This window comes from Apium graveolens, chromosome 3 (genome assembly GCF_009905375.1).
Source record: "Apium graveolens cultivar Ventura chromosome 3, ASM990537v1, whole genome shotgun sequence".
In the NCBI taxonomy this organism is placed as follows: Eukaryota; Viridiplantae; Streptophyta; class Magnoliopsida; order Apiales; family Apiaceae; genus Apium; species Apium graveolens.
In genome coordinates this window covers 223,863,393-223,935,481 of record NC_133649.1, presented here as the reverse complement: position 1 = coordinate 223,935,481, position 72,089 = coordinate 223,863,393, and positions in this window count along the sequence as shown.

The following is a 72,089-nucleotide window of genomic DNA, read 5'->3' as shown; positions in this document are numbered from 1 at the left end:
AAGTAATAGTAAATAGATATATTCGATATAATAAACTCTGTTACAATGGAACTGTTCTCTCTCAGTGATGAACAAATATCACGAGAGCTGCTAGGTTACAATGTATGATCTTCTCGATAATGATAACACATCTAGTGTAAACCTATGTCTGTGTTTATATAGTACACAGTTACAAGATAACTTCTAATTGATATGGAATATAATTCTGTCTCCTAAAATATATCAATTAGATATCTTATACAATTCTTTCAGTCCTTTAACTCTTTCCATGCATATCTTCTTTTGTATTAGTCTCGATCTTCTTTTCTGTAAATCAGCTTCCTTCCTTAACTGTAAGTCCTCTCATACTTAAGTTCTGATATCTATCTTATGATATTTATCTTCTGATAATCTAAGTTCTGATATCCTTAAGTTCTGACTTCCAGTAAGTACTGATTCCAGTAAGGACTGATATTTCCCGTTTGTTAAGATCTGAAAACTAAACATGAAACATATTAGACATGATATCTCAAATATATCTAACAATCTCCCCCAACTTGTAAATTATGCAAAATATACAAGTTAATAGATTTGATGATGTTAAAAGCATTTAAGTTCAAATGCAATGAGAGTTTAATAAGACTATTAACTATAACTTATAGTCCTTGTAGCTTTACCAACATCAATGGATCAATCTGAATCCATAATGATTCTTAACAAAATCTTTTACCAGCTTATCTTTAGCTTTTCTTAAAACTTCAACTAACTGTGCTTTGACCTACATCAGTTCTTCATCTTTACTATCACCAATTTGATAAATGGCTGTTCTGAGAGCTTGAATTGATGTTCTTTCAAGTCCATCACTAAGTCTGATAACTCTAGGATGTGAAGAGTTTTCATTATAACAGAAGCATCTTCCTTTCAGAATAACTTCCACCTTAGCAGAGTTCTTCAGCATAGGAATTTCTCTTCCATCACCTTCAGTAATCATTGGTATATACTGAGAAGTCTTTGTACCAGAGATTCTAAATAGATCTCTTATAACCTTCAAAATATATTCTGACCATCTTCTTGTAACATCAGATTTTACTTCCAGAAGATAGTGAATATGTTGAAGTTCTCTGATAGACTTCTTTAGCACATCAGTATCAACTAGTCTGTAAGTTAATCCATCATTGAGAAATAAAATCAATTTCTCCTTTAGATTATCCTTATCATGAGCATCTATCACAATTTGAGCAGACAACACTTTGTCAAGGTGCTTTTGTTTGATTTGTTCATATGGTTTGTCTGTCAACATGAAAGGATCTCTTAGAGTAACTTCTACTCCTGTTTGTATCTTCTCTTCATCAGAACCTAATCTAGTTCTATCTCTGGGTTGCTTGGATCTCAGCCCAAATGTTGCGAGTTGATTCATCATAATATTGGATTTTGGTTCAACTGAAGTAGCTTTCTTTCATAACAGCTTCTTCTTATCAGCACTTGTCATCTTTTCCAAATCAACTTGATCAGAATTTGCTGTTTCTTCTGTAACTTGCTGTTCTTCATTCTGTACAACTTGAGCAATGTTAGAGGTTGTTTTAGATTCTTCAATTATCTTTCTTTTCTTCACAATTTGAACAAGTTTCATTTTCTATCAAATCATCATCATGCATTGTAGTTTGATAGACTGGAACGGAAGAACTTATCTTTTTCTCAATCTTTAATGGTTCACCAACCTTTTCTTTTCCTTTTGACTTAGGATCAATCTCAGTTTGTGATCTAGTCTTGGACTTTGAAGTCTCAGAATTTGACTTGTCCCTGATCACAATGCCTTTTTCCTTAGGGCTTGGAGGTTTCTTTGCATCAGAAGCTTTATACTTAAGATTTATCTTCTCAGCTGCAAATCTAGCTTCTTCCTCCTTGAGAGTTTCCAAATCCATTCCTGGATTTTGTTTAAGAAATAATCTTCTAGCTATCTCCTCATCAAGTGTCTGGATTTTAGGATCTTTGTAATAAACAATAGTATGCTTCCCCTTTAGCTTCAGAGTTTGTAAAAACTTATGAGAGTCTTTAGATCCTGACTGAATCAGAATATCAGAACTTGACATCAGACTTTGTTTATCAGAACTTGACTTGTTCTGTGTAGAAGATTTGCTAATATCAGAAATTACTTTCTGTGAAGATTTTCCTTGACCTTTTCCTTGACCTCTGCTCTTATCAGAGTTTCCCTGGTCATCACCTTTATTATCCTTCTTCTTCAGTATTTAAGTAGGTGAGCATTTGGACTTAACTACCTTCTCCCCCTTTTTGGCATCATCAGGAAGTAAGAGAGAGAAGAAGTTCAACTGAAGATTGGATTTCATCCAATTCAGCTTTCTGAGAAACTTGGTTAGCCGGAACCTCATTAATTTGGGCCTGTTGCTTCTCTTGAATCTTCTCAACGGCTTCAATTTTCTTAAGAGTAGGTCTGATATATCTGTTCTTGTCAAGCTTGATCTATAGATCTAGCTTATCAGCATGTTCCTTTAGTGTATCAACCTTTTCATGAGTAGAAGAATGTAGACCTTGAAGATGTTTGGTAGATAGAACAGTGATCTTGAGTTGTGTCTTTAAATCAACATTTGTGAGCAACTCATCAGCTTTAACAATATGCTCTGTCAGAATTTTAGGTCTTGGAATGAAATCAATGTCATTCCACTTCTTGGTTCACTCCATACCTCTGTGAGTATCCTCCCAAAGAATAGGTGCTTCCTTTTTAACAAATTTCTTCACCAATTCTTCCTTGCCTAGTATGGGAACTGGAGTCTCAACAGAAACACTGTCTTCAGAACTTGAGGAAGACTCACTATGTTCTGACAGCACAACAGTGTGTGAAGCAACTGGAGATTCAGGAACAACTTCATTTAAATTCTGAGCATCAGAATTTATCTCCAGAACTGGTGTGGTTGGTGTAGATGTTATCTCAACATTTAAAATTGGAGAATGAGTTGGATAATGCTGAGCTTCTGTAGATGGAGCTTCCAGATAAAGAACATTTGGTATATTCAAATTGTGAATATCTATTTCAGAGCTTTCAGTTTGTTCTTTAGCATCATCTGTAGCTTTAATAGGAGAGACATGAGGGGTAAGCACTGTATCATTAGTAGTGTCTTTGGCTTGAGCTGGAAGAGCTTCAATGATAATTGGTTCCTGTGAGATCAGAGTTTCCTGATCCCTTTCATCAGCTTCTTCAGTATCTTCTGATGGAGCTTTAGCCAAATACCTCCTAGCCTTCATGTTCTTCAATCTCCTTTCCAGTGAAGGAGTTGCTTCAGCAGCAACTGAGCTTACAGATTTCCTCTTCGAAGTATCAGAACTTTGAGCTGCTGTTTCTTTCCGAGAAGTAACATTCTCATCTCCAATTATCACAGGTTCTGATGCATGAACCCGTGCTTCAACTGTTTCCGCTTCACTATCAGATTCATCTCTGAGAATCATCTTCCTTTTCTTTTATGGAGGTTGAGGAACAGACTTTGTCCTCTTTGGCCTAGAAGATGAAGATCTGATGGTATGTGCTGATGATTCAGGTTGAGATGATTGAGTTGATGGTTTGAAAGATGTCCTGATGGTAGATTTTGGTTGTGGTTGAGAAGTTTGAGGTGTTTGGGTAGTGGTGGTAGGTGCTAATGGTTGAGGTTCAGATGGTTGGACATTAGGATATAATGTAGTGTATGTAACTGGATCATAGGTTATTAAGGCTTGTTTGACAGATAAAGGAATTTCGAGGGGTCTTAATACAACCTTCTTATTATCAGTAGATAATAAGTCATTAAAAGCTCTTTTAGCTAGTCTAAATAGTGAAAGTGATTCACTACCTAATTGGGGCTTATCAGAACAACAAACACTATAGATAAGCTGACAGAATCTAGCAAAATAGACAGTATTCCTATCTTCTGTCATCCTATCCCTAATAAAGCCTAAAACAACACTTGCATAATCAAAATCAGTTTGATTAATGAGAGCATATTCGATTTGTTGACTGAGTATGGGGATTGTATCGAAATTAGAACATTTGTTGGCGAAGGTCTTTGCAATGCTGTCAAAGAAGAAAATCCATTCCCTCCTTATGTTGGATCTCTTCAATTGACCCAGCTTGGCCAATGCCTTTTCATACCCCAGACTTGTTACGACCGACATTTTATGTAATATTATTTGTGAATTTGGTATAATATTAAGTCAAATGAAAATATATTCAATGATTGTACGTTTGTGTGAGTGAAAATTTCTGCATTATAAATTTGCTTTGGGTAGTATATGATTTTTCAAAGCAAGAGTTTATTTAATTTCTTTATTTTTGATTTATAAGGAATATTCTAAGCTTTGGAAAAATCTTCTTTTAAAAGGCATTTTGATCACAAATTTTGAAAATGATTTTATAAAGTCTCTAAAAATACAAGTTATTTTATGGTATAAATTTTATAATTTTTGAACTTGTATTTTATTTTATAAAAATAAATCTTTACAAATTTTATTTGTTATAATTATCAAATTACATGAATAACCTTGCATGCAAACTCTCTTTCTATTCTCTCAAAGGGCAAATAAGACTTTTCCAACCCCACTAACTCATTTGATTATTACCAAATTACTACCTTAGCCTTGCATGCAAAATGGCCTAACTTTAGCCAAGGGACATTTTTGTAAGTTCTCACTTCCACTCATTACTTGTCAACCAAATAGCATAAAACAAACAAATCAAAGTGGAGAGAATTCATTCATCATTTCACACTCCAACACACCCCAAAAATTTCTCTCTTCCCCTCCCCCCCTTTTGCTCTCGGCCGAACCCCATTTCCCCCACTCCCTTCCATTTTTCATTCCATTTCTCATCTTCCCTAGTGTAATTCTTTCACCTACATTTATTTTATATACTTCCCAAGAGTTTTGTGATTTGGAAGATGAAGTTTCATGGTTGCATGTGTAGTTTTGTGTGATCTCCAAAGAGAAACTCTTGATTCTTGTGAATTCAAGAGCTCTCTATGAGATATATTATGTATATGTGCTAACTAAGTATTTTATGGAGATATCATGCTTTAAAATCCTTTGCATGCTACTGAAATCTCATTATAAATTTATGTTTAGCCATGCATGCTAGTTTTAAGAAATTAAAATGATGATCAACCATGTTTTGCATGCTATTCTTTTCGAAATCATGTTGTTATCTATAAAATTCGAAATAGATGTGCTTAAATAGATTGTTTCCATGATGAATTTCTTATTAATACTTAAAAGGAGTTATATTTCATAATTATTAAGGATAAGTATTAGGTGCAAGTCGATTTTGCAAGCATTTACAACTTTATGCCTAGCCGAAATCTTGTTATGTGCTTTCCATGAGTTGCATGTTATATATTTAGTTGCATGTTGTTGTTTTTAGGCATGGATGATCTCACCCAATGTTATTTTGAGAATAAAGGAGTTAGTTCATTAGATTACCATGTATAAGTCTTGGTTTAAGTATTGAGTTTTGTTAGTTGAGTTGTCAAGTCAAAACCTTGGAAAAATGAGAGTTATAGTTTCTGCAGAAAAATCAGTTTAATACCCTGAGGTTTAGAGTGAGTTTTGACCATGTCATTGATGTGCACTTTGAGGCCCAAGCTACCAGAAGTTAGTATGGGGAGTATATAATAGGTTTTAGGAGTTGGTTGGAGGTTTGCATGTCATTTGGTTAGGTGCACGAGTAGAATAACAAAATCTGTCCAGCAGGGGACAGTTTTGTTGCAACTTAGAAATAGGGAGATTTGGCCATGTCATGGGTAGGCCCTCATTAGGCCCAATTGGGCCTTAGTTAGAGGGTATGTCAGAGAAGTTTTTCCAACCATAGTTCATAGGATATGAGCTAGAACCATGTGTCGCAAGTTAATTCAAGTCAGGGAATTTTCTGCCCAGAAAAACAGGGGAACCTTGGACTTTTAGCTTAGGCCCAAGAAGGCCCAAGCCAGGCCTTTGAGCCACATCAAGCTTGTGAGATGCCCTTAGGTCAGGAGAGTCTTGTGTAAAAATTTTGAAGAAAAACTTGTAGTTTAAGAGTGTCTAATGCACTCAAGAAACCTTAGTTACCATTCTGAAATTTGCACCAGTGAGCACTTTCACTTATCACATAGTTTTAGAACACTTAGAAGTGAGTATTAGGTCAACCACCATAGTTGTAAGATAGTATAAGGTCAGTAGAGAAAAAGGCACAAGTGAGGGTCAATAGGTTTTGGATAATTTAGGAAAGGCACATTGAGTTAGGAAGCCCAAATTTGAAGACTTTGTTTAGTTAGCGACCAAGTGACTTAAGTGGTGAGTCGAGATCATCCAAGCCTAGTGTGGCATTATGGTGTATATGATGTTATTTGGTATTAATATACGATATGTGATTATGTGGCTACGTGTGTACATTTGAAAATATAATGGTGGATATGAATTAAGTGCGTATAGGCCTAAGTGCCATCCATATTTAATTTCGGGTTGTAAATAGGTTAAGATGGTAAGAATATATTATAATGAGGATTATTATTATTTATGTAGGATCTCGAGACGAGGGAAAACTTGCCATAAAAGTCGAGTGAAGCTCCAGTTGTTGCTCCTACCAGTCAGACCAGACCAGTCTATCTCAAGGCAAGTGATTCAACTTGACCTTCGTATTTACTGTAAACAGTATCGATGCAATTATCCTGAGTCATTTTGATATATTTAAATCAAGCGTATCTTTTGTTTATCCTTGAGTTACATAGAGATGCCATGAACCCTCGAGTACGTATTGCAAGTAGTTCAAAAGTCTTTCATTATAGTTTAATGCCATGATAAAATAGAGATTTGTTATAATACCTTATTGATCCTTTTGATTATCATGCTATTGATCCCTGAGAAATCTTGATATTGCACCCTGATGCTTTGATTCAACTCTTGAAATAACCTCGATAGAAACTTTATCTTGATACCTAAAAGCCAATCATTTCTTAAATTCATTCATGATTGTTTGATAACCCTATCCTTACCCTAAAAGCTTGATACCCTGTTATATCTTGAGCTGATGATCACTTTCTTTATATTTTAACACCTCTATCCTATTGGAACCAGTGATGCTTATCTTCTTGATGTTCTAATACCTATACCTTGTCTACAACCATTGCTTTAAGCCTAGTTTGGCATTACTCTTTCATATTATCCAATAGCCTTGCTCAATTTCCTTGTCAAAGTTCTTGTTTATGGAAACCTCTCAATTACCCTAAAATAGTAAAGTCTAGTGGATCATGGCCCTGAGATTTAGTGTCATATTTCCAGTGTTTCAAGTTGATCTATAATCCCTTGATAAAAATGATTACAGTCGAAAGAGATTTTGTCATAAATCGGCATCAGTTTTTAAAATGATTAAAATGTGGATTTTTCAGTCCCAAAGGGGGATAAATGTTTTCTTTGAATGGTGGATCTGGACTGAGACGCGAGTCCTTTCCACACTTATATTAGGCTTAAAAGTTGCCTAGGGATTCCCAATAATGTTTTAGAACCCAGCGAGGTTCGGGATTACTTCGCGGCTGATCACCGGCTGTAATCCGTAGCGTCATAAAATGATTTTGATTAAGAATGATTTTTAAAATTTGTTTTGATGCAAGCAAAATGATGCCAACTCACATAAGTTTTATCTCTCGTTATCATTGATTATGTCTTTCCATTGTCATTCCTAAAGGTATATCTCGATTTATGTTTTGTGTTGTACTATTAGCACTTGTTGAGCTTTTGGCTCACTTCTTGCTTTACCCTTATATTACAGCTAGCAGCTATGGTTAGATTCAAGCAGACTGCCCGTAAGACCTGTGATGCTGATGCTTATGTTCGAGCTCAGGTAGAATAAGTAATAATAGTTATGTGAGGACTCGGTATTTGTAATCAGATGTAATAGTTGGTAGTGTTGGGCTGTTCCAAACCCTAAACTGTAAGATCTTGGATTTTGGTTGTGTATTCTTCATTAAAAAGATGTAATAGCTATATTTATTTCGCTATTTAAGTTGGGGGTGTGACAGGTTTTGGTATCAGAGCTACGGTTTAGAGTCCCTGGACATCCCAAATAGGTTATAGGATTTGTGTGTAGGTTATAGATATTATGCGAGAGAGTAGGTTAAGTAAATTATTATTAATACTCTTCTTATTGGTTGTCAGCAAAGGGCGCATTCCTCGTCATCCTCTGGGTCGGACGACACTATTGCTTTCTCCGTGTATGCTGAGTTGAGGCGCGAGTTCGACATGCTTCAGGGCAAGTACGACCGACTGATAGACCGACTGAAGAACGTGTATCCGGACAGCCGAAACTACGAAGGGAAGCCCAAGGAGCAGATGATTGCGAGACTTGAGACCTTGGTTCAGTACGTCAACACTAAGCTTGAGGAGATGCCAGCACACCGAGACCGTACCAGCCAGTATGTCATTCAGATGGTGGCGGATGAGCTCCAGAGCATTGTGAAGACGCTTCGAGAGGAAAAGACTACCAAGCCCCGTTCAGATGGAGTGGAGCCTTAGTTCTTTCCATTTACCTTTCATGTTGTTGTACTATCAGACTCTATGGAATCCCCAGTTGTTTCCGTCTTTCCTTTAAATAAGCCTGTTATTCCTAGAATCAGACTATGTCCCAATCCTATGTACTGTGACCTTTAAAAATTTCAATAATTATGTGCTATTGTTCCATTTGCTCTCAACTGTTATTTTATGTTTTTATCGTCATATCTGCTTAATTTGGAAACTTGACCCCATATGTAAATGAGAATGCCATGCGATACCCTCGAATCATTTTATCATTCATATTTGTTATGACACAACTCTTATTTCAGGATTATGCCTCCCAAAAAGAAGAACCCAACAACCACCTTCACCACAGACCCAAATATTCTTCGACTACTGGAAACCTTGCAACAGCAAACCAATGCTATAGCTCAACAACAACTAACCCTTCAACAACGAATTGAAAACCAAGATAACCGTGAGCCACACCAACCACCTGAACCACCAGTACCACCTAGACAAATTGTCACTTTCAAAGCTTTTCAGAATGTGAATCCACCTGTATTTCATGATACCACTGATCCAGTGATAGCAAACACCTGGATCAAGGAGATGGAAAGGGCTTTTGAGTTGGTACAGTTAGGAGACGATCAGAAGACGCCGTATGCCACTTACTTCTTGAAGGGAGAAGTCATCTATTGGTGGGAATCAGTAAAAGCTATGGAAGTCACTCAGCAGGTTTCTTGGGAGAGATTTAAAAAGTTATTTCTGGACAAGTATTACCCTAAGTACATGCAGAATCAGATGGAGCTAAAATTTCTTGAGTTGAAGCAAGGGAACATGACTGTATTGGAGTATGAGAAGAAGTTCACTGAGTTGTCAAGGTTTGTGACAAAGTATACCAGCACTGAGGAGGAAAAAGCAAAGAAATTTCAGCAAGGATTGGAGCCTTGGATCAGAGATAGGGTGGCTATGTTTGAGCTTGAAACTTATGCGGGAGTAGTACAGAAAGCTGCTCTGATTGAGAATAATGGGATACAGTCAAGGAAAGAGAGGGATAACAAGAAGAGGAAGGTTCCATTTTATGGAGAAAAGTCTGAAGCTGGAAGTTCGCAAGATCGGAATGTAAAGAGGATTGGTTTCCAGAAGGGCGGAAATTTTCAAAGGAAGGGAAATTTGGGCAAAAGGCAAGAATCAAAAGGGAACAATCAGGCAAGCCAAGGGCAAGTTGGAGAAAACAGGTTCCAGAGTCCAGAATGCAAGCACTGTGGAAGAAGGCACCCCGGAGTATGCAATAAGCTGAGTATGACCTGTTATAGGTGCAATCAGAAGGGACATTTGGCAAACGAGTGCAAGATGCCGAAGCCAGGAGTTACGTGTTACAAGTGTGGGAAGACTGAACACATGGCTAGGGAGTGTAAGGCAACAGGACCAGTCAGAGCTCTGATGAACGTGGCAAGTACCAGTGCAAGCGTGCCAGCTGAGGTATTGGCGTTACCTCCACCACCCGCACCAACCCCGCAAGCAACAGCAAGGACATTTGATCTAAAGATGAAAGATGCTGTTCAGAATTCTGAGGTGATAGCAGGTACACTTTTACTCAATAATGTCAAAGCTAAAGTATTGATTGATTCGGGAGCAACAAGATCTTTCATATCAAAATTTTTTGTTGATAAGCTCCAATGTGATAAAACGGTTATGAGTGAGGTAGTAAATGTGGTAATTGCGAACCAAGAGAAGATTCCTGTGAATCAATTTTGTCCAAAATGTGAGATTGATATTTCGGGATATAAGTTCTCAGCCGACTTGATACTCTTCAAGCTGGGAGAGTTTGATATAATTTTAAGAATGGATTGGTTAGGAGAGAATAGCGCTCAGATAAATTGTAAGACCAAGAGAGTGTATTTAAAGACGAAGAGTGGAGAGAAGGTAGTATTTAAGGGGCAGAGGCAAGGGCAACTATTTCTTACAATTATTCAGGCTAAGAAGTTACTTAGAAAAGGTTGTGAGTCGTTCCTAGCATATGTAGTGGATTCAGAGAGAGGCAGCCCCAGCATGGAAGATATCCCTGTAGTTAATGAGTTCCCCGATGTGTTTCCCGACGAACTACCAGGCTTACCACCAGATCGACAAATTGATTTCGAGATCAACCTTGCTCCAGGCACGGAACCAGTTTCAAAGGCTCCGTATAGGATGGCACCAGCAGAAATGAAAGAGTTGGCGAGCCAGCTACAAGAATTATTGGATAAGGGAGTGATACGACCAAGTACGTCGCCATGGGGAGCACCTGTTCTCTTTGTGAAGAAGAAAGATGGGAGTATGCGTCTATGCATAGATTACCGGGAGTTGAATAAAGTAACGATCAAGAACCGCTACCCGCTACCAAGGATAGATGACCTTTTTGATCAGTTAAAGGGAGCAAAATGCTTTTCGAAGATTGATTTGAGATCGGGATACCATCAATTAAAGATCAAGGAAGAAGATATTCCCAAGACCGCATTTAGGACCAGATATGGGCATTATGAATTCCTAGTAATGCCGTTTGGATTGACCAACGCTCCAGCCGCATTTATGGATCTGATGAATCGAGTATTTAAGAAGTATTTGGATAAATTTGTCGTGGTATTTATTGATGACATCCTTATTTATTCTAAGTCGGAAGAAGAACATATGCAGCACCTCTGGATAGCATTGGAGATACTCTGACAAGAGAAGTTGTATGCCAAGTTTACCAAATGTGAGTTTTGGTTAAAGGAAGTTCAATTTTTGGGGCATGTTATTGGAAATGAGGGAGTTAAAGTGGATCCGGCGAAGATTGAGGCAGTTATGAGTTGGGAGAGGCCAAAGACTCCTACGGAAGTGCGAAGTTTTCTAGGATTGGCCGGATACTATAGAAGATTCGTCAAGGATTTCTCGAAGATCGCCACGCCATTGACCAAGTTAACCAGAAAGAATCAAAAGTTTGAATGGAGTGCAGAATGTGAAAATAGCTTTCAAGAGTTAAAACAGAAGTTGGTAACAGCTCCGGTGTTGGTACTTCCAGATGATCAAGGGAATTTTGTAATATTCAGCGACGCTTCACATAAGGGTTTGGGTTGTGTGTTGATGCAACACAGTAAGGTAATAGCATATGCGTCAAGAAAGTTGAAGCCGCACGAGTTAAAGTATCCGACGCATGACTTGGAACTAGCCGCCATAGTGTTCGCACTCAAGATTTGGAGACACTATCTCTATGGAGAGAAGTGTGAAATCTACACGGATCACAAGAGTTTAAAGTACATTTTTACTCAGAAAGAGCTCAATATGAGGCAGAGGAGATGGCTGGAATTGATCAAGGACTATGACTGTTCGATAAATTACCATCCTGGAAAGGCGAACGTAGTGGCCGATGCGCTGAGTCGGAAGGAGAGATTGAATATGATGATAACATCAAAAGAGTTATCTGAAGAAATCGGAAAATTTGAATTGGAACTTTGTGCTTATGGGAAAGTCAAAGAAGTTTGTCGTGCAATGACCTTTCAGCCAACACTAATGGAAAAGATAAAGAAGTGTCAAGAGGAAGTAATGGAAAAAGAGAAAAATCAGTTATCTGGAGAAGAGATTAATACTAAAAGGGATGAGCAAGGAATACTAAGGTTTTCATCCAGAATATGGATTCCTCATGTACCTGAATTAAAGAATAAGATCCTCCATGAAGCCCACCATTCGAAATTTTCAATCCACCCGGGAAGCACCAAGATGTATCAAGACTTAAAGAAGAACTTTTGGTGGCCAAATATGAAGCGAGACGTGGCAGAATGGGTTGCGAAGTGCTATACTTGTCAGAAAGTAAATGCAGAACATCAACGACCAAGCGGATTAATTCAGCCCCTGAAGATTCCAGAATGGAAATGGGAAAATATCGCTATGGACTTTATAGTAGGACTACCGCGAACAAAATCCGGACATGACGCAATATGGGTTATAATTGATCGTCTTACGAAGTCGGCGCATTTCCTTCCAATAAATGAGAAGTCGTCACTGGACAAGTTGGTTCATCTGTATGTGCACGAAATCGTATTAAGGCATGGAGTACCCGTATCAATAGTTTCAGACAGAGATCCCCGATTTAACTCGAGATTCTGGAAGCAATTCCAGGAATATCTTGGCACGAAGTTGAATATGAGCACGGCGTATCACCCGCAGACTGATGGTCAGAGCGAAAGGACGATTCAAACAATCGAAGACATGTTACGCAATTGTGCAATCGATTTTGCAGGAAGTTGGGACGACCACCTGCCATTGATTGAATTCTCATATAACAACAGCTATCATTCCAGTATCGGCATGCCACCATATGAAGCTTTGTACAGGTGAAAATGTAGATCACCAACAAGTTGGGATGAAGTAGGAGAAGGAAGAATTCTCGGCTCAGAATTGGTACAACAGTTGCATGACTCAGTCAAGTTAATTCAGAAAAGGTTGCTTGCTGCTCAAGATATACAGAGGAAGTATGCGGATCCAGTGCGTAAGGATGTTCAATTCCAAATTGGCGAAGCTGTGTTGCTAAAGGTGTCACCTAGGAAAGGGTTGATGAGATATGGCAAGAAAGGAAAGTTAGCACCTAGATACATAGGTCCTTTTGAGATTTTGAGTCAAGTAGGAAAGGTGGCCTACGAGTTGGCCTTACCACCTCAGTATCGGCATGTGCATAACGTGTTCCATGTGTCGTTACTTAAGAAATATAATCCTGACACTAGCCATGTGATAGAATATGAACCCGTAGAAATTCAGGCAGACCTGTCATTTGTGGAGCAACCGGTTAAAATACTCGACTGGCAAGTAAAGAGTCTTAGAAATAAGTCAGTAAAGTTAGTAAAAGTACTTTGGAAGAACCCTAAGGTCGAAGAGTCGACTTGGGAGTTAGAGTCTGATATGCGTTCCCGGTATCCTCATCTGTTCTCTTAGATTCTGGGGACAGAATCCCTTAAGGGGGAGAGGATGTTACGACCGACATTTTATGTAATATTATTTGTGAATTTGGTATAATATTAAGTCAAATGAAAATATATTCAATGATTGTACGTTTGTGTGAGTGAAAATTTCTGCATTATAAATTTGCTTTGGGTAGTATATGATTTTTCAAAGCAAGAGTTTATTTAATTTCTTTATTTTTGATTTATAAGGAATATTTTAAGCTTTGGAAAAATCTTCTTTTAAAAGGCATTTTGATCACAAATTTTGAAAATGATTTTATAAAGTCTCTAAAAATACAAGTTATTTTATGGTATAAATTTTATAATTTTTGAACTTGTATTTTATTTTATAAAAATAAATCTTTACAAATTTTATTTGTTATAATTATCAAATTACATGAATAACCTTGCATGCAAACTCTCTTTCTATTCTCTCAAAGGGCAAATAAGACTTTTCCAACCCCACTAACTCATTTGATTATTACCAAATTACTACCTTAGCCTTGCATGCAAAATGGCCTAACTTTAGCCAAGGGACATTTTTGTAAGTTCTCACTTCCACTCATTACTTGTCAACCAAATAGCATAAAACAAACAAATCAAAGTGGAGAGAAGTCATTCATCATTTCACACTCCAACACACCACAAAAATTTCTCTCTTCCCCTCCCCCCCTTTTGCTCTCGGCCGAACCCCATTTCCCCCACTCCCTTCCATTTTTCATTCCATTTCTCATCTTCCCTAGTGTAATTCTTTCACCTACATTTATTTTATATACTTCCCAAGAGTTTTGTGATTTGGAAGATGAAGTTTCATGGTTGCATGTGTAGTTTTGTGTGATCTCCAAAGAGAAACTCTTGATTCTTGTGAATTCAAGAGCTCTCTATGAGATATATTATGTATATGTGCTAACTAAGTGTTTTATGGAGATATCATGCTTTAAAATCCTTTGCATGCTACTGAAATCTCATTATAAATTTATGTTTAGCCATGCATGCTAGTTTTAAGACATTAAAATGATGATCAACCATGTTTTGCATGCTATTCTTTTCGAAATCATGTTGTTATCTATAAAATTCGAAATAGATGTGCTTAAATAGATTGTTTCCATGATGAATTTCTTATTAATACTTAAAAGGAGTTATATTTCATAATTATTAAGGATAAGTATTAGGTGCAAGTCGATTTTGCAAGCATTTACAACTTTAGTGCCTAGCCGAAATCTTGTTATGTGCTTTCCATGAGTTGCATGTTATATATTTAGTTGCATGTTGTTGTTTTTAGGCATGGATGATCTCACCCAATGTTATTTTGAGAATAAAGGAGTTAGTTCAGTAGATTACCATGTATAAGTCTTGGTTTAAGTATTGAGTTTTGTTAGTTGAGTTGTCAAGTCAAAACCTTGGAAAAATGAGAGTTATAGTTTCTGCAGAAAAATCAGTTTAATACCCTGAGGTTTAGAGTGAGTTTTGACCATGTCATTGATGTGCACTTTGAGGCCCAAGCTACCAGAAGTTAGTATGGGGAGTATATAATAGGTTTTAGGAGTTGGTTGGAGGTTTGCATGTCATTTGGTTAGGTGCACGAGTAGAATAACAAAATCTGTCCAGCAGGGGACAGTTTTGTTGCAACTTAGAAATAGGGAGATTTGGCCATGTCATGGGTAGGCCCTCATTAGGCCCAATTGGGCCTTAGTTAGAGGGTATGTCAGAGAAGTTTTTCCAACCATAGTTCATAGGATATGAGCTAGAACCATGTGTCGCAAGTTAATTCAAGTCAGGGCATTTTCTGCCCAGAAAAACAGGGGAACCTTGGACTTTTAGCTTAGGCCCAAGAAGGCCCAAGCCAGGCCTTTGAGCCACATCAAGCTTGTGAGATGACCTTAGGTCAGGAGAGTCTTGTGTAAAAATTTTGAAGAAAAACTTGTAGTTTAAGAGTGTCTAATGCACTCAAGAAACCTTAGTTACCATTCTGAAATTTGCACCAGTGAGCACTTTCACTTATCACATAGTTTTAGAACACTTAGAAGTGAGTATTAGGTCAACCACCATAGTTGTAAGATAGTATAAGGTCAGTAGAGAAAAAGGCACAAGTGAGGGTCAATAGGTTTTGGATAATTTAGGAATGGCACATTGAGTTAGGAAGCCCAAATTTGAAGACTTTGTTTAGTTAGCGACCAAGTGACTTAAGTGGTGAGTCGAGATCATCCAAGCCTAGTGTGGCATTATGGTGTATATGATGTTATTTGGTATTAATATACGATATGTGATTATGTGGCTACGTGTGTACATTTGAAAATATAATGGTGGATATGAATTAAGTGCGTATAGGCCTAAGTGCCATCCATGTTTAATTTCGGGTTGTAAATAGGTTAAGATGGTAAGAATATATTATAATGAGGATTATTATTATTTATGTAGGATCTCGAGACGAAGGAAAACTTGCCATAAAAGTCGAGTGAAGCTCCAGTTGTTGCTCCTACCAGTCAGACCAGACCAGTCTATCTCAAGGCAAGTGATTCAACTTGACCTTCGTATTTACTGTAAACAGTATCGATGCAATTATCCTGAGTCATTTTGATATATTTAAATCAAGCGTATCTTTTGTTTATCCTTGAGTTACATAGAGATGCCATGAACCCTCGAGTACGTATTGCAAGTAGTTCAAAAGTCTTTCATGATAGTTTAATGCCATGATAAAATAGAGATTTGTTATAATACCTTATTGATCCTTTTGATTATCATGCTATTGATCCCTGAGAAATCTTGATATTGCACCCTGATGCTTTGATTCAACTCTTGAAATAACCTCGATAGAAACTTTATCTTGATACCTAAAATCCAATCATTTCTTAAATTCATTCATGATTGTTTGATAACCCTATCCTTACCCTAAAAGCTTGATACCCTGTTATATCTTGAGCTGATGATCACTTTCTTTATATTTTAACACCTCTATCCTATTGGAACCAGTGATGCTTATCTTCTTGATGTTCTAATACCTATACCTTGTCTACAACCATTCCTTTAAGCCTAGTTTGGAATTACTCTTTCATATTATCCAATAGCCTTGCTCAATTTCCTTGTCAAAGTTCTTGTTTATGGAAACCTCTCAATTACCCTAAAATAGTAAAGTCTAGTGGATCATGGCCCTGAGATTTAGTGTCATATTTCCAGTGTTTCAAGTTGATCTATAATCCCTTGATAAAAATGATTACAGTCGAAAGAGATTTTGTCATAAATCGGCATCAGTTTTTAAAATGATTAAAATGTGGATTTTTCAGTCCCAAAGGGGGATAAATGTTTTCTTTGAATGGTGGATCTGGACTGAGACGCGAGTCCTTTCCACACTTATATTAGGCTTAAAAGTTGCCTAGGGATTCCCAATAATGGTTTAGAACCCAGCGAGGTTCGGGATTACTTCGCGGCTGATCACCGGCTGTAATCCGTAGCGTCATAAAATGATTTTGATTAAGAATGATTTTTAAAATTTGTTTTGATGCAAGCAAAATGATGCCAACTCACATAAGTTTTATCTCTCGTTATCATTGATTATGTCTTTCCATTGTCATTCCTAAAGGTATATCTCGATTTATGTTTTGCGTTGTACTATTAGCACTTGTTGAGCTTTTGGCTCACTTCTTGCTTTACCCTTATATTACAGCTAGCAGCTATGGTTAGATTCAAGCAGACTGCCCGTAAGACCTGTGATGCTGATGCTTATGTTCGAGCTCAGGTAGAATAAGTAATAATAGTTGTGTGAGGACTCGGTATTTGTAATCAGATGTAATAGTTGGTAGTGTTGGGCTGTTCCAAACCCTAAACTGTAAGATCTTGGATTTTGGTTGTGTATTCTTCATTAAAAAGATGTAATAGCTATATTTATTTCGCTATTTAAGTTGGGGGTGTGACAAGACTGGCCATCATGTTTTGAAGAACTGGCTCCTCAACAGTTGTATAAGCACATTTCTCAGGCAACTGCAATGCTTGGTGAACTGTAGCCAAAGTCATGACATGCTCATCCTCCCCTGTTGTAAAGATAATACTTGGGGACCCTTGAGCACCACCATCATCATATATTCCACTTCTCCAAAACTCCAGCACTTGGGTGCTAAAGATTACTTCAGGTTGGGTCAAAGCATACCCAATATCAGAATTAGCAAGGAAATCCTGAATAATGTGAAATTCCGATGGAGCTTCAGCCTTGCTAAGAATAGACGAGTAGTTGTTAGGAACAAACTTAGCTCCATTGAAAATCAAGTCTTTTGGTGCCATCTCTGTAAGAAATTAAGTGAGAAGGATAGTGTTTGCAAGGTGTTTGATAGTCCTATAAGAAAACGCTTCAGAGAATATTAGAGAGAGAGAGAATAAAAGAGATTAAGAATAGAAAAGTAAGTAAAAGATTAAGAAATCTTTTAACTCCCATATATATACTCTCTCCACTCAAAAGTTATATTTTTGAAGCATGGGATACACTTTACACCTGGCAACGTGTGAACAGTCAGTAAAAAGTTAAAGCAGGAGTTAATGGGCACGTAAAATAAAAAATAATTACTGTGCACATGCAGTTTTTCAAGATAAACACGTTTACCACTAACCTTTAATGATTATGACTGTTTTTATCTCACCTAAATATTCTGATTAAATATGACTGTTTCAGTTTTTATCACAAAAAGTCAAGTAAAGAATAATGCCACATAAGCATCAGAGATTGTATCAGGATTTAATATCAGAACTTGAACTTATATCAGAACTTAATAGTCATCAGAATATGGCTTCTGTACTAAAAAAGTGAACATCTTTTTTTGTGATTCTTCATAAAAATACTGACTTGATTCTTCAGAGTTTAATCATCAGAACTTCCATCAGAACTTGTCCTCAGAATTTATGTAAATGACACTTAACTATTTTTCAAAAACAACTGAATCACCACAGTAATTTTCATCATTCAAATGGAGTGAAAGTGTGTGCATTCAGCAGAATATCAGATAAAGATTAAAGTCTGATAAACTTCAGTACATCTTAGAAATAAGGCATAACTAAGAAAAGTGCTTAAAATCTGTCATCAATCATGAAGTCTACTATAGAACAAATTTATGAAAGAGTCCACCTCAATTGTTTGTTCTCATTTTATGCATCTTTTGAAATTCCTTTTTACAGTGGCTTCTAAGTGTAAGTGAGTCACGACTGCTTATCAGAATTTATGCTGTTGTCAGAGTATTTCTCCAGTAATCAGAGATTGTGAAAAGTCACCAAGAAAATTTTTATTTGCTTTTCTAATGCATATTACTTAATACCCGCAATGCACTTGGGTCTTCCCTTCCACATATTTACTCTATATCTCAAAGGAGAACCTGCCTTTTCTTTTCTTTTCTTTTCTTTTCTTTTCTTTTGATAAGTGAGGCTTATCAGCATTTAATTCATCCTTAAGATTTACTGACATCAGAACTTGACAGATAAGAAGCAAGAATCTAGTTTGTGACTTAGTAATAAGATACACAAAGTAAACTTGACTAAGCTCAAAATCAGAATTTGCCCGTGTTAATGAATTTCCACATAAATAACTAATTCAAACATAGGATTTCTCGTATGTTAAAGACTACTAGGTCAGCATCTAGCACAGTTATCCTCATTGGATTGAATAGTCACAGAACATTCAAAATACTTTCAGAGTTTAAAGATCCACATAAGATAACAATCAGCATTTAATGAATTTCAATTTAAGCACATATTACATAAAGATAAGATAATCTGTAAACACTGATCATAAAGTCTGATGCATGAGAACAAAAGCTAAGCAGATTTAGAGAAAGAACCTAAAACCATTCCAAGTTCATTTACCAGTCTTGTAAATGTAGCTTCACATAGTGGTTTTGTGAAGATATCTGCTAGTTGTTGATCTGTTGGAACAAAATGCAATTCCACTGTACCTTTCATCATATGTTCCCTTATGAAATGGTACCTAATGCTACTGTGCTTTGTCATTGAGTGTTGAACTGGATTACCTGTCATAGCAATAGCACTTTGGTTATCACAGTAAATAGGGATTTTAGAGAATTCTAACCCATAATCCAGTAACTGATTCTTCATCCAAAGAATCTGTGCACAACAGCTTCCTGCAGCAATATATTCTGCTTCTGCAGTTGATGTGGAAATTGACTTCTATTTCTTGCTAAACCAAGAAACCAATCTGCCTCCAAGAAATTGGCAGCTTCCACTAGTGCTTTTCCTGTCTATTTTGCATCCTGCAAAATCTGCATCTGAGTAACCTATTAGCTTAAAATCTGATTCTCTAGGATACCACAATCCCAGATCAGCTGTACCCTTAAGGTACTTGAAAATTCTTTTCACAGCTATTAAGTGAGGTTCTCTTGGATCAGCCTGAAATCTTGCACAAAGACATGTAGCATACATGATATCAGGTCTACTTGCAGTTAAATAGAGTAATGAACCAATCATACCTCTATAGTTAGTAATATTAATTGATGAGCCAGTATCTTTATCTAACTTGGTTGCAGTGGCCATGGGAGTGGATGCAGTTGAACAATCTTGCTTTCCAAATTTCTTCAGTAAATTTCTGGTGTACTTGGATTGACAGATAAAAGTACCTTCTTCATTTTTCTTGACTTGAAGTCCCAGAAAATAGCTGAGTTCTCCCATCATACTCATTTGATATCTTGACTGCATTAGCTTTGCAAACCTCTCACAGAGTTTGGCATTTGTAGAACCAAATATGATATCATCAACATATATCTGTACCAAAAGTAAGTCCTTTCCATGGTTGAGGTAGAACAATGTTTTATCAATTGTACCTTTGTGAAATCCACTTTTCAGAAGGAATTGAGCTAAAGTCTCATACCATGCTCTAGGAGCTTGCTTAAGGCCATAAAGTGCTTTGTCAAGCCTGTAGACATGATTTGGAAATTTTGAATCTACAAAGCCTGGAGGTTGTTCAACATAGACCTCTTCTTCCAATTCTCCATTAAGACAAGCACTTTTCACATCCATTTGAAAGACTTTAAACTTTTTGTGAGCAGCATAAGCCAAAAAGATTCTTATGGCTTATAATCTAGCAACTGGTGCAAATGTTTCATCATAATCAATACCCTCCTGTTGAGAGTAGCCTTTAGCAACCAGCCTTGCTTTATTCCTTGTAATTATGCCATCACTATCAGTTTTGTTTTTGAACACCCATTTTGTGCCAACAACTGATCTGTTCTTTGGTCTTGGCACTAGGGTCCAGACTTTATTTCTTTCAAATTCATTTAACTCTTCCTGCATTGCTTGCACCCAATCAGCATCTTGAAGAACTTCTTCCACTTTCTTTGGTTCAGTCTGAGATAGAAAAGAATGATAGAGACATTCATTTGATGTTGCAGTTCTAGTTCTGGCACCTGCTTCAGGATCTCCAATAATTAAGTCAGGTGTATGTGATTTGGTCCACTTTCTTGCAGATTGAAGTTGACTTCTAGAACTGGATCCTCCCCCATGATCCATGCTGTCTTCATCAGCATTTTCTGATGCTCCCCCTGTAGTTATACTCTATGAGACTTCAGAATTTGACTTGGATCCTTCAGGATTTGAGGTATCAGAGTTTCCATTATTATCAGAATTTGGCTCATCAGAACTAGATGAATCGGAACTTGAAGAGCCAGTGATAGGTTTCGATGCTTCTTGAGAGTCTTGAGATGTGGTAGTATTTTCAGCTTGCTCTCCCTGGATAGGTGCATTTTCCTTTGGAGTTGTTACCACAGATTCAATGACAACAGTACTTATAGGATCAGAGTTTAAGTCATCAGAATTTGCGGAAACAGAATTTAAGTCTTCATTTTCAAATCTCAGCTGATCGTGATCATTAAAATCTTCAAGTCCAGTAATCTTCTTATCATCAAAAGATACATTGATAGATTCCATGACAACCTTTGTTCTTAAATTATAGACTCTGAAGGCTTTTTTGGAAAGTGGATATCCAACAAAAATTCCTTCATCAGCTTTTAGATCAAATTTTGACAGCTGCTCAGGATGAGTCTTAAGAACAAAATACTTACATCCAAATACATGAAAGTATTTCAGATTTGGCTTCTTTTTCTTCACCATCTCATATGGTGTTTTTCCATGCTTGTTTATGAGTGTTGCATTCTATATAAAATAAGCAGTCTGCACAGCTTCAGCCTAAAAGTAGGTTGGTAGCTTTGCTTCATCAAGCATAGTTCATGCAGCTTCAATGAGAGTACTGTTCTTTCTTTCTACAACTCCATTTTACGATGGAGTTCCAGGTGCAGAAAATTTCTGATTGATTCCATGCTCTTTGCAGAACTCTTCCATGATTGAATTCTTGAACTCAGTGCCATTATCACTTCTTATAATTTTAACAGAATCTTTGACCAACTTATCCAGCTGTCTGACATGATCAGTTAGAGTAGATGCAGTTTCATTCTTCTTGTGCAAGAAGTACACTCAGGTGTACCTTGTGAACTCATCCACTATAACCATATCATATTTCTTCTTTGTAATAGACATGACATTTACTGGACCCAATAGATTAACATGCAGTAGGTGATAAGGCTCAAGAATTGATGACTTAGTTTTGCTCTTGAAAGAAGATTTTCTTTGTTTTTCCTTTTGACATGAATCACAAAGGCCATCAGGAGCAAATACTTATTTTGGCAGTTCTCTCACAAGATCTTTCTTTACAAGTTCATTTATGTTGTTGAAGTTTAAATGAGAGAGTCTTTTGTGCCAATTCCAGCTTTCTTCAATTGAAGCTCTACTCATCAGACAGATTGCAGAACCATTAGAACTTGTTGAAAGTCTGGTTTCATAAATGTTACCATGCCTGTAACCTTTCAGAATAACTTTTCCTGTAGAATTTCTTACAACTTCACAGTGTTCTTCAAAGAAATCCATATGATAACCTCTGTCACAGATTTGACTCACACTCAGCAGATTGTGTTTAAGTCCTAAGACTAGAGCAACCGTTTCAATAATGACATTCCCAAGATTAATATTGCTATATCCCAGAGTTTTTCCCATGTTTCCATCTTTATAAGAAACTTTTGGGTCAGTTTTCTCCACAAAGTCTGAGAGCAGGGCTTTTTTTCCAGTCATATGTCCTGAACATCCACTATCCAGTACTAGGATGTTTTTCCTGTTGCCCTGCAATCACAAAGACCAATAATGGTTAGTTTTAAGGACCCAGACTTGCTTGGATCCTTTGGCCTTTTTAAGTTTGTTAGCATTTGTAGCGGATTTAATATCAGAGTTTATGCTAACATGCTGTTTATCAGAACTTATATCAGATTTTGCATCAGAATTTACACTAGAAGGAATTAAAGTAACTTTCTTCAGAGAAGGTTTTATTTGATAATAATCATAGTACAAACTATGATATTCCTTACAGGTATAAATGGAATTCCATAAACTACCACAATGAAAACAAGGATTTTGTGGCTTAAACCTAACAGGCTGACTCTTAACTCCTGACTTAAGAGGTAAAGAGTTGATATTCTTATTCTTCCTGCAAAAAGAAGCAAGATGGTTAGAGTTTCCACAATTATAACATTTCTTTCTAGGATCATTAGGAACATGCATATAATTATTGCTTTTATTCACACCTTCCTTTCCATTCCTATTTTTCCTAGCTGCCTTTACCTTGTTGACATTCCTTATTTCTTTCAGCTTATGCTTAAGCTGCTTCTTTGTCATTAAGCCTATTTTGACTTCAGCTGGTTTATCCTGTTCTAATTTGTCAGAAGTTGACTTCTCCTTAACTTCTGTCACAGACTCTTTCATCTTTTCAGAATCAGACCTTACAGTTTTAGCTACAAACTTAACAGGATTTACCTTTGGCTTAGCAGTTTGTTTAACAACAATCGACTCAATTTGTTCAGTTCCTTTTTCACTTGTATCATCTCCATAACCTAAGCCCTCTTTCCAGTTTCCACTACTAAAAAATTCTGAGTTGTTCTGCCAGAGTTAGTCCAAGTCCTGATAATCTCTTTTTCTTTTTCTAATCCAGTTTTTAGAGATTTATTCAATTTTAGCAATTCATCTCTAACATAAAAAGTATCATCTCTTTCTTTCTGAGTTTGATGGAACATAACTAATTCCTTTTCAAAATAATCATTCCTTTTCTTATAAGCAAGATTTTCAGAAGTTAATCTTTCACATGTTAAAGTTTGATCTGTGTAGCTAACCAACATGATTTTAAGATATAATCTCAACTCAGTAATATCATCAGTATGAAAGGCATAAGTTTTTTGAGGTACCTTTAATTCAGCAGTTTCAGGGCTGCCATCAGCATTTGTCATTAAAGTATAATTCACCTCATCTTCAGAATCTAAAGAGTCTGTCTAGCTTTTCTTCTTTGTAACAAGTGCCTTGCCTTTGTCACTCTTTCCTTTCTTGCAGTCAGGAGATATATGGCCTCTTTCACCACAATTATAGCATTTGACATTTGAGTTGTCTCCTCTGTCAGACTTATCACTTTTGCCTTCATACTTTCTGAACCCTTTCTTATCGGTACCTCCACCTTTCTTGGAAAACTTCTTTCCCCTTCTGAATTTCCTGTAGGCTATCTTTGTGATACCCTTCACCATAAGAGCACACAATTTCATTATCTCTTCATCAACATCTATTTTAGGTAAACTTTCAGTTTCTGAATCATCATCATTAGAACTTGATGAATCTGAATCAGACTTTGTGATGAGAGCTTTTCCTTTGCCTTTCTTTGAGACAGCCACTTTGGGGGATTCCTCCTTAGCCTTAAGAGCAACTGTCCTTGACTTTCTCCCATATCTCTTGCTTCTTTGATCCATCTCAAGTTCATAAGTCTTGAGCATACCATAAATTTCATCAAGAGTAGTTTCATCAAGAGCATAGTTGTCTCTTATAGTAGTAGACTTCAAATCCCAACTTTTAAGAAGAGCTAAAAGGAAGTTTAGATTTGAATCTTCAAGATCATATTCCTTGTCCACCAGTGATAGATCATTCAAGAGTTTGACAAACCTTTCATATAAGTCAGATAATGACTCATCACCTTTTGAGTCAAAGTACTCATACTCTTGAGTGAGTATAGTCCTCATGTTCTTCTTGATTGCATTAGTTCCCAGACATCTTGTCTCCAAAGCTTCCCATATCTCCTTTGCAGTCTTGTAATGAATTACCCTATTTGACATGACATTATCAATGGCACTATGCAGCAAATGCCTTACCTTTGCATCCTTGGCAATTGATGAGATATCTTCAGTTGTATACTCTCTTTTCTCCTTTGGTATGGTCTTTGCTGGCTGATCTGCAACTACAACAGAGAGCTTGGTTGGCTTATGTGGTCCTTCATTAATTCTGTCAAGGTATTCTGGATTTGTAGCTTCCAGAAACATAGTCATCTTCACTTTCCATATGGGATACTCAGAAGGTCTATGTATGGGAACCCTAATAGTCTCATATCGACTGTGGGTTTGAGTCTTTTGAGTTTCTTCAGTTTTAGTGGGCTTGGTTGGATTTTCTGCTTCTTCAGACATGATTGTTTTTGATCTTTATTGTATGTGTGTTAACAGATAAGCTCTGATACCAATTATTAGGTCATACAACACTGTAGAAAGGGGTTGAATATAGTGTAGAATACAATCAAATCGATTTCGAACACAAGTAATAGTAAACATATAGATTCGATATAATAAACTCTGTTATAATGAAACTGTTCTCTCTCAGTGATGAACAAATATCACGAGAGCTGCTAGGTTACAATGTATGATCTTCTCGATAATGATGACACATCTAGTGTAAACCTATATCTGTGTTTATATAGTACACAGTTACAAGATAACTTCTAATTGATATGGAATATAATTCTGTCTCTTAAAATATATCAATTAGATATCTTATACAATTCTTTCAGTCCTCTAACTCTTTCCATGCATATCTTCTTTTGTATTAGTCTCGATCTTTTTTCCTGTAAATCAGCTTCCTTCCTTAACTGTAAGTCCTCTCATACTCAAGTTCTGATATCTATCTTCTGATATTTATCTTTTGATAATCTAAGTTCTGATATCCTTAAGTTCTGACTTCCAGTAAGTACTGATTCCAGTAAGTACTGATATTTCTTGTTTGTTAAGATCTGAAAACTAAACATGAAACATATTAGACATGACATCTCAAATATATCTAACATTTTTTTTACAAACTTTTAAAGGCTCTTTATTGATTGAAGCAAGCACCAAGAGAATGTTATGACACTCTATCAGAATTATTACTCAAACATGGTTTCACTAGAGGCACAATCGACAAGACTCTATTCTACAAGCAACATGGTGATGACATCATCCTAGTTCAAATCTATATTGATGATATCATCTTTGGTTCTACTAATGAAAAGTTGTTCCAAAGATTCTCAAGACTCATGCAGAGTGAATATAATATGAGCATGATGGGAGAACTAAGTTACTTTCTTGGCCTTCAAGTTAGTCAAATAAGTGATTGAATCTTCATCAGTCAAACCAAGTATGTCAAAGATCTTTTGAAGAAATTTGGAATGGTGGACTTCTCACTTGCATCAACCCCTATATCTATAATGACTAAATTGGATGAAGTTAAGAAGGGAAAATGTGTAGATATCTCAAGCTATAGGGGAATGATTGGATCTTTACTTTACTTAACTGTAATTAGACCAGACATCATGTTTTTCACATGTCTGTGTGCTAGATTTTAAGCAGATCCTAAAGAATCACACTTAATAGTTGTCAAGAGAATTTTCAGATATTTGAAGGGAACACCAAACTTGGGATTGTGTTATCCTAAGGGAACTGATTTTGAAGCTGTTGGATACACATATGCAGATTTTGCTGGATGTAGGGTAGACAGAAAAAGTACCAGTGGAAGCTGTCAATTCCTTGGTCAAAGACTTGTATCTTGGTATAATAAGAAACATAAATCTGTATTAACTTCCACAGTTGAAGATGAATATATAAATGTAGGAAGTTGTTGTGCTCAAGTGCTTTGGATTAAGAATCAACTAATGGATTATAGCCTAATTTTACAAATGATTCCAATCATGTATGAAAATAATAGTGCAATATTTGTTGTTGCTAATCTAGTTAATCATTCTATAACTAAGCACATTTATGTAAGGTACCATTTTATTAGAGAACATGCTGCTAATGATACTATTGAGCTTGTTTTTGTTCCAACTGTAAAACAGTTAGCTGACATTTTCACTAAACCTTTGGATGAAGCAACTTTCATTAGACTTGTAAGTGAAACTGGTATGTTAAATTCTTCATCCTAAAGGCAAGAATTAAGCTAACATGTTGCAGCAGATTAATTTCTGATAAGTCATAATAAATTTGATTTAATTAGGAATTAACTGAAATATGATCTATAAATATTTCAGAATCTCTGTATATTTATTCTTCTAAAATAAATATAACATGGAATCTTTCTAATTCTAAGAAAAATTGTCCAAATGTTAGTTCACATCATTAATATGTGAAATTAATATAAGAGAGATTTAAGAAAAATTAAAAGTATTTAGAGAACTGAGTTCTCGATAAGTCTATATGACTTGTCAACAAGTCATTTTATGACTTCCTGACAAAGTTCTCAATAAGTTTTTATCAATGAATTCTCGATGGACATCTTAATAAGTCATTTTATGACTTCTCGACAAGTGTTGTAAAGATCTCAATATATTATAAATATGAATTTCTCTACAGTTCAAATTTTAGATTTCTCGACAACTTGGAACTGAAATAATTTAGTTTAATAAGTTATTTTAGTAAAATACTTTTGATATAAAACCATTCTAGTTTTATGTTGATTTTCTCCATATAAATTAGAATAATCAGTCTAATAAGGATAAACTGGGTATTTATACAACATCTCGATAAATCACTATCTAGTTCTCGATAAGAGTCAAGAAAGTCACATCTCGACATGAGTTCTCCAAGGGTCATGTGACTTATCTACAAGGAATTTTCAACCGTTCACTCTTCTCTTGTCGATATGTCACATCTCTACCCTATAAATACCCAGACATCTCGACATAACCCCTCTTTATGCTTTCGAGATCTTAATTAACCTAGTTTCCGCAATTTTTCACCATTCTCAACCATTTCAAGCTTTCCCTTTCTTAAAACACTTACCCACTAAAACCCAAATACTTCAATGGCTGCTAACAACGTAAGGGCTGTTATTCCCAGGGATGGAACCAACTTTTTTGCCTTTGTTGATCTAACTCAGGCACCAGACAGTTTTAAATATTTTGTGAAGTTCATTTCAGATTCATATCTCTCAGGTGCCCTAACTGCCAATCCAGTACTCTACCTGGATATTCTCAACAATTTTTGGAACACTGTAGTTGTCAACACTATCATTCATAAAAATCAAACAGTTTCCATGGTGGTTAACTGCACCATAATGGGTACAGTTGTTGAGTTCAATGCAGATGACATCAACAAAGCTCTGGGCATTCCTATAGACAACTTAGTTAAGGCTCCTACCATTCTAGAGTTGGCTAAATTCATGGACTTCATTAACTATAGTAAAAAGATAGACTTGGCTAGACTCAACAAGAGGAATCTTAGAAGGGAGTGGTCCTTTGTTTTTGATTCAATTTTAAGGGTGTTTACATGTAGAAAGACCAGTTATGATAATATTTCCAGTGTGGTCCAAAAACTGGTGTATTCAATGGCCTACAACAGACATCTCAATGTTGAAAACTTGATCTTGGAGGAGCTAAGCACCAGACACACTTTGCCATTGGTAAGTAGGGGTAAGGAAATTTTCTTTTCAAGGTTTATTATGTCAACTTTAAATCGTAAAGTTAATGACATACATATGTTAGAAGGTATATATAGAAGTCAAATAGGCATTTACAAAGAAGTGTCCAAAATTCCGCTTGACTCACTAATTGTAAAGAATCAGATAAATGTGAGTTTAAATGTCACTGACTTCATGTTTGAGAAATTTAAAACTTACCCTTCCCTATGCTTGATATGAGATCCAGTGCAATATCCTGTACAACTATGGCTCATGGTCCTGTAGAAGAGCCCAAACAAGACAACCCACAAGGGTCGTCCATAGCTGAAATCCTTTTTTTAAAACCACTAAAGGTTAGGAAACCAACTGCTTCATCCTCTCAAAAGGATGGAGTTAGTAAAAAGAAGAGGAAGCAACCAACCCTAGTAATAGTTAGTGAGAGTGGTGAGGATCAAACATAAATAGTGTCACCCTTACCAAAGAAGTAAAAGAAAACTGAGTTGACCACTCAAGTGACCACCTCTATATCTTCTCAAAAAGATACAGTTGTAGAAATGGGATCTAAACAGACTGTAGTGGCACCTTCTCAACAAGGTGTCACTATTAAATCAAGCATTCTCCCAAATGCACCATGTAATGAGTTTACACCCCATCTTGAACACTCTCAAGAGGGTGAAAGAAGTAATTTGGTTGGCACACACATATAGGGCACATCTCTTGAAACTCCATCATCTATTTAGGGGAAGTTGCCAACACTCACACCTGAGCTCACGAATCTTATTTTTTAAATTTCTTAAAATTTTAATGAAGGACTTGAATCATCTTCTCAAGTCCTTCCAAAATCAAGTGACACAGTTCCTAAAACTGTGGTCACCACTGAGACACAATCTCGAGATGGTGAGAGGCTACATGCTGAGGTAGACCTTGATGACACCATCACAGACACAGGGGTTTCATCAGTTTTTACTGAAAACCCTGTGCAAGTTTCCAATGCACCTTCATGTGTACAACAGTCTTCACAGACTGATAGGTTTGAGGGTAGTACTCTTAAAGGGGAGCTACTCAAATCCTCTCCAATTTAATTGGAGGTTTCTCGTGAAGAAACAACTCCTCTCAAAACCTTAACTGAAATTGCTTTGACAATTGAAGCTAGGAGTTCAATTTCCAATGACCCGGCTATTTGAGAGGCAAGTACTTTAACACATTCAAGTTCCAGTTCCCTGCAATAGGAACAAGGGTTTGAGGCCATAAGACATGACAAAAACTTGGTTAAATCCTCTCCAATTCAAATGGAGGTTCACTTACCAAGTGAACAACATACTGTCACAACCACAACTACAACTGTGAGTTCAACTGTGACTCCAGTCACAGGTACCACCTTACCTTCCATACGATCCACCTCAACTGACCCTAACCAACCTTCCACTTTTACACAATCTTCACACCTCCCATCTCAGTGGCTACAAGACACTCAAAATCTAACCCAAACTGTAGATGAGATGCTGGTAGATCAAATTGAGGGGTTTGCTAACATTGCTCAACAATTGCTTACATCAGACATGACAAACCAAGACTACTAAGCCATCCTTCTCACATTTAGGGAAGAAGTTGAAAAATAGCAAGACAAAATTGTAGATGAAGCTGACAAGGATGGAAATGTTGATGCTTGGCACTCCAAAACTTTTTCAGTCAATATAGAGGAGGCAGTTTCCAGATTCAGGGAGGAGTATATCATAATTCTAGGCAGCAATGCCAAGGTACTCACTCCACAAGAGGTTTATGATGCCATCACAAAAATCTACAAAGCTCAAGGTGCAATCAAAGAGCTAGTGAACAAGAGATTTGATGAACTGATGCCTACACTAAATGATATGAATACCAAATACATCAATTTCTCAGATAAACTTCAAGCTCTCAATCTCACTCCAGTTGAAGAGAGTATCAAGAAACTAAGGGACTCCTTCATTGCCTTGTACAATGTGATCCAACAATCAATCACAATCAACAATGACAGCAAGGTCAAGTTGGAACAACTATATCAGGCTAGGTTTGAACCATTTGGCATTGGTAATGGAGGAAGTCAAAAATGTAGTGCTCAATACTCTTGGTACCCCTCTCTCATCCCTCCACATCCTCAACTCTTCAAGTACAAGTTCTCCAAAATCAAATTACTGAACTACAAGCTTCAAATTCTTATCTTACTTCTCAAGTCTCTTAACTCACATCTTTAGTTCAAAGTGAACAGCAGGACATCAAGTCCCTAATAGACTCCCAAAAGTATTTTAAAATGCAAAAAAATGTCTCTAGGAGCTATAATGGGTGCTTTGAAAGTTGCACTCCAGGAAACACCTCAAATGGTAAGGGCTCAATACTCAACCTTGCCTACTCCCAAGATTAAGGGGGAGATGATGGAGACCAAGCTAAAATAAGATGACATTAGTTTTGAAAGACTCAAGATGGCAGCTGAAGGTCTTTTCCTTGACAAAGAATTTACTGAATTTCTGGAAGCCCTGAGAGTCTCCCTCATTTTTAATCACTTTACCTACAAGAAGGCTGTGGACAAGAATATCAATTTCCTGAGAGTGATGCTAATGACCATATAAAATTTTAGAGAAAAGAGAGTGGTTGTGAATATAAATGACTCTGATATTGACTGATACATGCAAGTCTCCCTATCGTTTCTACAAACTAGAAGGGCATCTGAACTGGATATATTCATCAACATGGTCAAGGTGATGAGTCCAGCTCTTTTGCTTTATGAGCTTAAAAATGGTCAAATAGGAGCTTTCCCTGAAGCCTACCTACAACCAAGCAAATGAGTGGCCTACATTTGCCCCAACATCAAAAGATGCAAACACTTCCAACTACCAAAGTACTGTGTCATGGGAAATAAAAGAGTGATGATGATCATAGAAACTGAGTTGAAGAGCAAGAAAAATAAAACTCCTGAGGATGTGGAGATGATTAAGATCTTTTCTAGATATCTGAATAATGTAGAAACTATGCTACCAAAGACACAAATAAATCAAAAAGATGATAACTTGGATGATGATGAGCAAAAAAAAAGGTGAGCATAAATCTTTTAGATCAAATACAAGTCAATCAAGCAAAGGTAGTGGGAGTAATAAGGATGATAAATCTAGCAAAGATGACAAGATGAAGGGAAAGGATGAGAAAAAAGAAATGGATGACAGTAAGAAGAAGAAGAATGATGGAGAAGATGGCGGAGATACAAAGAAAATACCTTTAACTCAAACATCCAAAACCTTGCCAATCCAAACTCAGAAACCTAGCTAAACACTATCTCAAAATATCCAAACTCAAAGCCCAAGTACCTGTATAAAATTACTGCAAATTCTTTTCTCAAAATTCCTATCAAAGAAAACCAAATTTCCCTAAAGAAACTCTCTAAACCACCTTCATTCAAACCTCCAACCAAAATTCATTTTAAGTATGCAGGATAAAACAAAAAATGATTCAAGTTAAAGCTGGTGCACTTTGGGACTGTTTTAATCAAAGTGACTTTCCACTTATCTCAGATAACATAACAAATGATGACTACCATAAACAGTTAGCTGAAGAAATAGTCAAAGTCTGTGTTGTATCTTTGGAGAAGTCAGAATTTACTTCAAGGATGACACCTTTAATTTGTTGAGCAGGGAAATTATTGAGAATTACTCTCATGTAGAACTTGAGAGGGTGATCAGTTTGATGAATACAGGAGATGCCTTTACAAGAATTAGGAAGGCAGAGTTAGCTGAGAGGGTAAGATAAAGGAATAAAAGACATGCCAGGGAAAAAGTTGAGAGGGAAGAAAATGAAAGGAAGTATGCTCAGGAAATTGAAATGTTTGAGCAATGGTCAAATGAACTGAAGGCTAAGGGATTGAGCAGGGTGTCTCCAAATGGTGTGTTTCTGTGCATTGAGACTCACAAGCTATCAAGGTAAATAATAACTCATCTTTACAGTTACTACTTATGTGAATGGCTCAAAATTATAGAAGCTCTAAGAGAAACTAAAATTATTGAAGAACTTGAGTGCCTAGTCAGACTCAAAGATCTAATTAGAGAATAACCAGGCTATGAGAAATTCAAACGAGCTTGTATATTCAACTCTGTATGTAACTGCAAGAATGTATGAAAGTTGTACTTTGTAAATTTGTGAAAGTAATATTCTCACAAATTGGGGGAAATTGTTGTGCTAGACATGCCTGTACATAACATGTAATATCCGGGATATAGCGTGTAATTATTTTTATCAATAAATAATTATTGTGTGATTATTAAATGATTTTTTGGTGAATTATCTGATGATTGGTGTTGATAAGTGGACATTTATATGTGGTAAAGTATATGTATATTAATTTTATTATGTCTAGAATAAAATATAGATAATTAAGGTATTTTTCTGGTAATTTTTAAAGTGTTGTATGATTTTATATTGATTTATGAATTTATTAATTATTTTCTAAATAATTACAAAACTATTTTATAAAGCCGGGAATCGTCCAACTTCAAACGTTTTTACATTTTTACAACCCAAAACTCTTCCGAAAACTCCTTCCTAACCTAATTTGATAATTCCGGACATTTTCCGTGTTTTGACTTTCCAATCTGGACTACGGTTTGGCCCGTATGCGTCCTGATGTAGGATTTTTGATACGATAATCATTTCGATAAACCAACAAAAACCGTATTCTCGAAAGACGGGATATTATTACATTATTTCTGTATAAAGTGTTTTATAAGAAGAGGCAGATTAGTTTCTTGGTTTAGCAAGAAATAAAAGTCAATTTCCACATCAACTGCAGAAGCAGAGTACATTGCTGCAGGAAGCTGTTGTGCACAGATTCTTTGGATGAAGAATCAGTTACTGGATTATGGGTTAACATACTTTAAAATCCCTATTTACTGTGATAATCAAAATGCTATTGCTATGACAGGTAATCCAGTTCAACACTCAATGACAAAGCACATCAACATTAGGTACCACTTCATAAGGGAACATATGGATGAAGATACAGTGGAATTGCACTTTGTTCCAACAGATCAACAACTGGCAGATATCTTCACAAAACCACTATGTGAAGCTACTTTTACAAGATTGGTAATGAACTTGGAATGGTTTCAGGTTCCTTCTCTAAATCTGCTTAGTTTATGTTCTGTTACATCAGACTTTATGATCAGTATTTACAGATATTACTATCTTTGTGTATACTGTGCTTAATTTGAAATTTGCTTAAGTGCTTATTGTTGTCTGATGTGAATTTCTAAACTCTGATAGTGATATGCATGTTTGTGTGACTATTCAATCCAATGAGGATAACTGTGCTAGATGCTGACCTAGTAGTCTTTAATATACTAAAGTCCCATGTTTGAAGTAATTGTTTATGTGGAAATCTTTTAACACAAGCAAATTCTGATATTGAGCTTAGTTGAAGTTTACTTTGTGTATCTTATTACTAAGTCAAAAACTAGAATAGTTCTTCTTATCTGTTAAGATATGATGTTAGTAAATCTGATGGATGTACTAAGTGCTGATAAACCTCACTTATCAAAAGAAAAAGGAAAAGAAAAAGAAATAAAAATCAGGTACTCCTTTGAGATCTAGAGTAAAAATATGGAAGGGAAGACTCAAGTGCATTGCTGGTATTAAGTAATATGCATTAGGAAAGCAAAATAAATATTTTCTTGGTGACTTTTCACACTCTATAATTACTGGAAAAATACTCTGATAATAGCATAAATTCTGATAAGCAGTCGTGACTCACTTACACTGAGAAGCTACTGTAAAATAGAATTTCAAAAGATGCATAAAATGAGCACAAAACAGTTGAGGTGGACTCATGCATGAACTCATTCTAAAGTAGACTTCAGAATAATGACAGATTTTGAGCAAAGTTCTTAGTTATGCCTTATCTCTAAGATGTACCGAAGTGAATCAGACTTTAATCTTTATCTGATATTTAGCTTACTGCACACACATACACTCCATATGAATGATGAACATTATTGGGGTGATAAATGTTATTTTAGATGAATAGTTTAAGTGTCAGTTGCATAAATTATGAGGACAAGTTATGATGGAAATTCTGATGATTAAGTTCTGAAGAAACGAAATCAGTATTTGTGTGAAGAATTACAGGAATAGACATTCACTTTTTGAGTTAAGGAGCCATATTCTGATGATTGTTAAGTTCTGATATAAGTCTAAGTTCTGATATTAAATCCTGATTCTTTACTTGACTTATTTGTGGTTAAATCTGAAACAGTAATATTTAAAATCAGAATATGTTTGGGTGAGATATAAACAGTTAACATAATTTGGGTTAGTGGTACTCGTAAATGAATAGTAATTTTTACTTGTTTCGTGTGCTCATTAACTCCTGTTTTAAGCTTCCAATGACTGTCATTATTGCTCATCAGTCTAGGGAGTCGAGGGGTCATCATTTTTACTTGTAATTGTTGCCCAGTCCTCGCGTCCCTTGGTATTCCATTGGCTATTTAAACCAATGATTCATTCCAGCCAAAACATCCTTCACTTTCTCACAAACTCACTCTCTTTTTATTCATATCAACAAAAATGGCTAAGTTTGGTTGATTTTACAACTATGGCACCAAAACTGTGCATAATTTTCAAAATGGAATTCCGACTGAATATCATATCAACAACATTCCTTATAATCTCTGGATTCAATTTCCAGAGATCATTAAAAATGACTTGTTGACTGTCCGAAGAAATCTTCATCTTCGTTATCTTCGTCAACAAGAACGGATCATCCGTCATGCAGTGCTCTTCATCAGCAGCAGAAGGAGTTAGTCGTTAGGCTTCTTAGCTTAGGACTAAAAGCTGTTGATGTTAGGAATCGTAGCTTAGGACTGTCTTGTAATTTTTGCATGTAATTCCTAAATTTCATCGCATGTAATCATCTGATACATTAATGAAATATTGATTAATTGCAAGATTTTGTCTCTAAAATGTTTTATATTCTGATGACCTGTTAAATACTGATAATAATCAAGTTTTGATGACCTGTTAAGTTCTGATAAAAATCAAGTTCTGATGCTGACATGGCGGTATTTGTTTACTTGGTTTATTTTTAGTCATTACCTCATTGGTCATATTTTTACAGAATATTGGTAAAGCAGTATTAATTATTTATTTAGTGGGAACAGTTTTTTTTTAAATTTTAAAAAAAAATTGAACGTCCTTGATTAATGGGATTACTTGGTTAGTGGAACGGTTTTTTCTTCTTGAAAATTGCATGTGATAAGTAATGATTACTCAATATCCGTGCCCATTAATTATCTTTTACTGCTGCATGTCTGACAGGGTTCTCAACAGCTATTTTTTACCGTGTATAAGTAAAAGAGAGAAAAGATTGTAAAATCTTTTATTCACTTTCATACTCTATCTCTCTCTTTTTACTCTTATTCTCTCTCACAACTACTGACAATTTATAATACAAATATTTTATCAAACACCTTACAGGCAACCTAATTTCTCCCTTATTTCTCATGGCACCCAAGGATTTGATTGTAGATGGAGCCAAGTTTGTACCTAACAACTATGCTGCAATCTTGAATAAGGCTGAAGCTCTATCTGATTTGCACTTTGTGTAAGATTTTCTAGGAAATAGTGAGATTGGGTATGCTTTGACCCAACCTCAAGCCATTTCAAGCCAATAAGTTCTGACGTTCTGGCGGACTGGGCATTTTGATAATGGTGGTGCTACTGGTACTCCAAGTATCATTTTTGAAGTGAATGATGTTGAGAATGTGGTTACTCTTGGAGCAGTTCGTAAAGCTCTCCACTTACCAGAAGGCTGTACTTTTTCAACAGTGGAGGAACTTGTTCTACAACAGATCATGGCCAGTTTGGGTTATGAGGGCAGTTTGGGAAAGCTTGGACAATTGAAAAGAACAAAAATCAGGAAGGAATGGAGTTTTTTCTTCAATTGTATCACTAAGGCATTCGCCAATAAGTGCTCCAACTTTGATGCCATTCCAATTATGAGTCAGCAAATTGGGTATGCTCTTATTCATCAAACTCACTTTGATTTTGCAAGTACTGTGCTAGGTTGCCTAGGGGATAGGATGATAGAAGATAGGAATATAGTGTACTTTGCTAGATTCTGTCAGCTTATATATAATTTCTGTTGTGCTGATGAACCTCAACCTACCACTGATTTAATTCCACCCTTTAAGCTTGCAAAAAGGGCTTTTAATGATTTGTTAAATGCTGACATTAAGAAAACAGTGGTTAGACCCTTACAGATACCTCAGTCTGTAAAACAGTTTCTTGTAAATGTTGATCCTCAAACCTACACTTTTGTTTACCTTGATGTTCAACCCACCAGCACATCCTAGCCACCAAAACAACCATCAGAACATACCACATCTACACCTCAAACTTCTCAACCTCAACCTACTCAACCCTCCATCAGAACATATTTCAAACCATCACAGACATCTCAACCTTCATCATCAGCACATCCTGTGAGGCCTTCATCTTCCAAACCTAAGAGGACAAAGACTGTACCTCAGACACAACAGAAGAGAAGGAGGATTGTTCTGTGGGATGAGTCAGACAGTGAGGAACAGGTTCCAGTATCAGAACCTGTTGTTGAAGAAGCTGAGAAGATTTCCTCTCAGAAGGATGTTAAAACTGGGAGTTCTAAGCTTCTCAAAAGACTTAGAAGGATGTATTCTGATGAAACTCCCAAAGTCTCTCCACCTTCAAAGAGACATAAAAAGCAAAGAGCCAGGAGGCCTGTCAGTGTATCATCACATTCTGCAGAAACTCTGGAAGAAGGAGCTAAGGAAGGGGGTCAGGAATCCCTAATCCCAACAGAACCAATTGTTGTTGATTTTCTTCCTTCAGCACAACCAGAACCTACTCAAGAAAGACTGCCTACTCCTCCTCTGTCTCCTGTAAATGAACCAGTACATACTGAAGACCCAGGCACAAGTGCTGAGATTGATATTCACAACCTAATTGTGCCTGAGGTTTTGTACTTAGAAGCTTCACCAGCTCCAATCACTCCACCACCAACACCACTTCTTGATGTTGATTTTAATCCAGAATTGCCTATAACACCTTCTCTGCATCTAGATACTGAAGATCAGATTTTAGGTGAGCATCAGAATATGGATGTTGATCAGAACTTAATTGGAGATCAACACTTAGAGGATGATGTTGAAGCCTCCATAGCCTCTCATACTATTCTTTTATCAGAGGATGCTGATGATGTTGATTCTATAAGTTTTGATGCTGCTAATGATGAAGTTACTGGTGAAGCTGCCGCTCCAAATGTAGATGCTGATGCAGTTGGTCCATCAGGACATACACCTCAACAAACTGTTCATAAAGCTGAGATAGTCAAGAAGTTTGTTACAGGGGAAGCACCAGTACCTTGGAGTGAAACTCCTAGAGGACATGAGTGGACTAAGGAGTGGAACACAATTAGTTTTGTTCCTTCTGAAAAGATTCTTGCTGAGCATCTTGCAAAAGCTGATGAAATGCTGATAAATGATGATTTCAAGGCACAACTGTGAGTTACTGCATTGAGTACAAGGCACCTTCAAGGTCAACACTCAATAACTCATGACAAGGTGAATAAAATTCAAGAAAACTTGATCCAGCAAGATATGAATCTGAAACTTGAAAAGAAAAGGTTTTTCCAACCTACCTTTGACAGAATTGCCTACATTGAGAAAACCCAAGAGAAGCAACAGTCTCAGATTGATGAAATTTTGAAGAATCAAGCTTCTCATCAAAATCAACTCAATGAGATCCAATCCTCAGTGCAATTTCTTGTCTCTCTTCTATTACCTGCTGATGCCAAAAAGGGGGAGAAAGTAATTAAGTCCAAATGCAAACCTATTAAGACACTGAAGGGAAAGGATGATGGAAAAGATGATCCGGGAAACTCTGGAATAGGTGGAGGTCATGGTCAAGGTAAAGGTCTTTCATCAAGTAGAACTGGAGCTACAAGTCAAAGAACAAGTTCTGATACTGGGAGAAGAATAACTTCTGATACTGGTAAAAGGATAAGTTCTGATGAACATCTGGAACTTGATGAGGAAATTTCAAGACAGTTATTTCTGAAAGAAAATCCAGGAATGGACTTTGAGAGTCTAAAGGAAGAAGAAGCTAGACTTAAGTTAGAAAAAGTCAACTCCAAATCTGAAGCTTCTGTTGTTGAAAAGAAACTTCCTAAGGCTAAAGGCATTGTGATAAAAGAAAGGACAAATCCTGAGGCAACTAAGGCCAAATCACAAATGGAGATAGATCCAAGGTCCAAGGGCAAAGAGAAAGTTGGTGAACCTGTAAAGGTTTATGTGCCTCCTATGGAGGAAGAAATATCTGTTGAAGATGCTAATCTTACTCTGATTTCAAAGAAGATTTCTCAAACAACCTCTGACATGGCTCAAGTTGTTCAGAGTCAAGATATAGTAAGTTCTGATATGACACTAAAGCAAGCAACCTCTGATATAGCTCAAGTTAGCTTGATATCAGAAGATAAGTTAAAGGAAACCTCTGACATTGCTCATGTTAAATCCTCAAGGTTACTCCTACCAGGATTCACTAAAGCCAAACAAACTCAATCTTTGAAGACTGCAACAAGTGATTTTGAAGCAAGAGTGGTAACAGGAAAGGAAACAAGAGATAAATCTGGATTGGGTAGTGCTGATGAAAGAAGAGTGCAGAACACAACCAGTGATCCAACTTCCTTAAGTGAACCAGGTGTTGGAGCAATTCCTGAAAGATTGAATCAGCTTGAATCTGTATAGATGGTTTACCATACCTTCTTGAAAGAACACATCTTGTTATATTTCATGACAGATGGAAGGGTTTACCACATAAGGGAGAATGCTATACCACTGAAGTATTTTGAGGAATTAGAACATGTTCTATTCTTACTTCAAGTGAAGAACAAATTAACAGAAAGTGCTGCAAATTATTTGAAGACTCAAATTCAGAGACAAAAGAAGCTTTATTCTGTAAAGTCTGACAGCACATACTGTCCCAAGTACAGAGATCACAAGGGTGATATTGTTGAGATGAAGCCTAACTCTGCTAAGATTATAACTACCTTTCTGGGTTATAAGGCTGTAGAATTGAATCGTGAGTCTGACAAGGCATATTTGATCAGACTGGATCAGGACATAAGGAAAGCCAGAATAAATGATCTCAGGGCTGCTATCTTTCAAATTGGTGAAGATACAGTTGAATTGAAGAATGTTAAAAGGAGGATGATTGATGAACTTAAATATGCTGAGAGATGTTTGTTAAAGAACTATCTCAGAACAACTTCTGATATCAAAGAGATCAGTAATTGAAGCCAAGTCAAGATCTACAACTGCTCAAATTCTGATGTGTATACAGACTGAAGCTGTTATCAGAAGTTAAAGATGGTAAAGCTTTAAGGACTTTAAGTTGTAGTTATCTAGTCAAATTCTCATGCATTTGTACTTAAGGTTTTTGACATCATCAAATATTTGTTAAACTTGTATATTATGCTAATTTATAAGTTAGGGGAGATTGTTAGATATATTTGATAATGTCATGTCTAATATGATTTGTGTTCAGTTTTCAGATCTTACTGAAACAGGACAAATCTGTACTTAACTGGAAATCAGCACTTATACTGAAGTCAGTACTTAAGATATCAGAACTTAAGTGGTAAGAACTTAAGTTATCATGAGATATTTATCAGGAGATAATATCAGGACTTAAGGAGACTTTCAGATAAGGAAGGCGGCTGATTGAAAGGAAAGAAGATCAAGACAAATGCAAGAAGAGATATGCATGAAGAAGGAATTCTATGAAGAATAGAATACTTGGAAGAAAAGTTATCTGATTGATATATTTTAGGAAGCGGAATTATATTTCATATCAATTAGCGATTATCTTGTAACTGTGTAGTATATAAACACAGACATAGGGTTTACACTATAAGTGTTATCATTATCGAGAATAATATTCATTGTAACCCTAGCAGCTCTCGTGATATTTGTTCATCACTGAGAGAGGACAGTTCCATATTGTAACAGAGTTTATTATATTGAATAAAGTCTATTTTCTGTTACTTGAGTTCTTTAATTTGATTTGATTGTGATAAACACTTTATCCAACCCACTTCTATAGTGTGTGTGACTTAACATTATCGATCCAACACGATTCAATATTCCATAAATATATATAGCCCTTTTATTATTTCATTTTATTCGTATAATCATAGTCAGACAGTAAAATCTAGTAAAATACAGAGAAAACCCTAACTAAATGTCGCATTCTTCATAATCAATCGCACAAACAAAGGTGTTATCGAACTCCGATTCAGGAATGCCATATACCAAATCGAAGCCCTCGAAAAACTCTTTTTGAATTAACCATCCATTTTTGTGCAGAAATCAAGGTATTTTTCTTATTTAATTGTTTTAATTCTAATTATTTAAAGATTAAATTATGAAATTTTGTTCTTGATGTTGTTGATATGATTTGATGGCATAATCATGTAAATCTTTTCTTCCTGGTCATTTTGGTATATTATATGTCAAAAATAGAGCTCAATAACATATAGAAATTGATGTTTGATTCTGCAAAAATTGAAATTAGAGTTTTAAAGATTTGAATGTTCTAAATCAATTTGGGGTTTTATTGTCTGTTGATTCTGGGCAAATTTGGAGGATATCAATATATAGATCATGTCAAGACAAAATGATTCATGTAATTAGTTTGGTTTTTGGATTACGGAATCGACTTCGCTGGATATTCAGAGTTCGCCGGAACTGGAAATTTCCGGTCGAACTTCCGGCCAACTGGAGTGTTAATTGAAGGTTATAGAAAGACGTCGAGGTTCCTGGTTTCCAGGGCTTTTAATCTGCACCTTTTGAACGGATTCTGGACGGATAATGAAGCTTTAGGTCGGCCGGCAATGGCTGCCGCCGGTGACCGAGGAAGTAGATGGCAAAATTGCAATTTTGCCACCGAACTTTCTCCCTTTTTGCAAAAATAGAACCCTGTTTTAAAAACTTATAAAAAATGGATTTCTGATAATAAAAATTATAAAAATAATATTCTGTTTATATTTATTTTTAGAAATTGATTTTTATTTTTTTAAAAATTCCCAAAATTTATAATTTATTTCTGAAAATTATTTTTAAGTTAAAAATAAATCTTAATTATTTAATTAATTAATATTAGTTGATAATTAATTATTAAATTAATCAATTAATTTAAATATTAATTGATTAATTAATATTAATTGATTTTAATTAATTAATTTGATTTAATTATTTATTTGGATTTAAAAATTCCGAAATATAGTTTCGAGCTTTAAAATATTATTTTAAATTGTTTTCAAGACTCGATAATTATTATAAAATAATTTTAAAGTCAGATTCGGGTATTTGAACCCTGATTAATTGTTTATAAATGATTCAACGACCCATTTTAATTTCGAAAAATGTTCAAAAATTCGTATTAAATATCTGGAAAATCATTTTAAACCCGAATCTTTTTTGAAAAATTATTTTGATTGAATATCTTGCATGCTATGCGCTACGTGCTATCTAATTGATGTGTTATATGACTATGTGGTTATGGTTTGACTATTTTGGTCATAACTTTCAATCCGTAAATCGGATTTGGGTAAAACGAAGGGTAGATAGAAGCTAATGACGTCTATATAACGATTATAATAATATGAGATTGAATATTAAAAGATATTTATAATGCCTAGCAGAGTAAGCGGGGCATAGAAAAAGAAAGCCAGTGATCTGTAAATAGAACTGAAGCGTAGAAAGAGAAGATAAGTGATTGATGAATAGAAGTAAGGCATAAAAAAAGAAAGAAAGTGATTGATGAGTAAATTGTTGGATGAGTACAAGTAAAGTTGGAAATCATCTTTGATGAGGCAAGTACTTCTGAACCTTCTTCAAGATATATTGTAAATATTTTCGAACTTTCTCATAACATGTTGCTAGTATTCAAAATTAGTCCTGTTTTATATTGCAAGCGCTTTAAACTATTCAACCTTGAACTCTAATTCTTATTGATCTTGAGCCATAAGCCTTATTCTTCATAAACCATTGATTGTTTAATTCTCAGATAAGAATAAGACATATACGATACTACTCCACAAATACATATCTACCACATACTGATTTTTGATATTGAATTGCTTGACATACCAACCCTTATGCCTTGTTTAACAGAACACCAATCCTTGTAACCCTTGAACCCTTGGTCTTCAACTTTCTGATTCTTTCCTTGATTAAAAGCCAATCTTTTTGAAATCCTTGTTATACCTTCATGGTATTGTGTATCACCCTATGCTTCCAGATAAATGTTGTTTATGATTCAGCTTATTGAATTACATTATTTATCATATTGTTATTTTGGAATTGGATTGTTTTTAAATATGGACCGGATTCGTGGTCATAATAGGCCAATGTATGCCTTGGATCCAGTATATAGAGCAAAGCTGGGAGCCTTGCTCGGGGTTAGTGCTTGACTGATCAGCAGCCTAACCTTGGTTTTTAAAATAAAAGTGAATATCTAATTCTAATCATTGCTCATCCAGAAACTTGATTCTTTAGAATCATTTCAATTGATCATTTTTTAACCTAAGTTATCGGTATTATGACTTGCTGAACTAGTTAGCTCACTCTTGCAAACCGTTTTATGTTTTCAACAGTTGAAAAGGAAATTGTTGGTAACGAAGATTCCCTGTCTAGTGTGCGAGCTTGGATTCCAGGTTAAGTTGGATCAAGCTAGTAGGAGATTTATATTGTAGATGAATTATGCAAGATTGTAAGAATGATATCAGTTGTAAGTTGAACTAGTTGGGATTTGGTACGATGTAATTAAAGTTAAGGTTGTGGCTTATTTTCATACTTTAAGTTGTTGCGATCCGTGGTTGTGTAAAGAAGGTTCAATGCATATAATATTTTTTATACAGGTTTATATATTGGGTGTGTGTTGTGAACCCCAAACTTCTGACCCAGGTTTGGAGGGCGTCACAGGTTTGGTATCAGAGCTACAGGTTATAAGTCACTAAAACAAGCCTAGATTGTCGGAAATAGATAAAGGGTTAGGATTAGGATTAAGAAATAGAAAGATAGGACGTCGAGAGGTTGAGTGCGACTGTACAATAGGTTTTGGTATGATTCATGATGAGATTCGAGATTCTTATCTAGCGACGCGATTTTCAGGTAGTGACGATGGCTGATTCCTATATCCCGGGATCGTCCGATCATCCGGAGCCTTCAGTCGAAGGACCATCATTTGATTCACGCCCTGCTCTTCCACTGGTGTTAGCTATATCACCTCCTATTGCGACAGTTACACCTTTTCAAGCTATTATTCCATCCCCTGATGTGAGACCACCTATTCGAGGATCCCCACATGCTGATTCTTGTTCTATCGGATATTCAGCTATGAGTGCATCTTTTCTGTCTACCCTACACCTTGTTCTATACCATCGGTTTAAAACCTGTCTTATGAAGTAATACCACTTATGAGGATGGATTCGATAACTACAATATATGATAAGTACACAAAATATTAAGAAGGGTGAGAAGAAACCTAGAGAGAAGATTCGTGTGTTCCGAGGGATAGCTGCTACCAGGTTATATGGAGCTACTAGTAAGTATACCACCCATAATTATCTTGTGGAGTGAACTAGATGGGTTCTAAAGGAGTTTGAGAAGATGGGAGATCCAGAGTTTTCTTGAAATTAGATGATCGTGTTATGAAAAGCGTAATATGTATAGTAGCGATGCGATGTGATATCAACAGACTTTGTTTTATAGAATAGATTTGTTGATTATTTGATAGACCTGGTATACTTAGCAATATCAAAAGTGAAGATGTGAGTATTACCAGGATAGAAGCCTTAAAGTGAAATTACGAATGAGATAGTATGTAACGGTAATTGAAGTTTTCATCGATTAATGAAGGAAAAATGGACCCAATAAGGGGTAGAGGATATATGGAAATGAATGAGCTCTTATCTGATTATTTCCCTAAATTGATACTTGGTAGTGGTTGAGAAGGACGACAACCAACTCATATAGTAATGACGACCAGGTGGATAATTTTTAAAATTTAAAATAGTTTTTAAAAGAGATTTTCTTAACAATTTTTTTTCTAAAAATCCTTGGAACAAAACAAGTTTTAAAAAAAACTTGGTTGTCATACTACTACTTGAGTTTCTTGTTTGTTATAAGATTCAGATTACCTAGAAGAATACTTGTTCTAGAAGTTAGTATGGTTTGTTTAGAATGCCTATTGAACCCGCTATTATGGAAAAAATTTGATTGTTCCTAGCAGAAGAATGCAAATATTATTTGATAAGTTTAAACGACAGAACCAATGTACGGAGAAACAGTTTATTCAATTTCTGAGATGATTAGAGATCAAAGAATACGTCGATTCACAAGAAGCCGAGTATGAGCAAAGAAGATTGAGAAAAATTTCCAGACTGTTCTAAAGGAAGAATGTTATTAACAAAGGAGTCGATATGTTGAATGATCAGTAACGTAAGCAAAATTTGAAGTTATGATTGTAAATCTCTTAAGAGTGCAAATATGATCGAATTATAAAAATATTGAACATGGAAGCGCGACGCTAAAAATACAAGACCAAATAAATGGGAAATTATTCTAATGATCGATTTAAGAAAACATTTCAGAGAACTTTCTAAAGTTAATATATGACTCGAAATGGGATCTATTGATCAGACAAGCGTTGAAGTTGTAAACAGATGAAATGTTGATGGTGACCAATGATATCATTCTTTCCTATAACCCTATATATTCTTATGAATCTCGAGTAAAGTATGAACTTCTTTCATAATAAGCTCTATAAGGTAATAAGAAAATTGTTGAATCCCCTTTCAAATCATTCCTCCATCAAAATATTGCTTTCTGGTTGAGACAAGCAGTGTTATGGTGTGACTCTTTGTCGAAATGATGAAGAATCTGGTGGGACGCCACCTAATCATGTGCTGTATGCCATATAGTATGAAAGACTAGCCATCTTGAAGTATAAATATGGTTGTCTTACTCATATCCAAATCATTATTCATTCTTTCCTCTTAAATTATGATTTCTTGATTTATGGATCCTTCCGATTATTTCCTTGTACTGTTATCCCTTAACAAAAGTCTCCAATCATAATCATATACACAAATTCCCTTCTTGTGTAAAGTCTATTCTTTGAGTGTTTTAAAAAGGAAGTGAAATGAACCCGTGTAGCAGATGGAGTTATATAATAAGTGTGGATAATTGCAAGCCAACAAATGGTGGACATTTACGTGCAGTGAAGAACCATTATGCAAATAACGGGATTGTTGCGAGGACATCAAATCAGAGGCGGAAATCTGTCTACATGATACGTTGCAAGTATGAGATTTTGGCGTGAATTGGAGTAGTTATCAAACAGTATGAGGTAAATTAACTAGAGAAATAAGAAAGTAAAGCTGTGTATATCAGAAAAGGCAAATGATTGATTGGACAACAGAAGCAAATGAAGAAATTCTTAATATAACCAGATAATCGATTAATATATTGTGAAGATGAAGCATACTTCAACCATGTGGGAGATATTTCTCATGAAGATTCAAGATCGAAGAAATTATAGTTACGAATAAACTTCAAGGGTGTTCTTCAAGGAATGGTGGGTTTTACCACTTAAGTAAATGAGTTATGGCAAATTTGATGCTCATAACCGAACAGGTGAAAGAAGTTCAGTATGAAAAGGCATAAGTGGAGGTAAAGATATGGTGGTTTAACAACAACGATTTTTAGGAAATAATTATTTAAAACCAAATGAATTTTTTTTCACAAGATTATGAGAGTGTTGGTTGAGACCATGTATGGGTTATCAAAAGTTGAACAAGTTAACTAATAAGAACAAGTGTATATTGTCAAGGATAGACGAATTGTTAATGAGAGAGCTTGGATTGAAACATGAACTAGAAGAATTTTAGAATAATTTGTAATTGTATTCAGTAGTGATATTCTGTTATAATCAAAAGATATGAGAAAAGGTATGGTATAATAAAAATTGTTCGTTATAATCTTAAGTTGAACTAAAAATATGGGTTATACTGGCTAGTATTATATGTGATGGTGAAATGGTGAGTTTAAAAGGTGGACGTTGGTTGGTACACTTGTGGATTGATTGTTGGTTGTTTGATTGATTGTTGGTGTCGGCTTGACTCCAACTGGTAATCAATAATATAAAGGAGATGTTGTCCAAATTTTTGGAGATTATCTTACTTTTAAACATAGAAGGTATACTTCTGGGTGTTATTGATATTCTTGTTGATACTCTAAATTATTGTGGTCTCGGTTCTTGAAAGAGGTTGTTACAGCCAATCCGACTATATATAATTGGTCTTTGATTTTATTTAGCTAGTCCTCACTTGGTGTAATTGATTAATTAAGTGAGTTAATTGGTTAATTTTACCAATTAATGGTCAGTTAGATGGAAATCGATTCCAATTAGATTAAGTCAAAGTTTGATGTGACTTTCAAATTCAAAATCAAAGCAATAAGGAATTTGGAGAAGGTAAGGACACCGGTAGAATTCAGAAATTGCTGTAAGTGTGTGAAGTTTTACTTGGATGAATATGCCCTTTTTAATGGACAAGAGGAATAAAAAGTTAGTTTTATGGACAAGTGAGAAAAAAATGTTTCCAAGAACTAAAGATTTAAGATAGAGTAAAGAGAAGGAAGGAAGGAAAGGAAGATGGGAGATGGAATAAAGAAGAGATTAATAATTACACCAATATGGATTTTATTAGAAAATCAAAGAGATTTTATCATCTGCAATAAAGTTTTATTAAAGGACATCTTGTTTCTAAATTGTTTTGATAATAATACAATAAACGATTTACCAAGTATTTCTGTTTTGGATTAAATGTGAGATACGGTTTTAGTTCAGTTTCTGATTGATATTGATACTTAGGTTGTTGTTAAATATCAAAAATGGTATTTATATAGATGTTTGATGTTTACTTCAGCATGGGATGTTGTGAGCATCAAAGTTCGTATTGATATCTAATTTGATATGACATCAAAATGAGTATTAATATCAAGAGTTCGGTTTTGAATGAGTTATAAGAATAAAGAATGGAAATAGGAAAGAAGGTGGAATCAAAATGATGATAAAGAAACTTTATAAATTGCCATGATGTAACAGCCCAAAATACGGGGTCAAAATTTGGTGTCACTAAACAATCTTTACATAATATAAAATAATATACAAATGACCCCCTTAGTTCCAAATCGTTTATAGTGTATGGTGTGAAACAAGAATCTAACCTTTTACAGTACACAACAACTAAAATACAAGATTAAATACCTTTGTACTAATTCTCTTGTATTATATTTCTAACATCTTCATCTTTGTGCAGCGGAGATCTTTCTAACTTCTGCTGTTTATTAAAAGCTACTCACTTTTATCCTCATTTGTTTATGAAAGAAATAAGAATTCACAAAGTAAGAGTGTGCCAAAAATGCTCAGCAAGTATATAATTGATTTCCAAGTATCAATATCAAAAGAACTTTTCCGGACAAATTTTTTAAATAATTTATAACATTTCTATTTCTTTGAAGTAGTTGAGCGAATTAACATTGGCCATTAACAACCCTTAATTATAAAACAGAAGTGACGAACAATTCCAAGATTCATCTCCAAAATCAGGGTTTTGTCCGGTTTTGTTATCATAAAACTTTTTGAGAGAGGATGCCGTTAGTAGCGATCGACAATGAATTAGACTGGACACTAACATAACATTCACACTCATACCCTGCTGATCAGTCAGGATATAATGTAGATCTATACCTACTTGTATAGATCCATTCGGGTACCCATGCACTATCGCCCAAGGGTCCGGTCCATCCCCGGTCCATAGGGTCCAGCTCAACACTGGCCCTCATAGTAACCGTCCATCCCGTAGAGTATTTTGATGTCAAATCATTTTGATTTCAAAACATCCCGAGTCAGGGCTCGTAAATAACTCGGGAGAATAGGTATTTGCTCAAGAGATCAATCGATAATATATGAACAATAATGAAAGGGACTTGCATAATTAAGAGTAATTGCAGGGAAATATATAACAGTTAACTATTCTGAACTTAGAATAGGAAAGAAGTAATTACAGTATACTATGAGAAAAGTTAGGAATACTTGCCTTTATAAGCTTTAACCACTATTACTGTTTGACTTTGGTCTGAACGTTCGGATTTATCGTCAAACCACTAGACTATTCTGGATACGATTCTATTCCTTATGTCCTTCCATTGAAATCTTGTTGAGCCTGTTGATTGACCACTAGGCTATTCTTAGTTCGACGTTAATCCTCGGGTCTTCCGACTAGGACCTACAAGGTTGAAATACCCTAATTGAGATAATCGTTTAAGCTTAATATAATATCAGTATCACTTCTACCCATACGATTACATAACTCGACTCGTATTTATATGTATTATTGAATTACATATAGCAATTATGGTTCACATCTTCGAAAATCGGTTCGGCATTTATTTTCAGGAAATACGTATACTCGTCGTTTTGAAAAATAGTAAGGTAATTGATGATTTATAAAATATCGTGTCTAAACATATAATTAGGTTCGTATAATATAATTATATATCTTCGTTCGACGTCTCCGATAATTATAAGGTACGTTCCCGTATTTTCGGAATTAATTTCCCGAAAATCAGGCAGCATTTCCTTTGTTTATCGTCCTACCCGTCGAAACAATTCGACGTCAACCCAATCAAATCACAACAACCAACAATCCAAACATTCGTAAATCCCAACCACCGATACAATTTTCAAAATTAAACAATTATTTTCATTTCGATCCTAACTTCTCGAACTAATTTATTTAATTTATAAACGTAGGACTCAGATAAAAATCATCACTGTCCACCGTCACCTCGTCGAGGCTCATCGCCGACGGCGGTAAAATTCATGAGTTTCCGTTTATCGGACGTCCTACGCGAATTTCACCGATTAATACAATTTATTCCTGCAAGGATAAATATTTTTATCACGAATATGTATATTATTTTTTTTTCAATAATTCCTGCAGAAATAAAATAATAAAATTTAACCAATAAAAAAACAATCAAACAGAGCAACAATAAAGCAACACAGTCAACCGAAGCAAAAGCAGTTGCAATCGGAAAAAGGAATAAGCGGAAAAACGCAGTAGTGATAGCCACACGCCACCGTCCTCATCGGAAACGGTGAGGGGCGGCGGCAGCAACTGGGGCGGCAACAACTGGAAGTAAAACAAGAATATCACATCCAAACATATACATACGTTCATATATATATATATATATATATATATATATATATATATATATATATATATATATATATATATATATATATATATATATATATATATATATATATATATATATCGAGGAAGCAGGAGGCAGGCGGAGACAACTCGCCGGAAAATCAGAAACGCAGCGGCAATGCCCAGAATAGGGGAGCAACGGAGTAACAGAGGGGGATAAGAGAGATAAGGAGGAGAGTTGAAAGTTGAGAGATATTAACAAATCGATAGAGAGAGATGAGATTGAGAGATTGTAGAGAGATTAAGAAAATAAGAGATGAAGGATATAGTTACCCCCTTCTATTTGCTTTGTCGTGATTACTATTTATTTTATTATTTTTTTATAAATTTCTGATTCGTTTTCTCGTAATTTAAAGAAGTAGTTGCGCGTAAAAATTTATTGAAAAATTATAAATTACATACCAAAATTCTCGGAATATTCAAAAGTTAACAAAATAAGAGTTTTATGATTTTTGAATCATTTTTGGAACTCACATCAGACCCGTATTTTAACGAATTAACGAATAGACGAGCGAGTGAATAAAAGCCAGAAAATTACCCGAATAATTTTAAAATTCTCGAAATATTCTAAATTTAAGAAAATATGAATTTCAGGATTTTTGAAGCATTCTGGAATTTAATACATAATTTACACTTAAATAAGATAAAAAAATCATTTAAAGATGGATAATTGATAAAATATTGATTTCCGAATTTTATAAATTCCTAAAAATAATAAATAAAATTATAAAGCAACAAAAATAATTTTAGAAACAATTTTAACATTTATGAGAATAACTATTCAATAAAATCACTTTAAAATCAAAATAAATTCATACAGCTCAATAATTAATTACACAAATAATCTTCGTACCTAACAAATTACACACAATTAATAATAAGGCAAAAAATAGCTAGTAGACCCCTCAAATATTGTATTTATTTAATAATTCCATAATTACATTTACATATCGGATTCGAAAATAGATTAGTTAGCCTCTAAGTAACTATAAAGACGGTACAATTTAATACCAGATTTGGATAACTATCAAAACCGAACTTCTTATAAAATACTTTACACAAAAATAAAATAAAAATATCCCGTCTTTCGAGGATACAGGTCTTATCGATCTATAAAAATAGTTATTGTATCAAAAATTTTGCGTCGGGACTCATACGGGTCAAACCGTACACCGGATCAAAAAAGTTAAAACACGAAAAGTGTTCAAAATCATCATATTAGGCTAGGAAGAATTTTTCTGAAGAGTTTCGGGTTGTAAAAACGGAAAAACGGTTGAAGTTGGATGATTTCCACTTTTATAAAGTAATTTTATAATTACTTAAAAATAATAATTATTAATTCTATTAATCCTTATAAAATCATATAATAATCCAAAAATTGCCACAAAAATACTAAAATTATCTATATTTGATTCTGGATAATTAAAAATCAAAACATCCTAATTTTATCATATATAAACACCCAATATTAATATCAATCATCATATAATTCACCAAAATTCACGTAATAATCACATTATAATTATTTATTGATAAAAATAATTACATGATATGTCCCGGATATTACATCCTTCCCCCTTAAAAGGATTCTGTCCTCAGAATCATGCTATGGAACAACCAGTGATACCTTTCAAGTATCCTACTTATGATTTCTCAAGTTGATTTATTACCCGATCAACTTTTCCAAAAGCTTCACTCCTTTCTTTACTCATTACTCAATGGTTTCTTACCGATATCAAATCTATTAGTTGCTCATGTAACTTGACTCAATCTTCACTTCATATATTTGGAGCTAAATTACTCTTCCCGGTTATATACATATAATTGTTTTATGAACTCATTATTCTACCTATTTTACCGTCTCAAAGGACTAACTTAATTTATATTAATCTTCTTTTCTTTCTAATTCAAATAATTCGTGCTTCGGAATGCCTCCCCTTTTCACTGGCTGTTTCTACTTCATTTTCCATGTTTCTTATTTTCGATCAATCTTGCCTGTGATCGTTTTCAATCGTATTCGAGAACCTTTAATTGATCTCCTGTACTTTTCATTCATATGCGCATGATATACTAAGCTCATGGCATCTTCGATTTCCAAATGTCTTAAATCCATTCTAAAATTTAAAATTAAAGAGGACATCTTGACAATTGCATTTTAAATCACCACTTAATAGTATACCTCAAATTTCTTTTTAATCACTATCAAATATATTCATCAAGTGAGAATCTCTTACTATATAAAAGAAAATATATTAATTTGGATACCTTTCCCCTATACTATAACCTATTTTATCATTTATTTAATTCTAGGGAATCCCGATATATAATTTTATTGTAAGATTTTTCTCTGACGTTCCGCTACATATAACGTTCTTTCCTTTCTTCATGCCACATTATCAGAAAGTCATCTTCTATCTTATGTCTTGTGTCATATTCTCGGAGTAACCTGAATTTCCCGAGTTGCCACGATTTAACCAACTCCTATTTCTTACTTCTACCTTATTCGCCTATCTATTCATGAATGGTATATCTTATTTCGGTTCAACACGATTCATAGCGTTTCTCATATTTCTTTCAATATATTAATCAAATAATAATACAATTAATTATGATTTATACTTAAATCTGATAACATACCACCATCTTTTTGAAGCAATAATGTACTTATTTCTCGGGTAAAGTATCTATCAATAAAAGGATAATTAGGTTTGGTCAACCTATCCCTAGTAATTTAAATAATGCATTCTTCGTCTCTGGTTCTCAAGTGATTTTACTATAACATCTCTTAACGAATTATATTCATTTTAAAATCATTACAATATCAGGTTCACCCCTTTGATGCGGGTTTGGTTCTTCAGTAGATATTACAATTACTTACATGTCCTTCCCTTTCTGTTCTTATGCCATGCCCACCAATATCTTCATTTAACCTTCCCTACTTACACGCCTTCTTCAAATGAAATTCCTTTCTCCCATTATCGGTGTATCACGTTATTCTTACATCAGTTCTGACGCAACTGACGTTCACAACTTACTTATATCATGGATCCTTTTATAAAATTTCTTTATCATCCTTTTGATTCCACTTATTTTCTGAATTAGTTCTCTATTCTCATCATTTATTATTTCTTTTAAATATAAGGAATTCCTTTTTCTTGATAATACTAATATGATCGTTATTAGATAAGCCATCTATGGAGTTAACATTGGAATAAAGGCTTTTATTTATAATATTTAAATTTCTTACTAACAGAATCATCAAAATCCATTGACAGCTATTTTATTAGTCTTACTTAATTCATCACTGATTACATACTTTTACTTCTAATTATCTCTTGCTATTCCCTATCTCATATTTAGCTCTCTCGAATCGGAGATATGTTTCTAATTATTGGGGTTTGAATAAATTACATATTATATTCTACATAATTGACACTTCTTTTTACTTATTTCACATGCGGACATTGCCAGCCTCTGCCATACATCAGATACTTGTATTTCGCGAGTTTTCACAGTAACTTCCATTACCTCATCATTCTATATGGATATACCATCACGTCTTTCATGGAGCACCATCACAGATGATAAAATCTCTTTGTTCTTTCTTTAATTTGCAGGTCTTAAAAATGTTCTTGTCCCTAGCATATACCAATAACCTTCTATTCTTCTTATTCATTGCAAAAGGGCATATTCCTCTAGATAAAACCTCGCACAAACTTGCAGTAACATCGCGCTAATTCTACTAAACTTCCGATTTCTGCTAATGCCTTTACTTCCTCCAAATTCCTAATTGTTTTGATTTCGGATTTGAAAATCATATCAGAATTTGACTTAATCTAATTAAAATTGATTTCCATTTAACTGACCATTAGTTGGTAAAGTTAATCAATTAACTCTTTTGACTGATCAATTAAACCAAGTGATGACTAGCTAAATGAAATCAGAGACCAATTATATAAAGTCAGTTTGGTCATAACAACCCTTTCCAGAATCAAGATCGCCATCATTTGGAGTACCAATGAGAATCTCAAAACATAAAAAGTAGATTTTCTATCCTTAAAAGTAGGGCATTTTCTAAAAATTTGGCCAACACTTCCCCTATAATATTGACTACCAATCGGACTCAAGCCGACACCATCAATCAACCAAAGCATCCACAATCATATCAATCCACTTCCATCAACCAAAATCACCATTTTAGCATATTTCAGAATATATCATGCTGATCACCACATATCCTACTTGACATAATATACATCTTTTAATTGGATTAAAATCTTAAACCAACAATGATTAACATAACCATACTTTTCTCAATCCTTTCAGAATATCACAGGATATCACTAATAAACTTAAAAATTATCTTGGTATTTCTTAAAACTTTATTTCGCGATTCTTTTAACTTTTCTTTTAAATCCAAGATTTCTAATTAATGGTTCATATTACTTATGCCTATTCATAAATCCGTCTCAAGGACATCTCTTAATCTTATTTATTACCATTACTAATTGTGTCTAGTTACTCTTAAGAGTTATGCCGCATCCTTCAACTAATCACACCAATCCTCTAGCTTTGACGATATACACTTGTTTCATTAATCAATCTGTTTATCTTTTAATAACCATGCATGGTCTTAATCAAAACTATCATTATCACAATCTAGGGAAAACTTAATTAATTTTGGAACATTACTCCTTAAAATATTCCACAGTTGGATCACCATTCCTTCATCTCTACTGATGTTCCCATATCGAACTTTCGTCGCTGGCTCGGGTATGAGTATTAATTTCCCCATATCTCTTTTACTCAAATTAAAGAACTTGACAATGCCTTGAAGAACACGTTCGAAATTTGTTCACAATTAAGATTTCTTTGATCTTGAATCTTCATGGCAAGTATCTTCCCATGATGAAGGGATGCTTCACGTATTATTCGCCTGCCTGAGTCATTTTGAAGAATTCCTTAATCTTCGGTTGTTGTCCCAACATTCATTTGCTTTGTCTGGTGTACACAGCTTTTAATTTCTTATTTTATAACTAGTTTACTTATTAAGGTTTGCTAACTATTTATTTCACGTCAAAATCTCCTGACCTGAAGTACATCGTGTTGATGCAATCTACCGTACTGATTAAATCCTCGTAAAAAGAACAATCGTCTGATTTGATGTTCATGTAATGACACGTTATCGGTATATCCATTCTTCCTTGCCCATAGATGTCCACCATTTATCGGCTTGCAATTATATCTATATTCGACCTGTAATTCCACCTGCTACATGGAACTATACCTCTTCTTTTAAAATCTTCTAAGAATAGACTTTACACAAGAAGAGAGTTTGTGTATATGATTTTGATTGAAGAGCTGCGTAAAGAACAACAATACAACACAACAATTGGGAGAATCCGTAAGTCAATAAATCATAATTGAAGAAAGAAGAATGAGTGAGGATGTAGATATGAATGAGACAACCATATTTGTACCCAAGATGACTAGTCTTTCATACTATATGCCATACCACACATGATTATGTGGCGTCCCACTAGACACTTCGTCATTCCGACAAAGCGTCACATCACAACACTATTTGTCTCAATCAGGAAGTAATATTTAGGGAAGAGAAATAATTCGGAAGGAGTACAATAAATTTCTTTCATTTTCACCTCATATAATTTATCGATAAAAGAAGCTCATACGTATTTACGAATCAAGAAGAACATATGTTGTCGTATTAGAGAAAAGAATGACACTTTTGGTCACCATCCATGCTTCGCTTAAATATACCTTCAAGGATTATTCGATTAACAAATTCACAATTTAGGTCACCTCATAACTTCAGAATGTCGTCTGGAAATGCCTCAACATTAAATATTCTAATATTTAGATCATAATCGCGTCCTTATGAAATTTATAATCATTGCTTCTGATTTCATATATGTCGCCTAGAATAACCATCGATCACGCAACGTCTCAACTTCGTCGATAAAAATACTATTCTTCTCCAATCATCTGGAAGAGTCCTCCATTTCCTTCGATTCTCCGCTGTCTTTTTGAATCACGAATCTTGTTAAATTTTTAATAATTCAGGAACCGGGTAAATAATATTTTAACATGTTGATTCAATTATTAATATTATTAAACAAAGTTTACGTTCATCTTTCATAAGAAAACTTTAAACTTTCCTCATAACAGTGGGTCTACTTGGTCCTCTAAACTAACAATACTGAGTCTAGATCCATTATGCTTTTAGGTCATTCTCTATTTATAATAACGAGAACTTAAGTAGTAATTCGACAACCATGTTGTGAAACTAATTTTATGCAAAGATCTTCTGAAAGTTTATTATGAATTTTTTTTTCAAAACTCGTTTTAAAATTTTGAAAATCAGAGATTTAGTCGTCATTACAATATAAGTTACTCGCTATTTTTATAATCCGTTAATGAGATATCTAACTAAAGGAACGCCCATATAAGGGTCTCTTTACCTTGGTATATCTTCTATTTCTCCTTGGATTCTGTTCGCATTTATTAGTCGACGAAACTTCATTTACCTTTGTGTACCATTTTATTTGTAACTCTAACCCAATGCTAACGTCCCATACTGTCTTTGATATTCTCATCGGTGTCCTTGATGTTATACTTTCAACCACTAATGCAAATCGACGTTCTATATGTAAATAAGGTCGCACCTTCTTGCTAGTCTTACCTATACCTAATAAGATAGATATTATTCCTGGCGCAGCGCCCGGTAAGTGATAAGAACCTTTTCGCAACGGTGGTGCCTTTGAAACTTGCAACTTTGGCTCTTCATCAACTTCCATCAACTCGTTTCCTCCAGCGTGGAGCTTGTCCTATGATAAGTGGCATTTTTATACCACTTAGAACGTCTTATAATGGCTTGAATTGATGTCTTGGAATCAAGTGTTTTGTGTATTTGATTCCTTTTTCTAGTGTTTATGCATTTCAGGGTATTAATTGCATTTCTTGAGAGATTTCATCGAGAATAAGCCTTGGCATGAGTTTAGCATTGCGCGTGGGAAGATAGGAGCAGAATGCAGCAAGAAATGGGAGCAAAAACAGAGCATTTTCCAGAAGGGGTCTGAGCGCCCGCTCAGCTCTGCTGAGCGACCGCTCAGGAAGTTGAGCGCCCGCTCAGGAATGCTGAGCGGACGCTCAGGGATAGAATTTTAAAATAATTATTTTAGAATCCTGATTCTGTTAAGCTTCCAACTTCTGAGTTAGCTGGGTTTTATGGGACTCCTATATAAGTAGTTTTCAGAGACGTCTCACTTAGTGTTGGATCGTAGTATTAATCGAGGAGCGAGGAGATAAGAAAGAAAACCGTTTTAGCACATCGCAACGAAGAGGAAGCATATTTTCTTGTGATTCTTTATTTCGTTGTAACGTTGGATGCTAGTTTTCTTTACTTTGAACCTATTTACTCTTGTGACGTACTCTGGTTTAATATAAGTAGTTTTAATTATTCTCGTGTGTTATTATCATGTTTTCATATGAACCCATGATGACGATAGTTCTATCATGGGCTAATCGTGATCATGGGGTCGTAACGGATTTACTATGGAATTCTTTAGTGAGTTGTTTAATACCTTAGTGTGTGATGATTGTATGATATCTAGTATTGGTTGTGCTTATTCGTCTTATATGCGTCGCGAACATGTAAGATAGGGTGTTAATCTCTTGTGAAGCTACAGTGGATCTTGAGGTTTAGAACTTGCCATGCTAGCATAGGTTCATGTATGTGTATGCATGATTAGTGGCTAACTCTAACCGTTTTACTTGCCCTGTGTAATCAAAAGGAATAACTTGTGCTTAAATCGTTATGTTGTCAAATTCTGTAGACATATAGGGTCTCAACTTAATTGATGCCTATTCAACATCTATCTTAATTGTGGATGCTTGGTAGAATGGTATTAGTACAATGAAAGTTGGCTTTTATCAGTTTCATGTTGTTCGATTAATATCATCAATGTTGCATGCTAAGGGTAATGACAATGACTATTGAAGGAAGCAGTAATGAAGTTGTGATCTCATGTGTGTTTTAATATTGTTAATTCAAGTGTGAATTAAGTGCTTAATTCTCGGTGTTAATTATAGTTAATAATTAGTTAATCAAATTTAAGTGTTATTATCTTGATATTGAGAAGTAATTATACATTGATGAGTGAGTGTTAATTGAACATAATTAGTCTGAGTCTCTGTGGGAACGAATTAGAAAGTATTCTATATTACTTGCGAACGCGTATACTTACGTGTATTATTAATGCGTGTTTCGGCCCTAACAAGTTTTTGGCGCCGCTGCCGGGGACTCGGCGTATTTGTTTAGTTTATGTACTTACCATCAGTGGTCATTATGACTCGTTGATTAAGACGTGTTACTTATTATTTCCGGTTCTGTTTTAGGTACCTTAGCGAGCGTTTATACAAACACATTCTCATACTCTCAAGAGGACTTTAGATACGGCTGAGGAGACAGACGAAGTTCTTGATATTCCGGAGAACATAGATTTTGAAGATTCGGATTTAGGAAGTGAGCAGAAAGAGCCAGTAATAATGGGTGATCGTATAGTTCCGGCAGATCCAGCTCTTATGCACTTTTCTCGGCCTAAAATTGATGACATTCAGTCTAGCATCATGCACCCGGCTATTGAGGCCAATAACTTTGAAATCAAGATGGGCACTATTCAGATGGTGCAGAATTCCGTTTCTTTCAAGGGTGCTGCGACTGAAGACCCCAACATGCACATAAGGAATTTTGTCGAGATCTGTAGTACTTTCAAATATAATGGTGGGACTGATGAGGCTATCAAGCTGAGGCTTTTCCCATTCTCACTGAGGGATAAAGCTAAGGACTGGTTACATTCTGAACTAGCTGGGTCCATCACTACTTGGCAAGATCTTGCATAAAAGTTTCTGGTGAAGTTTTATCCAATGGCGAAGACTGCGGCTATGAGGAGTGCTCTTACTCAGTTTGCGTAGCAGCCTACAGAATCCATGTGCGAAGCTTGGGAGTGCTACAAGGAGATATTGAGAAAGTGTCCACATCATGGTATGCCTGATTGGATGGTGATCACTGGTTTCTATAATGGTTTGGGGGCCCAATCTCGGCCCATGCTCGATGCAGCAGCTGGAGGCGCCTTGTGGGCCAAAAGCTATACTGAGGCTTATAATCTGATTGAGACGATGGCTGCAAATGAGCATCAAAACCCAACTCAAAGGATGATGCCTGGGAAGGTAGCAGGTATTTTGGAAGTTGATGCAGCTACAGCTATTGTAGCGCAGCTCCAAGCGCTGTCTATGAAGGTCGATTCTTTAGCCACCTATGGAGTCAATCAGATAGCTATGGTCTGTGAGCTTTGTGCAGGTTCTCATGCTACATATCAGTGTTCTCTTGTTAATGAATCTGTTCAGTATGTGAACAATTATCAGTGACCGCAGTAGCCTGTGCCAGCTACTTATCATCCTAACAACAGAAATCATCCAAATTTCAGCTGGAGTAATAATCAGAATGTTATTCAGCAACCATATCAACAAGGCATAAGTAAACAGTTTAATCCACCTGGATTCCAGCAACCACAGCAGTATGCTCAAAGGCAATCATATCCTCAACAAGGAGGTGCAACTCCACCCTCTAGTGCTGATTTTGAGGAACTTAAGCTATTGTGCAAAAGTCAGGCGGTTTCCATCAAGACCTTGGAAAATCAAATCGGTCAAATAGCCAATGCAATGCTCAATCGTCAACCTGGCACACTTCCCCGTGATACTGAAGTGCCATGCAGGAAGGAAGCTAAAGAGCAAGTCAAGGCTATTACCTTAAGGTCTGGAAAAGTTGTTGATGCTGAAAAAGCAAAAGACGGAGAAGCTGAAGTTGGTGATGAAGAAGCTAAGCAACAGGAGAAAGCGGCGGAACCAAGGAAGACTACTGTTGAACACACTCTGCCTGAGGGTAATACAGGGGAGAAACAACTCTATCCTCCACCACCTTTCCCTAAGAGATTGTAACAACAAAAGCTTGATAAGCAGTTCGGTAAATTTCTGGAGGTGTTCAAGAAACTTCACATTAATATACCTTTCGCTGAGGCGCTGGAGCAAATGCCTAGTTATGCGAAATTTATGAAGCGTATTCTTTCAAGAAAGGTGAAACTGGATGACCTTAAGACCGTTGCTCTAACAGAAGAATGCAGTGCTGTGCTGCAACAAAAGTTACCTCCAAAGCTTAAATATCCAGGTAGCTTCACCATTCCTTGCACCATTGGCCAGTTATCTTTTGACAAGTGCCTGTGTGATTTGGGTGCAAGCATCAATCTGATGCCGTTGTTGATCTTCAAAAAGTTGAATTTGCCTGATCCAAAGCCCACCTATATGTCTCTACAATTGGCTGATCATTCTATTACATACCCACGAGGCATATTGGAGGATGTGCTAGTAAAGGTGGATAAGCTCTTCTTTCCTGCAGACTTTGTTATTCTGAATTTCGAGGAAGATAAGAAGATTCCCATAATCTTGGGGAGACCTTTCTTGGCTACAGGCCGTACCTTGATAGATGTGTAGAAAGGTGAACTTACTATGTGGGTGCAGGATCATGATGTGACATTCAATGTATTCAAAGCGATGAAATTCCCTATAGAAGATGAGGAGTGCTTAAAAGTTGATTTGATTGATTCTGCGGTTACTTCAGAACTTGATCATATGCTAATGTCTGATGCATTAGAGAAAGCCTTAGTGGGGGATTTTGACAGTGAGGATGAGGATGGCAATGAGCAACAACAATATCTAAATGCTTCTCCTTGGAGGCGAAAGCTAGACATGCCATTTGAATCTCTTGGTACTTCTGACCTCAAAAGTGCTAAAGGAAAGCTCAAACCATCTATTGAGGAAGCACCTACCTTGGAGCTTAAATCATTGCCTGAACACCTGAGGTATGCTTTTTTAGGTGATGCATCTACTTTACCTGTTATTATTGTATCTGACCTTTTAGGTAGTGAGGAGGACAAGCTCTTGAGGATCTTGAGAGAATTCAAATCGGCTATCAGATGGACTATAACAGGCATCAAAGGGATCAACCCTTCATATTACATGCATAAAATTATGCTAGAGGAAGGTAGTAAGCCGACTGTTGAGCAACAATAAAGACTTAATCCTATCATGAAAGAAATGGTGAAGAAAGAAATTCTGAAGTGGCTGGGTGCATGATCATTTATCCTATTTCTAACAGTTCTTAGGTGAGCCCCGTGCAATGTGTACCTAAAAAAGGAGGTATTACTGTGGTAGCAAATGAGAAGAATGAGCTCATCCCTACTCGAACAGTCACAGAATGGAGGGTATGCATGGACTACAGAAAGTTGAACAAGGCCACAAGGAAGGATCACTTCCCTCTTCCATTTATTGATTAGATGCTTGACAGGTTGGCCGGTCATGAGTATTATTGTCTTCTGGATGGTTATTCGGGGTATAATCAGATATGTATTGCACCAGAGGATCAAGAAAAGACTACCTTCACTTGTCCATTTGGCACGTTTGCTTTTCACAAAGTTTTGTTTGGTTTATGTGGCGTACCGGCCACTTTTCAGAGATGTATGATGGCTATATTCTCTGATATGATTGGAAATAATGTCGAGGTGTTCATGGATGACTTCTCCGTCTTTGGACATTCGTATGATGAATGTTTGAATAATCTTCGTGCGGTGCTCAAAAGGTGTGTGGAAACTAATTTGGTGCTCAATTGGGAAAAATGTCACTTTATGGTGCGTCAAGACATTATTCTTGGGCATAAGGTCTCTAGCAAGGGTCTTGAGGTGGACAAAGCCAAGGTGGGAGTCATTGAAAATCTTCCACCACCTATTTCTCTGAAAGGAATCCGTAGTTTTCTTGGTCATGCGGGTTTTTATCGGCGTTTCATCAAGGACGTTTCGAAGATATCTAAGCCGTTGTGCAACTTGCTCGAGAAGGATGTGCCCTTCAAATTTGATGATGAATGCTTGACGGCTTTCGAGACTCTTAAGAAGAGTTTGATAACTGCACCTGTTATAACAGCACCTGATTAGACAGAGCCTTTTGAGATGATGTGTGATGCGAGTGATTATGCGGTGGGCACAGTTCTTGGGCAGCGCAAGAATAATCTCTTTTATGTGGTCTACTATGCTAGCAAGACTTTGAATGGAGCTCAAATGAACTACACCACTACTGAGAAGGAGCTCTTGGCTATAGTCTTTGGTTTCGAAAAATTTCGATACTATTAGCTTGGGACAAAGGTGACAGTTTTCACTGATCATACGGCCATCCGCTATTTGGTCTCCAAGAAGGATTCAAAGTCTAGACTCATTCGTTGGGTGCTCTTGCTACAGGAATTTGAGTTAGAGAACAAGGATCGAAAAGGTACTGAGAATCAAGTAGCTGACCATCTCTCTAGATTGGAGAATCCCGAGTCTAATACACATGATAAGACATTGATCAACGAATCTTTTCCGGATGAGCAGTTGTTCGCAGTTCAGGAGGAAGAGCTATGGTTCACCGATATTGTGAATTATCTTGTCAGCAATATAGTGCCTCCTAATATGAATACAGCTCAAAAGAAGAAGTTTCTGCATGAGGTGAAGTGGTATATGTGGGATGAACCGTATTTGTTTAGACAGGGAGCTGACCAGATCATCAGGAGATGTATCCCATTCTGTGAGACGGAGGGGATATTACGAGACTGCCACTCCACAGTTTATGGTGGACATTATGGTGGTGAGAAGATGGCAGCTCGTATTCTGTAAGTAGGTTTTTTCTGCCCTACTTTGTTTAAGGATGCTCATCTGTTCATTCTAAGGTGTGATCATTTCCAAAGAGTGGGAAATCTTACGAGGAAGGATGAGATGCCGTTAAATGTGATGCTTGAAGTCGAGGTCTTTGATGTTTGGGGAATCAATTTCATGGGACTATTTGTCTCGTCCTGCAATAATCAGTACATCTTGCTGGCAGTTGATTATGTCTCAAAATGGGTAGAAGTCAAAGCTCTGCCGACGAATGATGCAAAGGTAGTGTTGAATTTTCTTCATAAGCAGATTTTCACAAGGTTTATGATTGCCACGAGTTATCATAAGTGATGAAGGGTCGCATTTCTGCAACCGTAAGTTCACTTCTATGATGCAGCACTACAATGTGAATCATCGTGTTGCTACTGCCTATCATCCGCAAACGAATGGTCAAGCAGAAGTGTCTAATAGAGAGATCAAGCGCATTTTAGAGAAGGTTGTTTGTCCGTCAAGGAAGGATTGGTCTTTAAAGCTTGATGAAGCTGTTTGGGCTTACAGAACAGCATATAAGACTCCACTTGGGATGTCCCCGTTTCAACTTATGTATGGTAAGGGATGTCATTTACCTGCGGAGCTTGAGCATAAGGCCTATTGGGCATTAAAGAAGTTGAACCTGGATCTAAATGCAGCTGGAAAGAAGCGAATGCTTCAGCTAAATGAACTTGATGAATTTCGACCCCAAGCGTACGAGAACAACAAAATGTACAAGGAAAAAGTTAAAAGGTGGCACGATAGGAAGCTATATCCTAAGTCATTTGTGCCGGGGCAGCAAATTCTTTTATTCAACTCTCGTCTCTGACTTTTTCCTAGAAAGTTGAAATCAAGGTGGTCTGGACCTTTTATTGTCAAAACTGTGTTTCCACATGGAGCGGTGGAGATTTTTGAGAATGATCCGGACCAAGCATTCAGGGTTAATGGTCAGCATTTGAAGCATTACTATGGGGACATGACAAACCGGGAAGTGGTTAGTGCCGTTTTATTGTCAACTTGATTAAGGTACGCTACGTCAAGCTAATGACGAAAAAGAAGCGCTTCTTGGGAGGCAACCCATGATTTGTTGTTACAGGAACCCTTAGAAGTTAGTAACCTATCCAAAACAATAAAAAATCAGAAAAAGAGGGAAATAAATTTATTTTTCCAGAAGACCCTTGAGCGCCCGCTCAGCTCTGCTGAGTGACCGCTCAGCTTTGCTGAGCGACCGCTTAGGGCCCGACTGGCAGAATTTTTTTTAAGCCTTATAAAAATCCAAAAAATTCTGAAAAATAAAAAATCGAAACACAGCCCCACTACCCACGAATTATCTTCCCATTACCCACATTTTTCACCCTCAAACCCACTCCTAATCAAATTTTACCCTAATCTCTACCCTATATATACATACAACTATTCCATATACTCCCCCATACACTTTCAAACCTTAAACTCTCTCCCATATTCAAAAACACTAATCTTAAACACTTTTTCTCAGATTCGATGGCACCCAAGAGATCCAGGACTATTGATAGCAGCAGCACTGTTCCTACTGCTGACTCTTCGAGGGGTACTGCTGCGAGGCCTCGTTTGTTTGATAGGGCTGCTGAGGAGGAGTATACTAGGGTTCTGGGTAAGCCGATTTTGATGGAGAGGGGATTCTTACCATCGGGGAGGGATGGTGAGTTGTTGCCAATGATTGCTGAGAATGGTTGGATTGTTTTTGTGAGTCACCGGAGGCAGTTCCGATGAGCGTTGTTCGCGAGTTCTATACGAATGTGAAGGCTGAAAAGAATGGGTTTTCTGTTGTGCGGGGGATGATGGTGGATTATCACCCTGAGGCAATTCGCCGTGTGATTGGGCAGTAATAGAGGAAGCCCACGGAGGAGAATTGGAACGAGAAGACTGCTGAAGATTTTGACTTGGATTTGATTTGTGCTATTCTCTGTAGGCCGGGCACGGTTTGGACTTTCAAGACTGGGACTAATGAGTATCGCCATTTTCCGGTGATTGCGATGAATAGTTATGCCCGTGCATGGAATGCCTTTATTTGCGCTAATATTCTGCCTACATCACATGCACATGAGGTTACAGTTAAGCGAGCACAGTTATTATGGGTTATTTTGAATGAGGAGTACTATGTGGACCTTGGTGAGTTCATCTACCAAGGAATTCTGAAGTTTTTTAGGGGAGCTAACCACATGAACATCCCTTATGCATCCATGGTTACAAAGCTTTGCCGAGCAGTGGGAGTTCAGTGGCCGTCTCATGAGCAGTTGCAGCTGTCGGCCGCTCCTATTGACTCCAGGACTCTGAATGTGATGCAGGAGTGGACTGGTGGAGAGCCTGAGGAGCATGGGTTGGGTTATCATCTTCCAAGAGGGCATCCAGCACGCGGTGCTACTATGGCGAGACCAGGGCGTGACGAGGCAGGCTCTTCTAGAGCTCAGGAGGGTGCTGGGATGGCTGATGCCCAGTATAGGAGGTTGTCGAGGAGGATGGATGCTATGTACGAGACACAGATCAGGTTTGCTCAGGAGCTCACCCTTGCGCTTGGGACTGCTTTTAGAGGCCTTGGAGCTGACATCCAGTGGCCAGTTTTTGGTGAGGACTCTGCATATCCGCCTTCTGATACTCCACCCTCTTAGGGTGATGATGATGATGATCTTTCCGAGTGGGTATACCCTGTGTTCCTTTTGTTGGGAACCACAGACTTAGGGTGTTACTACGTTTTACGATAAAGATTACGAAAAGAGGATTACCTTGTTAATGGTTGATTCCACGCTATTCTATTGTATTCCCAAATTCCCTTGAGCGAAGTGTGGCCTCCGTCTTCTCAAGTTATCCTCTCTTCTTGCTCCTTGGTGGCTACAATATGTTTTCACACAATTCCAAGCAAGAAGAGAATAAGAATATATATAGGCTACAATAGGGACCATGGATAATTAGGTTGGGCCTTCTAATTACATCTTGAGCCTAGCCCAATGTAATTAAATATTAATTCAATCCACTAAAGAATTAATATTTGCACTACCTTTCCTAATACCGTAATTTAATTAATTCGGTTCCAATATTATTTGCTTATTAAATTCCCCATGTTTAAAATATCATATGTCCATTAATTAAATAAATTACTGATAATTTATTTAATTAATATATTTTATCCTTGATCATCCACTCAACCTTTATTTAATTATGCCAGAATAAATTCCACCTGCAGGGTTTCACATAATTAAATCTTTTTGAGCTTTCAAGGGGACATCATTAACCCGAATATTATCAGGACATGGATTTCTTCAATAAATAATATCCACCATGTATATAATTCCATCACCCAAAATATAATGATATAATTCAAAAGAATTATTTCATATATAAATCAAAGCATGTAAATAATATACACGTGTCAATTACTATTTCCGGATTAAGAACCTAAGCATTAATAATAACATAGAATCTTAGTTCTCCTTTTTAATCAGTATTAAGGGAACAATTCTAAATTTGATCCTGTTCAATATACACAAAGTATACTAGTATTATTTATTAGTCAATATAAACTAATCTAAATAATACTACAGCCATACCAGTGGATTGTCCAACACCACCTGTGCTGTGAACCTTATTATATTATATAACCGTATTTAACAATCTAATATTCTGTATCCCATTTGATACTAGATTGTTCACAATATATAATATTAGACAACATGTAAACATTCAAATGATTCTCAAATAAACTGGCCAGAAATAAATGTACATACTTCAAATAAATATTTTCAGTATACACTAACACCTTTCTACTACCTTCACTGGGGACAGTGAAGAATTAAGTTTGGGGGTGGTAGTTAAGGAATATTTTGTGTGTGTGTCATATAGTTGCATATTCATGATAATTTAGTTCATATAATTGCATATTTTTGCCATATAGTTTTTTTTATTTTATAGCTTTATTTATCATGTCATGCATATACCATGATCCCTTTTGCATTGCTTTACCAACTCATTTGTGATGTTGATGCGAGTGTAGTGATAGCGTTAAAATGATGTTGAGTTTTGTAGATTGACGTGCATGCTAGAAACACTTGTAATTTCACTAACTCTTAGAGAATGCTTAAGGACTAGATTGTTGTTATGGTTTGATGGTTTTTAAGGTTAATCTATTGATTATGCTTAGAATTTATAATAGGTTCTTAGTGATAAAAGGCATGAAAAGAAAAATTGGAGTAAAAATTAGAATTCATTGCTAATTGTGGCTAGGCGTCAAATGGCTAGTAGCCGGCTCGTATTTCTATGCGAGTAGTCTAGGGTTTAGCAAGATGGAGCGAAACGCACTTGCTCAGAAATTTGAAAAAATATTGAAAAAAATATAAAATAAAAAAAAAGAGAAGAAAAGAAAAAAAATAGAGAGTTAATGCATAATTGATCACGAGTGGGCTCTTTGGTATTCGAGTTATTAAGTTCTTAGGGGACTTTGTGCCTAGTGACCTAAGGATTTTATAGTCTGGGATCCGCTAACCTAACGCTCGCTACATGGATGCCATTGTATAAGTCTTTTGTGGACCTCACTCATTGCACGGTCAAATAAGCATTTGTGTGTTGTGTTAAATAAAAAGCATGATTTCGTAATAAGCTCCAGTAATCTAGAAGTGTTATAAGTCATTTTGGGCCTAGAATTTTATTCTTCGTATAATCATGTGATTACCTTGAGGATAGTCGAGTTATGATAATTGATCTAGTTTCGAAGCATATCTGTTAAGCATCCGCACACACCACGTTTCCGGCTGTATGTTAGTTTGCATGATTTGATTGATCTTTATTCGCCTAATTGCATTTGTTGAGATGTCGTAAGTTGGTTGGTTTGGTCGTAGTAAGGGGGATCACTGCATTTCATATAGATTGCATTCATGCATGTTTTTGTTTTGTTTTTGAGTCTGTGACGCTTGAGGACAAGCATCGATTTAAGTTTGGGGGTGTGATAAGTGGCATTTTATACCACTTAGAACGTCTTATAATGGCTTGAATTGATGTCTTGGAATCAAGTATTTTATGTATTTGATGCGTTTTTCTAGTATTTGTGCATTTCAGGGTATTAATTTCATTTCTGGAGAGATTTCATCAAGAATAAGCCTTGGCATGTGTTTGGCATTGCGCGTGGGAAGATAGGAGCAGAATGCAGCAAGAAACGGGAGCAAAAACAGAGCATATTCCAGAAGGGGTCTGAGCGCCCGCTCAGCTCTGCTGAGCGACTACTCAGGAAGCTGAGCGCCCGCTCAGCTCTGCTGAGCGACTGCTCAGGAAGCTGAGCGCCCGTTCAGGAATGCTGAGCGGCCGCTCAGGGACGGAATTTTAAAATAATTATTTTAGACACCTGATTCTGTTAAGCTTCCAACTTCTGAGTTAGCTGGGTTTTATGGGACTCCAATATAAGTAGTTTTCAGAGACGTTTCACTTAGTGTTGGATCATAGTATTAATCGAGGAGCGAGGAGATAAGGAAGAAGACCGTTTTAGCACATCACAACGAAGAGGAAGCATATTTTCTTGTGATTCTTTATTTCGTTGTAACGTTGGATGCTAGTTTTCTTTACTTTCAACCTATTTACTCTTGTGATGTACTCTGGTTTAATATAAGTAGTTTTAATTATTCTCGTGTGTTATTATCATGTTTTCATATGAACCCATGATGACGATGAGTTCTATCATAGGCTAATCGTGATCATGGGGTCGTAACGGATTTACTATGAAATTCTTTAGTTAGTTGTTTAATACCTTAGTGTGTGATGATTTTATGATATCTAGTATTGGTTGTGCTTATTCCTCTTATGTGCGTCGCGAACATATAAGATAAGGTGTTAATCTCTTGTGAAGCGACGGTGGATCTTGAGGTTTAGAACTTGCCATGCTAGCATAGGTTCATTTATGTGTATGCATGATTAGTGGGTAACTCTAACCGTTTTACTTGCCCTGTGTAATCAAAATGAATAACTTGTGCTTAAATCTTTATGTTGTCAAATTCTGTAGACATATAGGGTCTCAACATAATTGATGCCTATTCAACGTCTATCTTAATTGTGGATGCTTGGTAGAATGGTATTAGTACAATGAAAGTTGGCTTTTATCAGTTTCGTGTTGTGCGATTAATATCATCACTGTTGCATGCTAAGGGTAATGACAATGACTATTGAAGGAAGCAGTAATGAAGTTGTGATCTCATGTGTGTTTTAATATTGTTAATTCAAGTGTCAATTAAGTGTTTAATTCTCGGAGTTAATTGTAGTTAATAATTAGTTAATCAAATTTAAGTGTTATTGTCTTGACATTGAGAAGTAATTATAAATTGGTGAGTGAGTGTTAATTGAACATAATTAGTCTGAGTCTCTGTGGGAACGAATTAGAAAGTATTCTATATTACTTGCGAACGCGTATACTTGCGTGTATTATTAGCGCATGTTTCCGCCCTAACAAGTTTTTGTACTACCTAATTTTAAGTTAATCATACTAAAACTCACCTAATTTTCCTTAATACGAAGGTCTCAGAAGGATCAATCGCATTTTTCTTTAAAACCACATTAAAAGTAGGGTAACATACCCAGTCTCCGTCGAACTGTCCATTATTCGCACTATAAGATCTGAGAACCCAATATATCTATAGTGTTGCTATATTCGCCCTACCCTTTCCTCAAGAATCTTATCTCACTAATTCCATATCGGATCTACTAATCCTTAATTCGCACTCAATTCAAACTTAAAATGAGTAAGCCTAGGTCTTTCCTATCTTATATGGTCTATCACTCCTATCTTACTCTCACCTATTCTTATTTCAGGGACCAATAACCTGTTGCTCTGATGCCAACTTGTAACAACCCAAATCCGGGGTCAAGATTTGGTGTCACTAAACAATCTTTACATAATATAAAATAATATACAAATGACCCCCTTAGTTCCGGATCGTTTACAGGTTATGGTATGAAACAAGAATATAACCTTCTACAATTCACAACAACTAAAATACAAGATTAAATACCATTGTACTAATTCTCTTGTCTTATCTTGCTAACATCTTCATCCTCTTGCAGTGGAGATCTTTCTAACTTCTGCTGTCTATTAAAAGCTAATCACTTTTATCCTCATTTGTTTCTGAAAGAAATAAGAATTCAGAAAGCAAGAGTGAGCCAAAAATACTCAACAAGTATATAGTTGATTTCTAAGTATCAATATCAAAAGAACTTTTTCGGACAAATTTTTTAATTAATTATAACATTTCTATTTCTTTATAGTAGTTGAGCGAATAAACATTGGCCGTTACCAGCCCTTAATTATAAAACAGAAGTGACGAGCAATTCCCAAATTCATCTCCTGAATCAGGATTTTGTCCGGTTTTGTTATCATAAAACTTTTCGAGAAAGGATGTCGTTAGTGGCAATCGAAAATGAGTTAGACTGGACACTAGCGTTGTTAGGTCACACACACACTGTAGAGGGGGTGAATACAGTGTATAGTATAATCAAATCGAACTTTAATAACTCAAGTAACAGAAAACAAACTTTATTGAAACAATAAACTCTGTTACAGTATGGAACTGTTACCTCTCAGTGATGAACAAATATCACGAGAGCTGCTAGGGTTACAATGAATAATCTTCTCGAATATGATAACACTTATAGTGTAAACCCTATGTCTGTGTTTATATACTACACAGTTACAAGATAATCGCTAATTGATATGGAATATAATTCTGCTTCCTTAAAAATATATCAATCAGATATCTTTTCATCCAAGTATTCTATTCTTCATAGAATTCCTTCTTCATGCATATCTCTTCTTATGTTTGTCTCGATCTTCTTTCCTTTAATCAGCTGATGTCCTTATCTGAACGTCCTTCAGTACTTAAGTTCTGATATCCATCTTCTGATGATTATCTCCTGATAATATAAGTACTGATATCCTTAAGTCCTGACTTCCAGTAAGTACTGATTTATCCTGTTTAAGTAAGATCTGAAAACTAAACATAAATCATATTAGCCATGACATTATCAAATATATCTAACAATCTCCCCCAACTTGTATATTAGCATAATATACAAGTTTAACAGATATTTGATGATGTCAAAAACATTAAGTACAAATGCATGAGAATTAGACTAGATAACTACAACTGACAGTCTTTAAAGCTTTACCAGTCTTTAACTTCTGATAACAACTTCAGTCTGTATTCATATCAGAATTTAAGTAGTTGTAGATCTTGACTTGGCTTCATCTTCTGATCTCTCTGATGTCAGGAGTTGTTCTGAGATAGTTCTTCAACAAACATCTCTCAGCATATCTGAGTTCATCAATCATCCTCCTTTTAGCATCTTTAAGTTCTGCAGTATCTTCACCAATTTGAAATATTGCAGCCCTGAGATCATTAATTCTAGCTTTTCTTATATCCTGATCCAGTCTGATCAAATATGCCTTATCAGACTCAAGATTGAATTCCACAGCCCTGTAACCCAGAAAGGTAGTTATAATCTTGGCAGTGTTGGGCTTCATTTCAACTATATCACCCTTGTGATCTCTGTACTTTGGAAGATATGTGCTGTCAGACTTAACAGAATAAAGCCTTTTATGTCTCTGAATCTGATTCTTCAAATAGTTTGCAGCACTTTCTGTTATTTTGTCATTCACTTGAAGTAAGAATAGTACATGCTCCAGTTCTTCAAAATACTTCAATGGAATGACATTTTCCCTTATATGATAAACCTTACCATCTGTCATGAAGTACAACAAGATGTGTTCTTTCAATTAGGTATGGTAAACCATTTGTACAGATTCCAGTTGATTCAATCTCTCAGGAGTTGCTCCAATACCTGGTTCACTCAAGGAAGTTGGATCATTGGTAGTGTTTTGTATTCTTCTTTCATTAGCACTTCCCAATCCAGTTTTATCTCTTGCTTCCTTTCCAGTAACCACTCTTGCTTCAAAACCACTTGCAGCAGTCTTCAAAGGCTGAGTCTGTTTTGCTTTAGTAAATTCTGGTAGGAGTGTTTTGATTTATCTTCTGATATGAAGTTAACTTGAGCTATGTCAGAGGTTACTTATTTCTTAGAAGTATCAGAACTTACTATCTCTTGACTGTGAACAACTTGAGCCATGTCATAGGTTGTCTTAAAAACTTTTCTTGAAGTCAGAGCAAGATCATCATCTTCATCAGTAATTTCTTCACTCACAGGAGGCACATAAACCTTGATAGGTTCACCAACTTTTTCTTTACCCTTGGACCTTGGATCTATCTGCGATTGTGATTTAGCCATGGTTGCTTCAGTATTTGTCCTTTCTTTTATCACAATGCCTTTGAGTTTTGGAAGTTTCTTTTTACCAGAAGCTTCAGATTTAGACTTGACTTTTTCTGATTTAAGTCTGGCTTCTTCTTCCATTAAACTCTCCAAGTCCATTCCTGGATTTTCTTGAAGAAATAACTGTCTTGACATTTTTTCATCAAGATCTAAAAGTTCATCAGAACTTATCCTTTTACCAGTAGCAGAAGTGATTCTTTTTCCAGTATCAGAACTTGTCCTGTGACTTGTGATTTCAGCTTTTCTTGATGAGAAACCTCTACCTTGACTATGACCTCTACCCATTCCAGAGTTTCCATGGTCATCTTTTTCATCATCCTTCCCCTTCAGTGTCTTATCAGTTTTGCATTTGGACTTAAGTACTTTCTCCCCCTTTTTGGCATCAGC